Source organism: Dasypus novemcinctus, chromosome 8 (genome assembly GCF_030445035.2).
Source record: "Dasypus novemcinctus isolate mDasNov1 chromosome 8, mDasNov1.1.hap2, whole genome shotgun sequence".
In the NCBI taxonomy this organism is placed as follows: Eukaryota; Metazoa; Chordata; class Mammalia; order Cingulata; family Dasypodidae; genus Dasypus; species Dasypus novemcinctus.
This window is the reverse complement of record NC_080680.1, coordinates 105,233,199-105,305,287: the sequence shown is the minus strand read 5'-3', so window position 1 is coordinate 105,305,287 and position 72,089 is coordinate 105,233,199. Positions and strand designations below refer to the sequence as shown.

Genomic DNA, 72,089 nt, shown 5'->3' with positions numbered 1-72,089 from the left:
AATAACAACACTCTAAGAGTCACTCTGATCCCCCTAATCTGCATGTTTGTTTTGACTCACCTTTCTCCCATTGTGTTAGTGGTTTGTTCCTGTTGTGCCTGCGCTAATTGACGCCTATGACTATAACACCCATGAATAGCTTTCACTGCCTGATGTTCAGCATCATCATGAATGATAATCTTTGCCCTTTCTACTTCAAAGGTGATTGTGAAGATTAAGGGGATAATGAATATGAAAGCGATATTTAGGCTGCAGAGTGCTATAAATATATAGGGAATTAATGTTGATATTAAAAAAATATTTTAAGAAACTTTGGTTCTCCAAGGCTCAATAGCTATTGTGGCTGGAGAAGGGAGAAAATTCTTGAGTCAGAGTCTCTATACCCACTAATGAGCTCATTAAAATGATTCTGAGAACAGATTTAAAATGAAGAGATGTGGAAAGTTGACATTATAAGACCAGGCAGAGGTATACAGTCCAAGGCAACCCAAAAGAATGTACAGGGACCACAGTATTAATACCAGGAAAGTGGATTCAAAGCAAAATTCATTGAACAAGACAAAAAGGAACCCTTTAAATGATGGAGTGTGGGAGCTATAATGAAATATAACTGTCTTAAGTAATTATGCACCAGTTAACAAAGCCCTAAACTATAGAAAGTGAAATCTTCAGAAAATGTAAAAACAAATCGATGGAATCTCAAATCGTAGTGGGAAAATTTATTAAGCCTCTTCGGAATTTTGGCAGGTCAAGTGAAGTGAACATAATTCCTAAGACATTTCTAGTAGACGTAAATGAACCATATAGAGAATTAACTTTTTGAAAAAGCATCCATGGAACAAAACTTCCAAATTTCAGACCTACAAAATGTCTTAATAATGTCTCCAAAGAACAAATAGTACTGATCCATCTGTAGCCATATTCACATCTGGCTATTGAACAATCGAAAGATGGCTAATTTGAATTGAGGTGGACTGTGAGTACAAGTTACACATTGAAGACTTAGTACAAAAAAAGAGAATATAAGTATTTAATTCTTTTTATATTGATGGCATGTTGATACGATAATTTTTAAATATATTTAGGCAAACAAAACATTATTTGTATTAAATTCACTTTTTTACTTTTAAAAATATGACTACTAAAAAATTAAAAATTATATTTGAGGCTTGTATTTGTGCCTTACATTATATTTCTACTGGGTAACACTTGTATAGGCTACATTTCCTGTTCTTAATGTAATTTAAAAAACACACCCAGGGAAGTGGATGTGGCTTAAGAAGTTGGGTGCCCGCCTACCACACACGAGATCTTGGGTTCGGTTGCCAGTGTCTCCTAAAGAAGATAAGCAAGACAGTGAGTTGATGGAACAAGATGACGCAAATGGACTACTCAACTAGATGATGCAACAATATGACACAACAAGATGATGCAACCAAGGAAACACAATGAGAGATGCAACAAGCAGGAGTGGGGGTGGAACAGAGTTGGCTCAAGCCATTGGTACCTCCCTCCCACATGGGAAGTCCCAGGTTCAGCTACCCAGGCCTCCTAAAAAGAAGATGAATGTACAATGAAGAGATGCAGAGAAGACAGTGAGTCCAAAATAATGGGGGGCAGGAGGGGGAGAAATAAATAAAATAAATCTTAAAAAACAAAACAAACAAACAAAAAACCCACATACCCGAAGTATAATAATCAAAAAACCTCAAAACACTTGGAAACTTAAAAAAACTAAAAAGCAAATTATAAACTCCCACTTAAAAATCCTTTTGGGTCAAAAAGAAAATCAAACTGGCAGTATTAGTAACATCTAGGAAATAGATATGGATATTAAAAATAATATATATCAAAGCATAAAAGATTTACCAAAAGAAAATTAAGAGCACTAAATACTTTTATTACTAAGTGAGAAATATTGGAATTAAATGAGCTAAACATTCCACTCAAGAAATTAGAGGGAAACGGACTTGGCCCAGTGGGTAGGGCGTTCCTCTACCATATGGGAGGTCCGTGGTTCAAACCCCGGGCCTCCTTGACCCGTGTGGAGCTGGCCATGCGCAGCGCTGATGCGCGCAAGGAGTGCCGTGCCACACAGGGGTGTCCCCCGCGTAGGGAAGCTCCACGCGCAAGGAGTGCACCCATGAGGAAAGCCGCCCAGCGCGAAAGAAAGTGCAGCCTGCCCAGGAATGGCGCCGCCCACACTTCCCGTGCCATTGACGACAACAGAAGCGGACAAAGAAACAAGACGCAGCTAATAGACACCAAGAACAGACAACCGGGGTGTGGGGGATTGAATAAATAAATAAATCTTAAAAAAAAAAAAAAGACAATAAAAAAAAAGAAATTAGGAGAACAATTCTTCTACAATAGAGGGCGAAAAGACCACTAATATCCTGTGTTGGTTAAGGGCACTTACCACATGTTGGCTCCAGGGGTTCAACTTTGATTTTGTGTAAAAGTTCACAAATTGAAAGTTCGCAAGTAAAGGAGCCCTGTCCTTGGTGTGCCTGTCAGAGACCCTGCTCACCCCTCTTTCCCTCTTTCCTCCTTTTGCCTCTGCTAGGCCCCTGCCTGGAATGGCCTCTCAATTCCACTTGTCCAGCTCAAGCTCCTCTCCTTCTGGAGACTTTCCCAGGCCTCAAATTGTTTCCTTTTCTGTATAGCCTTTTCATCTTTCCTTTAGTTTTCTTTACATTTTATTGCTGTTTTTTAAGTTTTAAGAAATACGTGCATATTCAGTAAAAAATGCAAGCATATTTACTAAAAGTGAATGTCTTCCCTCCTCATCCCTCTTCTCCAATTCCATCCCCAGCTATAACTGCTCTTAGAGTTTGGGATATATCATTTCAGACCTTTTTTTTCTACAAAGAAACCAACAGAATCATACCTACACATACACATGTATAGTTTTTTTTTTTTTTTTTTTTTTTTTGTGGGGAGTGGGTGAGTTGCTATTTTTTAAAAAACATTAGATCATAGTAAGTACTTTGTTCTGCATCTTGTATTCTTTGCTGAGCACTATATCCTAAAAACTTTTACAACTGTGGATATAGATCAACCTTAATTTTTAAAAATCTATACTTGTTAATTTTTTAAAAAGATACTTAGATTACATAAATGTTACATAAAAACACATAGGGGATTCCCATATGCCCTGCTCCCTACCTCTCCCACACTTTCCCACATTAACAACATCCTTCATTAGTGTGGTACATTTGTTAAAATTGATGAACACATTTTGGAACTTTGCCACTTCGTAGTTTACATTTGCCCATGCAATTTTGTAAGTTATGACAAGATATACAATGGCCCGTATCTGTTATTGCAATAGTGTTATCCTGGCCACTAGGCTCTGTGCAGTCTTGAGTCTTCTATCTGCTTTGTCTTGAGCAGCTATCTTCCTTATAAAATGATGATAGCTTTTTGTACCTAGAAGTGCCTTGGGACTATTTTAGGGTCAGATGTGATCATGTAGGAAAAGAGCTTCAGAAATGATTCAGCCTATGCAAAAACCCCAGATATTATCATCATAGGATTTCTGGATTATGTAGCATCAAGAACAGCATGCGCTATGTAAGGACTTCATATAAATTCCAGCTGACAGGCTGGGGGCCATGACATAGTATGTTTTAGCTGCAGTTGGAAAATGAAACCCTGCTTAAAATGGGCTTTCTTTCTGAGAACTTCCACATTTGAGCCAGGATGATTAAGGAGAGGAAGAAGAAACGGAGGAAGTGGGCTGACTTTTTGAAGAGCTGTGCATTCAATTTGTAGAAACTGCTTGGTTTAGTTATATTTCCTGAACCCTTTTGCAGGTTCAGAACACTTATTCATTTTTTGTTTACTCATTCACTAAATATTTTGTTGAGAGACTGTTATGCCCTGGGCACTGGGGATATAGCAATGAGTGTGACACGAGGGAGCTGACATGTGAATCAACAAGATGGGGGCAGTCATGAAGCTATAAGGGAGAACCAAAGGGCTGCCTGATTCAAACCAGGGCCATACTGAGTATTCTCCGGGCATTATTGGTGTGGAGGGGGCCAGTGAGCCTGTTGACAGCCTGTGGAAGGATAAGGTAACATTCAATACCAAGTAATCCATTAGACTATATTGTTGAATTCTTGAGCCCATGTTCTTTATCACTTGAGGACTGAACTGCTGGTTGGTTAGGGGTCAGGTAGCTTATCTCCATGATAGAGTACTTTCTTTTTAGACCCATCCTCAGCATATTGCCTTGGAAGAATACAGAGCCTTTTGTTCATCTGCTGGGTTTGACTCACTTCGGCCCTCTGTGAATCAGGCCACTGCTCAGAGTCAACTGCTGATTGAGTCTCTCCAATTTTTGATGATTTCAGGTTTCCTAGCCTATTGCTTTGGTAGATTGGGAAGGTCAAAACCTCTTAGGCAAGGAAACACATTTCCCTCCCTCCCCCCTCCTTCCCCCTCTCTTTCTTTCTTTTTTAAAATAAAATTTTAATTTTAGAATAGTTTTTGATTTGCTGAAAAATTGCAAAGGTAGTATAGAGAGTCCCCAATATATCCTTCATGCAGTTACCCCTGTTGTGAACATCTTACATTACTCTGGTACATTTGTCACCACTAAGAAACCTATATTGCTCACATTTCTCTTAACTAAACTCCATGTTTTATTAGGGTTTCCTTAGTTTTTACCTAATATCTTTTTTCTGTCCCAGGATTCCACATTTCATTTAGCTGTCGTGTCTCCTAGGCTCTTCCTGGCTGTGACCGTTTCTTAGACTTTCCTTGTTTTTGATGCCTGGACAGTTTTGAGAAGTACTGGCCAAGTACTTTGCAGAATGACTCTCAGTCTGATATTTTTCTAATAGTTATAATGGGGATATGGGTTTCGGGAAGACTGTCCAGCTGAAGAACACTTCCTGTCACATCATAGCAGAGGTCCCTGCTTTCAACATGACATATCACTGATGCATTAATCTTTTTTTTTTTAAAATTATTTATTTATTATTATTTTTTAAAATTACATTAAAAAAAAATGAGGTCCCATTCAACCCCACCGCCCCCACCCCCCACTCCCCCCACAGCAATACTCTCTCCCATCATCATGACACATCCATTGCACCTGGTAAGTTCATCTCTGAGCATCACTGCACCCCATAGTCAATGGTCCATATCATAGCCCAGACTCTCTCACGTTCCATCCAGTGGGCCCTGGGGGGATCTACAGTGTCTCGTAATTGTCCGTGAAGCACTATCCAGGACAACTCCATGTCCCGAAAACACCTCCACATCTCATCTCTTCCTCCCATTCCCCAAACCCAGCAGCCCCCATGGCTACCGTTCCCACACCCATTCCACATTTTCTCTGTGGACATTGGATTGGTTGTGTCCATTGCACACCTATGTCAAGTGAGGGCTTAGATTCCACATGGGTACTGGATGCACTCCTTCCGCTTCTAGTTGTAGACACTCTGGGCTCCATGTTGTGGTGGTTGACCTTCTTCAACTCCATGTTAGCTGAGTGGAGTAAATCCAATAAATCAAAGTGTAGGAGCTGAAGTCTGTTGAGGCTCTGGGCCTGGGTGTCATATTATCAGTCCAGAGATTCAAATCCCCTACATATATCTTAAACCCAGCACCAACTACAATTCCAATAAAGTAGCATGCAAGTCTTGTGAAAAGAGATCCCCTCTGAGTCCAATTCCATCACGCAGAAACACCAGCTCCAAAGAAGGGCCATCTGTCATGGCAGTGAACCCCTTCTGCCATGACCATAGAACCCGTGGGTCTCTTTATCCCTCAAAAGAACCAATACCTGGGGTTGTATCTACCTTATCTGTCTCTTAGACTCTGTTCAGTTGTACATAGGGGTATTCCTTCCGACAACCTCCAGACTCTTTTTTAGAGACTCACAGCCTTATAATCTCATTTCTCCTTTCCATTTCCCCCTTACATTAGGTCAAACAGCTTCCCGAAGTCATGTTATTATATGTAGACAGGTATATTCTGCTGTTCCACATTGAATCTTTAATTCAAGGTCATTTTCTAGTTGCTTCTTCAGCTGGTATGTGGTAGTGATCCCTCGGTGCCAGGGAGACTCATCCCCGGGTGTCGTGTCCCATGCTGGGGGGAATGCATCGCATCTACATGCTGAGTTTGGCTGTGAGAGTGGCCACATTTGAGTAACATGAAGGCTGTCAGGAGGAAACCCCCAGGCACAATGCTACTCTAGGCCTTATTCTTATTGCAGGTGTATAGGCTCAAAAGTGTAGCCATTAGTATCAAGAGCCCACTGTTGGGCCCTCCTTCCTTCCTGGTTCTTGCCGTTGCACCTGGAGGATTGCCGCTGCTCTCCCAGGGCCCACAACAGTGACCCCCCGGCCAGGAGCCCAGTACCCCCTGATGGCGTTAATCTTGACCACTGGGTCAAGGTAGTGTTTTCTAGTTTTCCTCGCTGTAAAATTACTTCACTTTCCTTTCCATACTCTATTCTTTGGAAGCAAATCATTGGCATAGTCCATACCCAAGGAATGGGATGGGAGTTAGACTCTGCCTCCTGGGGAGGGGAGTGTCTACCTAAATTATTCTGAATTCTTCTATAAGGAAGATTTATCTCTTCTCTCCCATTTATATATTTATTCAATCATTTATTGAGAGAAGTATGAACTTTAATTTTTATTTGGGTTATAATTCAATTTACATGATTTATTTTATAGTTCAAATTGTTTCTGCTTTGACCATTGGGAGCTATTTCATTTTGGATCCTGTGTCCCTTAGGTATCTTTTTTTTTAAATTGGGGAAGTTTAGATTTATGGAAGAATAGTGCATGAAATTCAAGATTCTCATATACCACCCTATTATAAGTACCTTGTATTTATTTGGTACATTTGTTAAAATTCATGAAAGAATATTTTTTATAATCGTACTATTAACTATAATCCATATTTACATTAGTTTTCACTGTGTTGTACAGTCTTATGTGTTTTAAAAATTTTTATTCTAGTAACATATGTACAACCTAAAATTTCCCCCTTTAACCACATTCAAATATCCCCATTCTTTTGTTATTTAACACTTCTTTACTTTCTGGCACTACAAGATACTCCAGGATCACCTTGTATATTCCATTACTAGAAACAGTCATTTCTCCAGGGAGCCTTGATTCCTTTTATTGGAAATGGTATTAGAGAACTGGGATCTTGGCACTGGATGTGCTCATTGCTACTGGGATGTCATTGTTTCCGGACTCTTTCAGCAGAGAGAGTGGGATGTATTTATAAAAAATAACAAATGCATACACACATATCTGTCTTTCTGTATCTATCCATATATATATCTATATCAAGCTGTACATGAGCTCATACTGATGATTCTGACTCTAATCCAGGACCACATAGATAATTCTAGCCTTCTCTTCTTGCTTATCTGTCACTTTTCTCTCTCCCCTGCCTTCCACCATCTACCACTCTACCCCAGTATACATGCACAGCAGCTTCAGGCTTGATAGGCCATGTCCCCATGAGAAAAACTTTACCAACTAGAGTACAATACCTGTGTACAATTCCCTTTGTGTTTAGTCTTACAGTTTCCAGTCAAATCATTCTCCAAAGTTATGTATGTTAGCCTAATTTCCCCCTTCCCCCCAACCCCTAAAGTGCACCTCTCTCTTTAATACTCTTTTCTGCCCTTTTGATGTGGGAGAAATACTGGATGGTGGTTTGTCAATGAGCCTTGAACCAAAATGTTTCTCTCAAGTCGGGATCAGGGTGGCTGCAGCATTTCAACAGGCTTTGCAGACAGATGAGTTTTCCAGATGTTTTTGGTAAAACAGTAAAATTACTTTTTTCCTGTATATACTATAATTGTAAAAGTCATACTTGCTTATTCTTGAAAGGATGTACATTTTGATTATATAGAAAAGTGTAAAGAATAAAATAAAAAGAATTTCTAAACTCAAACAAACAAAAACCCCCACAAATATTTTGTCCTTAGAGTCGTATAGTCAATTTCAGGAAAAAAGACTAAGTTTTACAATGGGTGTCTGATTGCAGCAGGAATTTACTTGTATTTGCTCTAGTCCTTTTGTACACACTACAAGACTGGTATAGTTATTCCCATATTGCAGATGAGGAAAGAGAGGTTAAGTGGCTTATTCAAGCCTCCAAATGAAGTTGCAGATATATGATTGGAATTCTGGCTCTGCAACCTGCTTTGTTTCCAGTTCATCACAGTGGATCCATAAAAAGTTCAGTTACATGACTGAGATTCCTTGGTTATAAAAATTCAGAAGTGAGGGAACTGGTAAGTCCAAACCATCAAGTTTGACTTGATTTGGTAGGCATTGATAGGTTTAGTTTTAGGACCTCCAATCTCCTCCTTTATAATAAAAGGGAATAATAACAGGTGATTGTTTAAGGACCTTTTTGGAGGGTAGCATAGAAACATAGTTTGGATAAGTCAGCTTTACCCAGTATGTGATGCCTGCTATTGGTTCCTGCTAGAAAAGACCTCCCATCATGGAAGGGCATGCAGCCATGTGTGTGGCTGACACGTGCCCTATTAAGAGTTCCCTGGAGTTTGGGTTGAGCATCCAAACAGTGTCCTAATACTGACTTCACATTTGGACGCATTGCAGCCAAAGCATCATGAGCTGCAAAATAGACTTTACCAGCATTCGTTCCAATTTTTCTTTTAGGGGAAAAAGGAAAACCATAAAAAATCCAGTATTAATCACTTCCTTGGAGCATTCTATTTAGTTGAATCCATCTCAACCCATAGTTTTCAGGCTTCTACTATGAATGGCTAGAGCTGTGAACAGCACAGAGCACTAGTCCCAGGAGGATCATACAGACTCTGTTAGTCTGTGTGTGTGTGTGTATATAATTCCAGTTGCAAGACTTGAGATCCTCCCAGGGTTACTCAGGAGATAAGGGCCTGCTGTAGGGATACATATAGGAATAAAGAATAGATTCTCAGTTACACAACCAGGGATGAGATAATGGGGGCCTGAATTGGAAGGTTTGGAACCTTCCGGAACATAACCCAACTACTGCCTCTGTCTTAACTGCCACCAACAAATTTCTAATAATAATTACCCTCTTAAATATCAGGCACTATGCCAAACATTTTCAGTTCTATCTGATAGTGTCTACTGCTTCCTGGCTGTTAAATTAGCTTCCTTTATATGTGTGTTTTGGTTTCTGGCTTTGTTATTAATTTCTCCTCTCACTGTGTTTGAATTACAAGCAATCATCAGATGACTTGATTGGTCCACATCATTGATTCATTTAATGTCTATTTACATTTTTTCTTTTATGTGCTAATTTTGAGTTAGGCTCTGGGGATTTCACATTTAATGAGAGAGTTGTGGGTCCTAAAGTGTGTGTATGTGTATGTGTAAGGAGATCCTTCCCGATAGGTGGAGAATAGGTAAGGGGTGGAAAGGAGGGTGCAAGAGTGGAAGCGGTGAGAATAAGCAGGAGCCTAATCTAGTAATCCAGGTGAGAATAATGACTTGGGTTGCAGTGCGGGCAGTAGAGATGAAGAGAAGGGGGAAATGTGAGAGATTATTAGGAGGTAGCACAAGGCAGTTACTAGTTGCTTGTATGTTGTATACTGGGGAAAGGGAGATTTCTGATGTGAACAACCAAGTAGTTGGTGGTAACACTTTTTGAGAAAGCCTAAACAAAGGGAGGCAGGTGGAGAAAGAAGAGGTTAAATAATGAGTTTGGGATATGCTGAAGTTGAAATATAAGAGAGAAAACATTAAATAGCTGGTTGAATTTGGAAGTGAGGAGCTTGGAGGAATTATTTGCCATGGAGATATGACCTTTGCAATTATAGTTCATAGATGGCACTTGAAATGATGGAGAATGAAAGAGTTCCTTAAAGAAAGAAATGTAGGTTCAGGGAAATGAGGAGAAGCTAGCTAAATGACTGAGAAGGAAGTGCCAGTAAGGTGGGAGAGAAAAACAAGTTGTGGCATTATGGAAGCTGAGAGAGAAGCCTTTGTCAAGGAAGGAGCGATCAGTGGTGACAAATGCTAAGAGGTTGAATAAGATGAGGACAGAAGAATCTGTTGAATGTGGCAAAATGTAGATTATTGATGTTCTTAACAAGAATAGTTTTGGCTGAGTGTTGGGAGTGGAAGTCAGAGTGGAGAATATAGAGAGTAAAAGGATGGAGCTAAGTTCCCTTTGTTGCACACTTACAGTCTTGTTCTTCTTTCCTTACCACAGAGGCTACTTCTATAAAGGAATTAGTAGGTATCTTTTCAATTCATTGTGAGAAATACTTTCCTATAAAGAGAGATATCTAATTCTTTCTCTGTATTTTAAAATTTCTACACCAATATAGTATGTATAAAAAGGTAATAATGGGAAGTGAGGACTCGGAAATATTGTGTGTAGACAACTCATGGCAAGTTTAGCTATGAATGGGGGATATGAATGGGTCAAGACTGGTTTTGAAAGAGGGCAGGCATTAGGGCATGCTTACTTGCTGATGAGAATGATTTAGTAGAAAGAAGAGGAGGCTGGTCAAATTCCAGGAAAGGGCATAACTAAGGAAGTACAGTCCTTCAGAAGCCAAGATGGGATGGGATTCAGAGTTCAAGAGGGTTGACCTTTATTATGCCCAAAGACACTGCCTGTGTCATAGCTGATTTAAAAAAAGAAGAAGAAGAAAATGATTATATATACTGTAGAGTTGAGGCTGAGTGGTGAGAAGATGATGAAGTTTGCCTCTGTTGGCATCTATTTTTCTCAACTAAGTATGAGGCAAGGTCATTAGCTGAAACTGTGGATCAAGGAAGAGGTGTGGGAAGCATGGGGAGAGAGAAGTTGTGAAATGCCTCAGCAAGTAGGAAAGTGAGTTCTGTACAGAAAAGTGGTGAACTCTCTGGGCAGCAGTGAAAGCCTGTCCTCTGAAATGGGATTATTACATTAAATTGAAACCCATCGTCTCAGAGTGAATGTTTTCTCTAGCAACATACAGCTGCTTGGGTACAGCTTCTGGGAAGAAAGATGGGGTGGTTTTTGTTGGCAGCCTAGTGTGATGGAGGGGGCTAAGGTTGAGGAAGTTGAGGGTATTTGTCAAAAAGTAATTAAAATTATTGCTTATGAAATCTAGGATGGACAGGAAGGAAAGTGAAGCAAGGAGAGATTAAGGAATAGTGAGAAAATGGTGGAGCTTGAAGAACAAGTTCAAATAATTGTGGTGGGAGTAATGGGGGTTGTCTGGAATGATAGGAGCTGATTGTCATCAAGTAGGATGTTTAAGTGGCTATTTTAGAGATGGTACAGTTTCTAGTGATGACAAGATACAGGATGTGATTACGGGTGTGGGTGGATGAGATGGAGTGGAAGAGAATGCAGTAGCTGATAGACCAGGGGGTTGGATAGTTCATCTGTATGAAGGTTAAGACCATTGAGAAAGATGACAGGATTTGTAGTAAAAAGAACAATTTTAGCCAGGAGCTCAGGTCTTCTGTGATTAGGAGAATGGGCAAGAGGTCAGCAGATAACATCAACAAGGAGAAGGTGTGTGCTTACAGGAGACAGTGTGCTTGAGACCAGCAAGGGGGAGGAATGGCATGTAAGAAGCAACTGGGAGCGAGGAGGAACCTTCCCATCTCAAGACTCTGAGGTTGTGGGGCATGAGAGAACAAAACATCTTCCCAATGAAAGGCTATAGGAGAAATGTAAAGAGAGCTTACCAAGAAAGGGTTGATGATTTCAAGTGTTTGCTGGCACCAGAGTAGGATTTCCAGAGGGTATAATGGAACGGCTTGTGGGGGAAGGATGGGGCTAGATTATGGGATGTATGAAGTAGCATGGAGATGTGAGCCCACTTACCATTGTCCCTGTGGAGCTGAGCTTGCAAACCAGACTAACTCATAGATAACTGAGCAGTCTATAGATGGATCAGGGGCAACCCATGCCTGGTCAGATCCCCTAAAGCCTAGTGTGATGACATAGGTACAGAATGTGGCCCTCTATGCTTAAGGAGCTACCTACAGAAACATTTCTCTCTCTCTCTCTCTCTCTCTCTTTTAAATATATTTTAAATTTATTTTTAAAAGATACATAGATCACACAAAATGTTACATTAAAAAATATAGACGATTCCCATATGCCTCACTGCCCACCCCCCCCCCACTTTTCCCACAGAAATACTGTGACTCTAGAACTACTTCTCTCAATAGAGGCTGTGGACAGAGCACACACTTGTATAGTAATGAATTCCTGTACAAACTCTAACCAGTTCCAACTGCTTTTCATAGCAGAAATCCTCTCTATAGCACCACCAGTAGTGTTTAAACATGTTTAACTAATGTGACATTATTTCTAGAGTGTCTAGTTCATATCAACGTAGACAATTTCCAGCATAGGTGAGTGATTAAGTTATCTTAAAAATGTCAACATGCCTATGAAACACCATATTTCTCCCTTGCGTTAGCAAAGTAGTAAATCTTGGTAGCACCCGTGACTGGTGAGCATGTGAGAAAACAATAATCTTAATGGACAGAGAGTGAATTGATTCAAAATTTGTTGAGGATAATTTGTGATATCTGTTAAAATGTTAAGTGCCCACATATATTCACATCAAATTCCACTTCCAGAAATCCAACCCATATACAATTCTCACTGTATTTTAGGTGCATAAAGATGGATACAACCCCAGGTATTGGTTCTCCTGAGGGCTGCAGAGACCCACAGTTTCTATGGTCATGGCAGATGGAGTTCAGTACCATCTCAGCTGGCCCTACTTTGGAGTTTGTGTTTCTGTGCGATGGAGCTGGACTTAGATGTGATCTTTGTCCACAAGTCTCTCCTTTTACTTTTACTAGATCTGTAGTTGGTGCTGTGGTTTAATGTATACCCAGGGGACCTGAATCTCTGGACTGACCATGTGATAGCCAGGCCCTGAGCCTCAACAGACTTGTAACTCCTACACTCTGGTTTATTGGACATACCCCACTCAGCTAACATGGAGGTGAAGAAGGTCAGCCACCACACCAGGGAACCAAGGCTGCCTGCAACTGAAAGCAGGAGAATTGCATCCAGCATCCATGTGGCATCTAAGCCCCCTCTTGATATAGATGTGGAGTGGACACAACCATTCTAAGGTCCACAGGATGGAGGAATAGAGTATGGATTAGAGTGGACTTACTGATATTCTAATCATGAACTATTGTGATTAGTAATCAAAGAAAATGTGGCATTCGTGTGGAGAAAGTGGCCATGGTGGCTGCTGGGGGTAGGGAATGGGAGGAAGAGATGAGATGTGGGGGTGTTTTCGGGACTTGGAGTTGTCCTGGGTGGTGCTATAGGGACAGTTACTGGACATTGTAGATCCTCCCATGGACCACTGGGTGGAATGTGGGAGAGTGTGGGCTGTGATGTGGACCATTGACCATGAGGTCCAGCGGTGCTCAGAGATGTATTCACCAAATGCAATGAATGTCTCATAATGATGGAGGAGATTGTTATTATGGGGGGAGGAGTGGGGTGAGGGGGGTGGGGGGTATATGGAGACCGCATATTTTTTTAATGTAATATTAAAAAAATAATAAAGAAAAAAAAAGCTCACTGAAAAAAAAGATGGATTTACAGTACTGTTGAAATAGCAGAAAACTGCAAAAAACCTGATTGTCCATCAGTGGACAAATGGTTTGAAAATTCTCATACCTTTTTACAAAAAATACTATACAGTCATATAAAAAAATGAAGAAGAGGGAGCACAACCAGAAAGACACATCTCTAGGTATTGACATGAAAGTGTATCTTTGCTATATATAGTGTGAATACATTTTATGTAAAGGAAAATGTGTATGCATATGTATTGTATAAGTGTATATATATGTGTGTGTCTGTATATATATATAATATAGACATGCTATATGTCATCAGTTCTAAGACATGTATTTTTATCATATTTTCATGTCTCTAAAATCAGGGTGTAGTTTACAATATCTGGTGTGTTATAGTTTGACAGTAATATTTTCTTTATTTCTTGGTGGTACAGAAATTAATGGTATATTTTACAATTAAACAAAACTCAGGTGTGATACAATATGGTAGATAAATAGATGAGTAGAGAGAAAGAAGGAAACATAAAACTGTGTAAACATGAGAAAAAAGATATACATCAAGTTGCCAGATGTTTGTGTGAGTAGAATATATGGAAACTCTGTTCTCTTACTAGAGGAGGTCTTTAGGGGAGGAATTGAAATTAAAGTGATTTTTTTCTTCTTTAAAATATATAAAAATTTTATTTAATAGTTAAATTGATAAAAATGCCCAAATCTTAGGTGAAAAGCCCAGTGAATTTTTATGGGCGTGTGCACCTGTGTAACCCATACCCAGAAGAAGATTTAGAATATTTCCATCACCCAAGACATTCTTTCCCCATCATTATTCACCATCCTCACACCAAGATCAACTCTATTCTGACTTCTTTCACCACAGATTAGTTTTGTCTGTTCTTAAATATTATGTAAATGGGAGCATCCATCATAAATGAATGTACTCCATCAAATGGAATCAAAAGGGATATACCCTTTTATGTCTTACTTCTTTTGCTTTATACATTGTGTTTGAGACTCATTCATATTTGTGAGTAGCACATACATTGTGTGGAGCAAAATATAATTGATTTTTATATATTGTCTTTGTATCCAGCAACCTTGCTAAATTTATTTAATTGTTTGTAGATCTTTTGCAATTTTGAACTGTAATATTTGTATCATGTTAATAAAGATACCTTCACTTCTTGTCCAGTCTTTTTTTCCCCCTATATTGCTACTTAGTAGTTTATTGTATGAATATATCACTATTTATTTATCCATTCTTTTGTTGATAGACATTTGGGTTGTTTTCATTTTGGGGCTATTATAAATAAAGCTGTGATAAACATTTTCTACCTGTCCTTTTGGCGACACATGACCTTCAATTCTCTTAGAACTATGCCCAGGAGTAGAATGGTTGTGTCATAGGGCAAGCATGTGCTTAGCTTTAGTAGATATTGCCAAATAGTTTTCCAAGTGATCGTACCATTTTCACTTCCCCTAATAATGTGTAAGATTTGCAGTTGCTTAACATGCTCACCAATACTTGCTATTGATAGTCATGTTCACTTCAGTAATTCTGGTAGGTGTGTTGTGTTATCTCATTGTGGTTTAATTTGCGTTTCCCAGATGACTAATTATACTAAACACATTTTCATATAATATTTATTGGACATATGAATATTCTCTTTATTGCAGTCCTGCTCAAGTCTTTTACCCTTTTTAAAATTGGATTAGTTTACCTTTTCATTTGACTTATGGGAGTTCTTCATGTATTATGAAAATATGTATATATATATTTATATACATTTCTCCTTCATCATATATATATGTAGAAAATATCTTCCCAATCTGTGGCTTGCCTATTTACTTCCATAATGGTGTCATTTGATGAATGGATGTTCCTATTTTTATGAAGTCCAGAATCATTTTTCTCTTTTATGACTTATCTTTCATATCTTGTATAAGAAATTCTTGCCTATGTAAAGATCGTGAAGATATTTTTCAATGGTTTATTTCAAATGCGTTATTGTTTTACTGTTTACATGGAAGTCTCTGATCCATCATAAATTTTTATGTAGGGTGTAAAATAGGGGGTCAGAGTTCATTTTTAAAAAATAAGGCTATCCAATTGCCCAGGCATCATTTATTAGAAATGAATTGTTCTTTCACTGAGACTTTTGTCACAATTCAAATTCAAATTCATATAATTTGTGGATCTATTTTTAGATCTGCTATCTATTCCATTGATCTATTTATCCATCCCTGCACTAATATCACTACTGTTTTGCTTACTTGTGTTATAGTAATTTGGAGTCTGATAGTGTCTGTCTTGAAACTTGCTCATTTTCTTTAAAGCTATCTGGCTAATCTAGATTCTTTGCATTCCCAAGTAGATTTCACAATCAGCTTGCCAATTTCCACACTCAAAATACCTTCAGGGATTTTAATTGGTACTACAGATACGGGTACATTGATACTACAGATCAATTTGGGGAGAATTTATATCACAATATAGTGATTTTCAATTCAGATAGTCAGAATCTCTCTCCAATTAGGTCTTCTTTCATTTTTCTTGGCAAAGTAGTGACAATAGATATCTTTGTCTTGTTCCCAACCAGAGGGAAAAAGGTCAGTATCTTACCATTGACTATGATTTTAGTCAAAGGTTTTTGTAAATATGTTTCTTTTTTTTAAGAGATGTAATTTGTCACTTTATAATGGCATCTCTTTCCCCCCCTCCTCCTCTCCCTCCTCCTTGACTTGTATCTCTGCCTCCTGCCCTATGGCAATCTCTCCCTCTTTGTGTCTGCTTTTCCTGGTTCTGCTGATTTCCTGGTCTTACTCCACTATGGTGAACTTTTTAATATATATTTAATACTTTCATATGTAATTTTGTACTTTATCAGGATGTTTTGGGTACATGTAACTTATTCTCCAAATTCAATTTAAGCTCTGTAAGGGCATATCTGGGTCTTTTACTTTCTGCGCATTTACTTTGTGCTACTCAGGGTTACTATTTGTAACAACCACAGGAAAAAGATAATATTGGGATATCCATATATTTTTTCCTATATTTTTGTAACACTATATATAATTGAGGGTTTCATCTCTGATTCTCAATTTCTACGTCAATAAAATGAGAACAGTTAGCTTCCCTTTTAATGTAACATTTAATTTTCTCCTATATTCCAATATTCAGATTTAAGGAAAAAAAACCACTTAAATAATTGTATTTTTTCAACAAAAATACTACTTAAAATAGCTGGACCAGCAGAATTCTGAAATCTGTAGTAATAGCACTAGCTTTTTATTAATATGTGTGTGTGTATACTGATGTATGTATATATTTGCATATATATAGCATTGTAGAGCTAATAATTACAGAAAAGTGTACAGGCCAGTGTTTACCAGAGTAAGTTTTCTGTAGGTGCTAACAGGTGCCCCTGGGTCAGGGAGGGAGCTACAGATGAATGAAAAACTTACAAAACTGGCCAACGTTCACTGAGTGATAATCAATTGCATTGCATGGGATACAATTTGCATTTTTATGGATGGGAATTATTTACTTACTATCAGTTTTCTATGACTGTCAGGGTTGTAGAAAGCTCAGAGACAAGGAAAGCTTGAAATAACTTGGATTCATGAGCTAGTTAGAACTCCCACTAAATTTCAAAGGGATTCACAGTTTTTCCCTACATATTTTCTCAAAGTAAATGCTATTTTTGATAATCCTTTATTTAAAAGGAGTCTTGAGCTAATTATTAAAAAATATATATGCTTACATAACTCATTTAATGAGTATTTAGATAGAACATTTTCAGTTGGAAAAGAGATTGAACCAAGAGAAACAAAATTAAATGCAGGAAGCTATTTTAAAATGGTAATTGCAGCTATTATTCAAATCAATGAATCTTTTATGATAGATACCTACCATATGATTCAAAGGGAAGTAATAATGATAGCCACGCTTTTATTAGGCACCTTTCTTGCTCCCCCACCCACAGTGTTGAGATTTAGCCCCATGGTTGAGCAGGGTCATGTCTAATAGTATATTTCCTGAAGTCTGAATAATTCAACCTAGAAAATGGCCATGTATGGGCTTCATTATTCACATAAAATTCACTAACCCCACTTCAGTAGTATAAATGGCAGATACATTTTATAGCCCTCTAGGCACAGTCTGGTTTGTCCCTGCTTCCAAACTCTCTCCAGTAGCTGATTAAAGAAAAACATACATATCGAAGAACAAACAATAGTTTTCTTGCAGCAATACATTCTGAATTCACATTTTAGAAAGAGACATTTCCACTAACTCCTTTTCATTATTATGAAGAAGTTCAAGTCCTCATATCTCAAGCCTCTTTATTTTAGAACATAGGTATAGCATAGATATTTGCTTTGTTCCTGCAAAGCTAAGAGGTCCATTAATATGTTTTCCCAAAAACAAAGGAACTCTTTATCATCAAAGATTAATTCAAGCTTCTGTTATTAGAAAGCTCCTGGTAGCTTTTTTTCCTAACTCAAGCCCTCAAAATTAAAAAACAAACAAAAACCCTCACCAAATATTACAAAGAAATATGATTCCATGTCAGCCAAAGGACCACATTACTATTGAATGATATCATAACAAAGATACGTAGGGAGTTAAACCCCGAGCTAAAGGGTCCAAGTTGTGATTTTATAATTACCCTGTCTGTTTATCATGGTTTTTAAATTTTCTTGTTTATTACAAATTTTCCCTTCTCACTGCTTTTGATGGGCTTACCTCTGATGTCTTATTTTCTTCTAGCTTGCTACTTCTCAACATTGTTAGGACAGGTATTATCAAGTTCATGGTCAAAGCCCATGCATTTGCCCATTGAACCTCTTACTTAGCCCCCACAGATTTATTCTCTGTTTCAAATCCTATTCTAACAAACTTGACTGTCCTCTCATAGCTGATAATATTGAGAAGTTCCAATAGAGGCAGTGCTGAAAGAATCAACGTTTATTACTTATATGATTTTCTTATGGTTCTCTTTTGTGTGTAAATTTATTGCATGTGTTTGTGTGTGTGTGTATCTGAACATATATAGAGTCACTAGTAATACATAGCAGGAGTTTCTGCACACTTTTTTTTTGAAGGGCCAAACAGTAAGTATTTCAAGCTTTGCCAGCCATAGGGTTGCAGTCCAGAGCAACTACTCAACTCTGCCCTTGTAGCACAAAAGCAGCCATAGACAGTATATAAGTGAATGGGCACGGTGGTATTAAGCCGTATTTACAAAACCAGGCAGCTGTCCAGCACATAGACTAGATCTGGACAAAGGATCAGAATACCAGGGTCTCCCAGTGTTTCCCCTTACCAGCTGAGTACACAGCTTATATCCCTCATCTGCAAACAGATACTGTATTTGAAAGAAGAGTTTTGTAAACCCTACAGTACTATGCACATATATTAGATAGTATTCAATCTTTCTTTGAGTCAACTAATAGGTATTTCATGCCTGCTGTGGGTCAAGGAATGTCCTAGAACATAAAAGTAATGGTTGAAAAGATTGAGTTGCAGAAACTTTGTGAAGGGTACCAATATTGGAGTGTTGGTTGAGTGTCAGGTTGGGGTCATAGGGTAGGACGACAGCCTGGTTAGTGGGAGTGGGGTTTTCCCCTGAAGGGAATTGATGTTCACAGTCAATAATTTTGGGAAGTGGTTAATTCTGGGCAGGAAATGAGTTGGCATTTTGGGTTGGGGGCGGTAAAACTTCTTTCTCTCTCTTGGCCCAGGATGAGGTGGGCCAAGAACCCAAGTCATGGAAAGTCCTGGACTATCGTGGTTGTGGAGAGTAAGCTGTTTCTTGGCTATACAGAGTTAGACCTACAGTGCTTGGTATCCCCAAGCTCAAGATTTTCCACTTAGCAGTGACCAAGAGGAAAAGAGGCCCATGTCTGGAGAAGCCAGCATCAATGCTCAGGGCTGAACAGGCTCTGGTCTTGAGGCCAGAGTAGTGTGTGAGTGGCGGGGGACCACAACTAAATACTTCGGAAGCAAGAATCACATTACTTTTTTTAGGCATTGGCTGGGAGGTATACTAGATGTGTGCATTGTTCTTATCAGGGAGTCTACAGTGTAGCAAGGGAGACAAAAACATCAGCACGCAATTACAGAACAGTGCAGTATAATAAGTGTTTAGACAGCAGTGAGGATGTCAAGGCCCAACTTAGCGTGGTAATGGTTCTTGAATAATGGTGCCTGAGTTGAGAGTTTATGCCTGAGGTCAAGGTAACCAAACTGGGAAGGGAGGACAAGGACCTTGTAGGAGAAGGGACCAGCATGTACAAGGCCAGGCCACCTCACAGCAGCCCAGTGTGCTGTTGAGGGATGCAACTCTGGAGTCATCTGTGGAATCCTGGGCTCTTCAGCTCAGGAGCTGCTTAAGCTGGGACCTACCTATTCCTTTCTTCGAACCTCTGCTATTTCACTTGTAACACAGGAATCTGTCCCATAAGGGGTTTTGCGAAGATGAAATAGACTACGGTATTTGAAGTTGGTGAGCATGCATTCAGTAAGTGTTACCAATTAAACATATGTTTATATAATATGAAGATGTTTTCATAAACACTACATAGTTAATGAAGGAAGAGCTTGAAAAGATCAGATTCAATTGGCCACTGTTTTCGGGTACACATTCGATGTAACTTTAGCCATAGAATGAAGACTCCTTAAGGATTTTCCTGCTTTCCCTCATCTTGTTGGGTCAAACCCGTGATGGGTAGGGGCCTTTCTTCCCTTGACCAGTTTTGCGCCTGATGCTGACTGCATTGAGCCAGCTGGTAAAATGAAACTCTTTGTGAGAATGGAAAGCAAAGTCAGAAGGTCATGGTAGTTATGTCATCTGTGTCCTCGGCAATGGGAATGGAATGATGAAATACTTCAGCTGCTTTTTGCCGGAGCCTTCTGGTGGTAAAGGTGGATCAGACTTCAATTCAGCTGGGTCTTAACCAGTTTGGAGGACACCCTCAGTGGGTGATTCCCTTGTTCTGTTGTGAGTGAAAGCTAAATATTTCCTGGATGCTGACTTTGTGCCAGACATGGATCTAGGCACTGGGGTACAGAGATGGATTTGCTGCCTTCTAAGTATTCACTTCTAAGTGACAGAAAAGACATGCAAGCACCACCATCCAGTGTGGTCAAGGCTGCCGCAGAGGGAGGCAAGGGGAGATGTACCCCAATAGTCTATCTCCCGAATGTTCAACTCGTGTATCCAGTCCAGTTTTCTCAGAAATAGTAAATCCTTCCTGGAGGGTTTGTCTCACAGAGACCTCTGATGCCCCAGTGAGTTTACTGGAAACAGATGGGAGCAGACTGTAGCGTACTTGAGGAGGCTTGATTTCTCTCAAATTTGCTATGGATTTTTTTCTTGCTCCCTCCCCACAGGCAAACTCCTTCACTGATATTGGCAATAATAATAATAAAAAATATGCTACACATGGATACTTTCAAGGTTGTATGTGTTTTTTCTCTCAATGGCTTTGGAAGGATTATTTTTCCCATTTTATAGCTAAGGAAATTTAAGTTCAGAGGGACTGTGACTCACCAAATAATGGCCTGAGCTGAGATTCAAATTCAGGTTTCTAAGTGCCAAAGATCCTGTCCTTTCCCATGAGCTACACTTAGATTTATCCCCCCCACCCCCTTTCTTGCCATAGGGAAAGTACAGGTTCCATTCAAGTTTCTGGACTGTATCCAAAGCTTTCAACATATTGGCCAGACCCTGACCGAGCTTTTCCCTAAGATTCCCAAGGGAGAGAACTGGACCAAAAGCAATTTTTAAAAACTCAGTGATGATAACTACAAACAAATACCATTGTGTTGATTCATTAATGATGCCTTTGTAGCATCTAGACCCTCCCGTTTGCAGAAGTAGCAGAAGAGGAAGGGAGAATGCATTTCCCAAAGTCAATTTGGCAGAAGCAGGGAAGCATCATGGATTCTAAGCGATATCCGCCACTTGCCAGGATGTTTTAGTTTCCAAGGGCTGTTGTGACAGTTTACCATAAACTTGGTAGCCTAATGCAACTGAAATATATCTTTGCGCAGTTCTGGAGGTGAGAAGTCTGAAATCAAGATGTCAGAAGGGCCATGCTCCCCCTTAAGTTTTTAAGGGAGGGCCCTTCCTTGCTTCTGTCAGCTTCTGGGGTTCCTGGAACTCTTTGGCATTTCTTTGTTTGGGGCAGCATAACTCCAACTTTTGCTTCCATCTTCACATGACCTTCTTCTCCCCCTTTCTTTGAGGACAGTCATTGGATTTAGGGCCCACCTAAATCCAAGGTGATCTCAGCTCAGGATCCTCAACTGAATTACATTTGCAAAGACCTTATTTCCAAATAGGGTCATATTCACAGGCATTAGGGATTAGAGCTTCAACATATCTTTTTTTTTGGGGGGGGGGGCGCACAATTGCACAATTCAAGCCACTACCCTTGGAAAGTCATCAAAACCAGTACATCTCAAACTGTAGGGTGCCTATGGATCTTCTGTGGAGCTCATTAAATGCAGGTTTCCATATGTATGACTGGGTGGGTGTGAGAGTCTGCATGTCTAATGAACTTGCCAGGGATGCTGTTTCCAGGACACAGTTTGAGAACTTAAACCAGTGACTCTCAAACTTTAATGTTTGGGGAACTTAAAGTTACCTGGATGCCTGGGTTCTAGTCCCAGAGGTTCTACTTTAATTGTTCTTAGATGTGGTCTGGGCATTAGGACTTTTAAAAGTCTTTCAGTTGATTCTAATACGCACCAAAGTTTGATTTAAACTCTCTAGGCTTAGTATGTTCATCCATGAAATGCTTAGAATATACAGCTATTTCACAGGAGAAGGAAGAAAATTATATGGTGAATATACTACACCTGGCCCCTAGAAAGGATTCAGTCAAGTAAGTGATTTTTTCCCTAGAAGTTCTCAGACAGACCAGATGAATTCTGTTCTCTGATAATTCCACCTTTCTTTAATAGGCAATCTCTCTCTCCTGAGTGCTGAAAAACATTTTTTTAGGAAAAAATGGCAGCTTTCAATTTATGTTTCCATATGTTAAAAAGAGTTCCCTAGTTCTGCCACCAACTGGCTGTGTGAGGCTGGTGCGTCTGAATATATCCAAGTTTCAGTGTCCTTGTCTGCAGTATGGGGATAGCACTGTCTACCCATTAGGCTCTTTTAAGTTTTAAACAAGTGAGAACAGGAAAAGTTCAAAGCATGTAAACTATAATTCTTATTACTTATCTCAAGAACAATGGGGAGCTATTATTGATGTATGGAGATGGGATCCGTAAGGAGCAAGGAGGAAGTTAGGAGGCAAAGATGTGAGTTAGGAGGTAATTAAAGTAAGACAAGTGAGGTGATGTGGCAGGGACTAGAGAACTGGATGAATCGCAAGATGTTGACTGGCTGGGAAATGGAAAAAGGAGGGTCATGAGAGTCTGGAATAGTTCTAGAGGTTTGGCACATAGGAATGGTGATAAATTTGGAGGAAGTAACATGAAGTCAGTTTTGTACAGGTTGAGTCTGGGGTGTTCTCAGCGATCAGTTGCTGAGAACAGACCTCACTCTCATTTGTTTAGTAATAAGGGCCTTATCACAGGGTATTAAATGGCTTATAGAATTGTCAAGAGGGCCGAGGAATCAGAATCCAGGTTGAGTTTCCAGGAGCTTTCAGGAGCGAACTCAGAAATTGCTGCAAGGAACTGGGCTGCCGCGGTAACTGCTGTCTCTTCGATGATCTTACGATCAGGAAGCTGCTCCCTCTAGAACCACAACACCACTTTCGCGAACAGGAAACCACGACAATCCGGATGTTGCTACTGCAGCCGCAGGGTCTCAAGAGAGAACTACAGGTACAGCCCAGCGGCGACTGAATAGATGGGGCTGGGATTTAGGCGCAAAATCAAAGCTGGACATAGAGATTTTGAAATCATCTGCAGAAAGATGATATTTGAAGCCATGGGAGTGTGTTAAATCACTCAGGAGGCTGAGGCAGAGGAGGTCACAAAAGACCTCAAGGAACTCAGACGTTTGAGCTTGGGGGAGACATTTTCTTTGTTGTGATTGTCCTTCTTTCAGTCTGATCAGAGGGCTTTGGACAGGTATGTTTCAAACACATGCTAACTAGGACTGATTCAGCGCAGCGTGAGCCCTGGTATGCACCTCACTGGGTGGGTAGGTGGGGACTGGCACTGCTACTCGGCGTGGCTTTTGAATGTATGTGCACAGCAGAGAAGAACCTAGGAAAGTTTTCTAGAACCCTTTATTTATTTATTTTTTGTCTTTATTTATTTTTTAAATATTACATTAAAAAAATATGAGGTCCCCATATACCCCCCACCCGCCTCCCTCCACTCTTCCACCCATAACAACAATCTCCTCCATCATCATGAGACAGTCATTGCATTTGGTGAATACATCTCAGAGCACTGCTACACCTCATGGTCAATGGTCCACTTCATAGTCCACACTCTACCATGTTCCACCCAGTGGGCCATGGGAGGACATACAATGTCCAGTAACTGTCTAGAACCCTTTAGATGCTGACAACTAACCTTCAGCTCATGTGCTGTGTCCCCAAAGGGACCTAAACCTTCACAAGCCATGGTGAACTCAGTGGCTTTGAGACACTATTTATAACTCTCAAAATGTATTTTTGCTGTATAGAAAAATGGCAACAAGTGGTGGCAGCTGTATAAGATGTGCTTATTGCCACTTGGTGTCTAAAAGTGAAAATCTGTAAGTAAACTATGTGTTCATAAACAGGAGAATGGACAAACTGTGGTATACTCAAACAGTGAAATATATAGTTAAGCGAATGAGTTAGATCTACCTGTATTAATGTGGATAAATCTCAAAACTTAATGTTAAGGGGAAAAAAGCAAGTCAAACATAAAGTAGGACATCATTTATTGAAATTTTAAAAATTATACAAAATTTTACTTTTACTCTTATGGGAAAACAGGTATAAAATTATGCAAGTAAGAGACACAAGCTTCAAGGCAGTGATTATGTCTGGGAAGGGAGTAGGGAAATGGGTGGAAGAATGGGATTTTAGCTCTGTGCTGTTTCACCTTTTAAGAGAAGCAAAAGCAAATGTAACAAAATATTAACAGTTGTTAAATAATCTGGTGAGGAATGGGAGAAATAATATTTTCTGTTCTTTTTATAATTAAAAATAAATACAAACATATATAAATTTTTTCAAGGCCCAGACAAGAGTCAGATACATATACACACATACACATAATGTCAAATTAAAACAATAAATTTCTAATTATTTATTGGAAAAATCATGTATTTCTTTAATTTCTAAAAGACAGAAATTTTCTATACTGGGACTCTAACCCTTGTGATTTGACCATGTATACTGATTCTACAGAAGATAGAGACCTCTGCATCTCATGTTAGACTGACAGGCCTGGAATGACTGGGGAGGGAAAAAGGGAAGAGCAGAGGACATCCCTGAATACTGGAAACTCCTACAATGTTGGGCTGGAAGATGTGACCTGTGGAATTACAGAAAGGCTGTAGGAGGAGACCAATAAGGTACAGTGGTAAATAATGAGGATAGAATCAAGAGGCTGGGCTCAGCTCCAAGCTCAGTCATTAACCTCAGGTGAGGACTTGGGCAAGCGCCTACCCGTCACTAGGCTTTCATTTAAACTTTGACTTAGGTAAGAGCTCAACCCCTATCCAGAGATGACGCTGGCTGACTTCTCTATACTTTTAATTGAAGGGTTTTGTCTTCCAGTGACTGAATAATCAGGGGTAATCATGGGGCCCTGGGCCATTTTCTGAACTATCCTTTGTGTGGCTGGGAGATTCAGAGGAGGAACTGGATATGCTAGTTGCAGGAAATATCAGTGGGTGATGGAGAGACTGGGTGAAGAAAAAGTTGCCAAATATGGAAAAAGAAAATCATATTAATTTTTCCAAGGGCAGAAACATTTCGTCTGCATTGACTTGTTATTTTTTATTAGGTATCCCAACTACTTCCTCTATAAGTTCTGCAATTATAGGGTGGTCATGGCAGTGGAGGACAAAGAGCCTGTGAACTCAAGCTGAGGTTTTACCAGAATCATATGTTTCAGGTAGTCTATTTAGAAAAATTGTTTGTTTTGCTTGCAAAGATGGCCTCACTTGCTCATAGCATTCCCAGGTCTGCTTAACCATCAGGGAATAACAAAATTTAGTTTTAAACTTCCTGGACAGACTACTCCTTATCCATCAACTGATTTATTAATGATTATTCTCTTTAACTTTTTTTGTTTCTCTACAGGATTCCTTTAAATACTGTGCTCCCTGCTTCTTCAGCTGTTGGCTTTCAGAGGATTGCATGACAGAGGCTGATATTACTCAATACTAACTTGCAAAAGTTGGGTACCTCTGCTCAAGGACGATTGGTGAAAAATTCAAGAGGAAGCTTTCTGTAATTAAAATGTGATATGATCAAAAGTTTTCTTTAGTTTATACAAGATTAGGTTGCATAAATCTTTTCAAGAATGCATGGGTTGATTTAAACAAGATTCCTTTGTCCTGCACAGTTACAGCATAACTCAAATGCCAGATGTCTCCTTAATTTTCTAGCTTTTGGGCCCTCAAAACCTCTCTCTCTTTTTAACCATCTACCACCTACCACTTGGATTGCTGAGGCCAACATCTCTTCATGTCCTGATCCTTGCACAGATTATACCCATACAATATGTTAAAGAGAAATGTAGACTTTACTGAATATTTCATAGAGGGGACCAAGGAGGCTTACATGGCACACTTCAGCTCCAATGTCTTAAAGGTTTCCCTTAGCCATTTTTGTTCTCCCAAGTTCTTCTCATCTGTTCCACCACCCTTGGTTCTTACGTCTTTTGTAGTCTTTCTTTGACAAACTTTCCTAGATTTCTACTCCTTTTCTTTTCTCCCTTCGCCCTCTTTAGGAAAAAATGTGAATCCATTCTTTTGTGTAAGAGCTAGAGGTCCCTCTTTTGTTATTGAAGCATGACTTCAGGAACTTAGACTCCAGCTCAATGATTTGTCAAAATCCTCTTTCAAACCAACTAGGTGCTCATCCAGAGATGATGGAAGGATGTAAAGGTTGATGGAGCCAAAGAAATCACTTGGTTATCTAGATCAGGAGAGGATGTTGCCACTGCTCAGAAGTTCTCCTCATCTCTTTCAGGCTCATCCCTGTCCATGAACAGCTTTGTGGGACTTGAAAACTCTCCACCGAAATGGTTTTCTGAGAGGCATTTGAAGCAGGGAGCAGAAATACATCACACAGGAGATAGCAGCAGCACTTCGCTGGTAAATGTCTGTATTGCCTTGGCCATTGCATGCTGAGTCTTTGTTGAATGTATAGCATACATGCTGTGGCTGCCAACATATTCTGTTTTAACTGGAATGGGGTTGGGCCTGGTCAGACAGTCTTTTAGGTTCTGAGTGGATAGTTTGGCAGTCCTTTTTATTACGCGTTTTTAGATCCTGCAGTTCACACAATTCTGCAAGGCACCCTGAATCTTGTTCCTGTATTCTAACTTTGCTGAGGTAAAGTGCAGCCAGATCCCACTAGGGCCGTTGGTTTTGTACTGGTGTGGAGGGTCTTCCTTTGGTTGAGGACTTCCATAACACCACCTGAAATCTCAGCTCACAGATCCGTGGTGAGAAAGCCTAATTGTTTGAGATGGAAGAGAACTTGGAGAGAATCAAACCTAGCCCCCTTGTTTTTAAAATGTGGTCCTGAGTTCCAGGGGTGTGAAGAATGACCCAAGGTCATACAGTGAGTTAGTGGTTGGGCTGGGTAGATGTCTAACCCTTCTGATTCACATGTGGGCTCTGTCCACCATACCACACTGCTTCCCTGTGCTCTGCCTGAAAGATACTTCATTCTTTTTAACCCCAGAGTTGTATCTTCCCAAAAGACAGAAGTAGAGGAATAATATTTAATACCCTTTCTGGTTTTAATATTTGTTTATGGTTGTTTTTTTGTCCAAGTGTTTGGATAGATGGAGTACTGTATGGTAGAGAGTTGGTCTCTTCCTGAAGGCCAGGAGAAACTGTTCTGTCTTAACTACTGTATAAGAAGATGGACAACACATTCTCCAGAGGGAAGGTATTTGTGTCCACATACTGGAATTTGTCCACCTTGACTGATATAGTGCTGCTGACATGGAGGTATTCCAGCAAGAATTGGGAGAGATTCTGGTATATGTTTTTGGTTTGCACTCCAGATTCACATACTGTCACCAGTGCCTGCCTTTTGACCACTTCATTGATGAGAAGCTCTACCTTCAGGTCCACAGAGTTTTCTGGGCATTCTGGCACATGAAATTGTAGTTGGCAAATGATGAAGTACCAACCTGCAGACTGGATTACCAGATTCCCATCCTGATATGTGACTCCATAGACAATGCCATCTTTGTTCCAAGACAACTTGGTTTTGTTTATATGCTTTGACACTGGAAAGAGAAGTACAAAAAATAATTATTGAGCAAGTTTTCAGGTACAGATTGGAAATTTTTAAGTCTTTATTCAAGGTTCCTCATTCAAGACCCATGTTTTCTATAGTGTTGCCTGCTGTTTCAACAATCTAGAAGGTCTTCTATGTTATTCTCCCTAGGTTCTATTTATTATTCATGGCACAAGTACAAAATCATGCATTCCATTTCTCTAATGCTCAAAGTATTGTAGCTCTTCTTCGAAAAAATATAATTTTTCCACTTTACAGTTGTTTTATTAATCTTCTTTTCCATTTTAGACTATAAGCTCCTGGAATGTTTCCCCAATAAGGTCTTGACTAGAGTGTTTATTTATTCAACTGATCAGTGAGCATTCGGTAGGGGATTACTGTTAAGTAGGCACTGCAAAATGTATTAGAGATAGGATATTTAAGATGGTTCAATTAATAGCCTATTTAGATATCAAGAGGTCCAGGAGAATGTCAATCTGTTGACTTTCACATTACTATGCATGCCTTAATAGTAATTGTCTTCCTTCTTTAAAGAAGCAGCCAAACATTGTTGTCTTGCCATCTGGGAGTGATAGGAGAGCAGAAAATCAGCACACCCTTTAAACCATGCCAGATCAGAAGTTAAGGGTCTTTGAGTCATAACCAATGAAAATCAGCCCTTGTTGGCAAGGATGCCTTTTGGAACTATAAAGTTGGTGTGTAAGTTTGAATTGCCTCCATATTTTCCCTCTAAATACTGATGCCATTTAATTGAAAAGGTTGAGAACTAATCTAACTGCAAAATTGAGTTTTTAAACAGAGCAGAATGACTACTCAGAGAATCTTGGCCATCTCCATATCTTGTTCTTTTGCAGTGCAAGCACCTCTTATTATTTCATTTATAAGGTGCTTCTTACCTGAAGCATGCTGCAGTATACAAATGGGACCTGTGCCAACCTATTAATTAAGCTGTCAAGGAGACAAGGCAATTTTGTGGTTCCCTTGTGAATACCTCCACAGAGGCAGAGAATGAGAGGCTGTTCCCATTGCATTAGGAAAAGTACTATGCACTTGCCTGCAACTGATAGGTGGCTGAACAGAGAGGCATGGTGGTGGTGGTGGTGGTAGTGATGGTGGTATTGTTTGTGGCAGTAGTGGTGGTGGTGGTGGTGATGGTGGTGGTGATTGTGGTGGTTGTGACGTTCATAGTAGTAGTGGTGGTGGGTGATAATGGTGGTGATGGTAATAGTGTTTGTGGTGATGGTGATCGTGACATGGTGGTACTAATGGTGATGGCAACATGGTGTTGGTGGTGGTGGTGGTAGCAAATGCCTGCAGGGGACAGGCAGGCAACATAAATGAGCGAGTGGGGCTGAGAAGGGAGAATCTTACAGCTTCAGTGATCATTACTCTTCCCTTGCCCTGTTAAGGAATTTGCATTCAAATCATACTAAATACTGTGCAGGCTAGACAAAATACACCTGTAGGTCACATTTTGCCATAGGCCTCTACTTTTGACCCCTGGCTTAGAAGTTGCAGAAAGGCCACAGGAAGTCATCTCCCTATGGTTAGAGTTCCTAGATTCGGTTACTGACCTTGGAGGTAAACCCGTGACTCCTTGAACGGAGACCTTTTCAGGATACATAACATGTCCTCTGAGCAATTTCCTAAAAGTAAGGAGATCAATATTATATGTCTTTCACTGATCTGGGGACTGGAGACACCAGATATTTTTCTATGACCTTTAGGTGGAAACAGTTATCATTCTGTTTCCATTTTGGTGACAATGAGAAAAACTCTTTACTTCTAATTTTCCATCAAGTTCTTTAAGCTTTCCTTTAATTGACTGTTTCTATTTGGGCTTTGAGAGAAGACAGTGGAAGGAAACAAGTGTGACCTGAGTCCCTATACCATGCTGAGTGCTGGTCTTGTCACTTTATATACTTCACCTCATTCGTCTCTACAACTCCATGAAAGGAGTAGTGGGGAGCCCATTTTACAGATGAGAAGAAACCAAGGGACAGAGAGATTAAGTAAATTGTGCTGCATCACCCAGTCAGGCAGTGGCAGTCAGTATAATGCTGCTAGTAAGTATTGCCATCCTTCCTTGAGTACCTTTCGTCTACTAGATACTAGTCCACTTTAAATTTATCGTCTAATCTAATTCTCAGAATACCCTGCAAGGAAGTCACTGCCATTTCTGATGCTTAGAGATCACAAATGATACATTCTAGGTCAAAATTCATTTGTTGGAAATGCAGGAATTCACTGCTATGTCTGAATTCAGAGGCCAGATTTCCCCCACTAGGCCATTTTGCTACATAGTGGAGATGAACACACCCTTGTACTCAATTTCAAGAGGATCTAGGAGTAAAGAGCTCTAGCAGGAGAAGCTTCCTCGGCAGAAGAAAAAACAATGTTTACGCCATGGTATTTAAGAAATAAAAGTATTTCTGATATGTTCACTGGTGATAGCAGCTTAGATTTTCTTATTATAGAAACTAATTTGTATGCAAAGAACCAAGTTATACATTTATTGTAATGTCTCATGAATCCAACAAATTCTGGGAAAAAATCTTCTTGTCTTTGGGCCTTGGTTTCCCTATTTGTAAAACTAGGAGATCTATATGAAATGGCATTGACATCTTTTTAATGATGTCCCCAGATATGACCATTAACTCCATCCATCGGTCTATTCAATTGAAGGAGCAACATTCTGGTGTGCTTATCCATTGGACCTCCCAGGGCTATCCGTTGGGCTCAGAATCTTCCCCATCGCCCTCTCTGCCCAGGTCTGAGAAAGTCCCTCTTGGTCTTCTTCACAGCTCCAGGGACCTTAGAGTGGTTGAAAATTAAGTGAAGAGGTCCCTCTGCTGTCTGAACAAGGACACTGCTAGAGACACCCCCAGCAGAAGTGGGGACAGAAATTTTCATCCTTATCTGCCCTCTACCCATAAAGAGGCTCTGCCCAAAGCTCCTCTTGGTAATGAGGGCCAGCTGGCAGGCTGCCATTCTCTTGATCCCGCTCCCCACTTATCCTGCAAACACTGTTTCTTTGTCCTGCCTGCTTCAGCCCATAGCCTGAACTCTTTGGGTGTGTAGAATCAGAACCACAACACTGAGGGTTGCTAATTGTTCTAATGGTCAGAGGCTATTGCTAGAAATTTCCCCTGACCCAGCCTTCTCTTTTTGGGCTCTCTCTGTGGACTACTATGTAGAACATCAATTAGAAGGAGCCACAGAGAGGCAGGTCAGTTTATATCTCTTTGCTGTTTGAATCCCTTCCTGACTCACTTTACCTGCAGCATCCTTAGCATAACATTCATGTTCCCTTGTGTTCTGACCCCTACTGAACTCTCTAGTCTCATTGCTCACCTTCCCTTGCACTCTGTATTCCATTAATAGTGATGATGATGATGGTGGTGGTAGTAGCAGCAGCAGCAATAAAGATAATAATAACAATAATACCTAATAATTATTGAGTGCTTGCTTCTTTCTAGATACTGTCTAAGCATGTCACATGCATTATTTCATTACTTCTCACAACTACCCCATGAGAGCAACATTATAATTATTTCTGCCTTATACATAAGGAAGTTGGAAGTGGCTTGTTCGTGTTCGTGCAGCTAGTCAGTGGAGAAATGGAGAGTCAGACCCAGGCTACCTGACTCTAATGCCCAAGAGGAGTTAGACCACTATCCGAATTTGGGGGAGGAGGTGCTTTCAGTGCCCCCAAACACAGCTGCTGATTTGTCATTCTACCTCTGCATCTATTGCTCCCACTCCCTGGAATTGCTCCTTTCACGTGGCAAGTTATTCATTGTTTAAAACAGCTTGGCACTCATCTCCTCCAGGAAACCTGACTCTCCCCTGGGTTCCCTATCTGTCTCTTCCATTATCCTGTGGCCCTCAAGGTAAAGACAGGGTAGAGACAGTTCATACACTCCCACTGCCCAGCCCAGGGTGTGGTGCCCAGAAGCGGCTCTATAAATGTTTGTTGAATTCAACACCTAGTCCATATTTCCTATTTCCCTCTCTGGATGCCAGGTTAGTACCTGCAGTCTCAGTAGAGAGAACTGGGATGTTTGACTTGTCTTTCCCCTTGGGGCTGGAATATCATCAGCTGCATTCTCTGATTGGCTCTACAGGTTAGGTGAGGTGAAGGTTAGGGGTACACACAGGTTAGGTTAGGTAAAGGTTAGAGGTGCACCCTGGCATGAGGCCAGCACATCAGGTCAAGACCCAGGCTCTGCTCATTGACCAAAGATCCCCTCCCACCTTGCCTCTTGCGGTGGCACCTAAGTCAGGTGAACTTCTGTAAGCAGGTGGCTGCAGAAGTATAAGCCTGGGCTTGCCTTTCTCACATGTAGTTTCTTTTGTTGTTTTTTCCCCTTTGGTCTTCACATGTTTAGCAGGGTGACCTCAGTTATAATTCTGAGAAACCCAAGGATGGAAAAAAACATTTTGAAACATTTGCATTTCCTGAAGTCAAATGGCATGGCGTATTTTAGTTTTTCTTAAACATTTTTTGAGATGGTTTTGAGCTGTGGGAAAACACTGGCAATTCCTCAAGAATGAATGACATTGTTGGAACTAACTCAGAGAAGGGCGTTGAACAAGGACTCCAGAGGTGTAAATGAAGGAACCGGGCTGTTTGGCTTGGAGATCCCCAGGGAAGGACATAATTGCTGTCTTTCAGCATTCAAGGCTGTCAGCAAGAAGAATGCTTCATGGGCCCCAAACACTAAGACTTCAAGAAGCAATTTAAGGAGATGAAGGACTCAGCTAATGGCTAGTTCTCATCCCCTCTCCTCAGATGAGGCAGTGGAAAGACCTTAACTAAGCCTCCCAAGTCACACTGTGCATCAGAGCTGGCAGTTCAAATAAGACTTGGCCATTCAGTGCTGTTCAAAGATGGATATCCTGCTTTGAGGGCTCTGAGGATGCTGTCAAGAACCAGAAGAACATTTTGTGGGTCATCAGTCACATGGTTTGAGTCTCCTTATTACCTGAAGAGCCCATGGCACGACTTTCCTTTTTTTTGTTATGGGGACATAAATAGGTGCTTCATGAAGCTGGAATTGTGAGTGCTGGAAGCATAGGGTGTGAAACAACCCTGCTCCATCCATCCTCCAGCTGAATGTGATTAGGGGACTAAAGAGGTTTTGTTAGAAGAACTGAATACTTAGCTAGGAGGAAATGAGAAGTGTTTGGAAGTAGTGGCTAAATGGATGGCCTGGGAGTTAGAAACTTGGGAGTTCCTCTCTCTGGGTATCAGTATCCCTGTTTAGATGAAGAACCAATGTGTGGATTTGACTGTTTATAAGGCCCTTCCAGCTTATTCTAGCAGGCAGGCTGTGAAAATGTAGCTGTCTACTGGCAGGCCTGCTGCAGGGAGAAAATCAGTCCCAGTTTCAATTTCTGCTTGTGGGCATGTTGCTCTACCCCAGGTAATGGTCTGTATTTACACACATTCTGAGTTCCAGAACACCTGCAGAACAGAGCATTTTAGCTCTGAGGCAATCTGACTTATTACAGTCTGCTTCTCAAAGGATTTGCATGGTTGTAGAAATGGAAGTTCTTTGAGAGATCACATGGTACAGGTTTGGTAAACACATAATATATGTGCTCCCCAAAGTCACCCCATGGCAGACTTGTCCTAGATCACGGGGCTAGTTAGTGACAGAGGTGGGGCCAGAGCCCAGGACCCTGTTCTCTTCTTTGGGACATTCTTTCTTTCATACAACTCTAATACTCTGTGAATTCCACTGAGGACCAAAGTGTCAGATGGTTGAGATTTGTAAGTTGTATTCCAAGCTTTGGCCTCTTCTTGAAGGATCATGGACCTTTCTTGGCTATGTTTGGAAGCCTGGGGAGAAAGATAAACCAATGAACCCCTCCTGGCAAGTTTCACAGAAGAGAAATATTAGGAGAGAGAGGTTGCTCAAGATGGTTGAAAATACTATATTTTAGAAGGCCAGCATTATGACCTTGAGATGTCAATATTTTAAACCTGAAAGGGTAATTAGGTGCCAGGTTAACCCAGATCCTGATTTGTAAGAGGGAGACTGAACCCATACAGACTGAGGTCTGGTTCAAGACCGCAGTAGGTCATTGGCAGAGCAGGGTCTAGAACACAGGACTGCTGACTCTTAGCCTTGTGCTCTATCCCCTGTCTTTTAGTTTTCCCAGGGAGCAGGGAAGGTTAAATGCTGAAAGAAATGGGTTTACAGTCACAATAGACCCTGCAACTGAAAACTGACAAGACAGATGGAAGTGTTGGGAAAATAACTACTAATGAGCCTTCTGGGAGAAAGCAGACAATTCAGACTCATGTGCTGCACCCCACCAAGTCACTCATAAAGATGCATCAGTGCACAAGGTGGTTCTAGAGAGACAATGAAAATCACCTTGATCATTTAGGCCATAGGGTATGGGTCTGAATGCCAGGTACCTTCAGTTCTATAGCAACCTTGATGCCAGGACAAGTCAGACACAGTGTACTTCAAAAAGAGCACCTAGGATGTAGTTGAGGCTTTGGGGCCTGTTGTTTTCCCTCACTGGGCCTCAGTTACTACATCTGTAAAATGGGAATAGTAACAATTATCCTGAATGTAGGGGAATTGTTAAGATGCAAAGAGATTATGGATGTCAAATGGGTATGTAGTACCTGGCTTAGTGACTCAGCAAATGGTGGTTCCTTTCTCCCTTCCTCCTTTTTTCCTTGTTATTACAGTGGCACAGTTTAGCAATGCCCCTTAGCAGAATGATCTGACTAATGAAATGCTCATTAAAACAAGGCTCATGGAATTACAGATGGACTGGAGTTTCTCAATTATGTACCTGTTTGAGGCCTTCAGATGCTTCCAGGAGAGTGTGCAGACTCCTTCCTCCATCTGTTGGAAACATTTTAAGCCTTCTAAGAAGGAGAGGATTATCCTAACAACTGCATCTACCGTCTTCTGCTTGCTTAGTCTTTCCCTCCACTCTAGCACAACAGTGATGTCTGAGAGAGAGACTCTCTTGTTCTCTGTAGGATTTGTGACCAAAGCAAATCCCTTAACCTTAAGGCTTCTTTCGAATGGCTTCAACTTGACTATTTCCTTGATCCCACCATGCCAATGGACAATGGAGAAATGAACTCCAGGTCACACTTTTTGTTAAACAAAGGACAACTGGGTAACCCTGAATTTACCCAAAGCCTTTAGGGAATACCTGTCCCAGCATGCTCTGGGACAAACCCATAGAGGAAGATCAGGGAGTACAAACTGAGATCAAGTTGGAATTCATTTGGATCCTCTGAAGATTTCTTTGGACTTTTGGGGTTTTATGGAGCGGCGGGGTTTTTTTTTTTTTTTTTGTTTTTAATAATACTGACCTATTGTCGTGTGGAAGATAAACCTATCTGACTCTGGATGCTTAACTTGGAATTCATTTACACCAAAGGCAGGTTGGACTGGCATTAATAGGGTATTTAAGATACAGTTTTAAAGTCTAGAATTTAAGCAGAAAGGTGAATTTGTAGTCAACTGGTGACTGGTGACCTCTACTTACACTTTTAATAACTTTTAGAAACAATTCTAGCCATTCTAGATACAGAAGTATAGTGTCACTTTTTGGAAGTTAGGCTTGGGAATCAAATTCTCCCTCTGATACTTACAAGCTATTTGGCCTTGCACAAGCCACTCAGCTTTTTTGAGTCATCCTTTTCCCTCCTCAAAAGTGAGAATAATAATACCTTTCTTGAAGAGTTGCTGTGAGGGTGAAATGAAATAATGTATAGCTATGAACCTGGTTTCTATCATTCCAAATATACTCAGTAATAATTGATTAGCTTCCCTGGTCCAGGGCTTGGCTTGCAGGAATTTAAGGTAACATTTGTTGAGTCCAGAGAGCTTGAATGAAATACATAATGAAACAGGTTGGAAGAATAGGCTTGCTTGCTTGCTTGCTTCTGTCCTTTCCCTCTTCCCTCCCTCCCTTCCTTTCATCCTTTCTTCCTTCCCCAAAGTATCTGAAAGGTGGGGAACTCAGATCTCTGGATTTAGATCCTTATGAATTATATGTGTTAAATTCAAGTGTAAAATATCACAAGTATCTCAGTGATCTGAATATGTTCTTTTTCCTTTTCTTTCTTTTCCTCTTCTCTCCTCTCCTACCCTCCCCTCTTCTCTCAGTGGCAGAGATGGGGGATTAGGTGTAGATAGCCTCCCTGGGACCATATTTCACTTTATTCTGAGTGGCCCACTTTCTAGTTATTTCATGTAGAGACATCCCTGATTCCTCTTTGTTTTGCCTTAATAGAAAGGCAGTGAGATTAAAGGTGAATTTTGAAATATGTGAGTGTTTAAAGTAAATGGAGTAGTCAGTAGGCTCTTTGAGACCTGTAACTTTCTAAAAAGCAATTTACCCTCTGAGCAGGAATACACCTCCTTGCTGGGAAAAAAGTTGGTGGAGTGCAGCAATCTAGACCTCTAGCAATCTCCCAGTGGGAGCAAGGTCTCTGCTAGTTTTCAGGGGTTCTAGCGGGAGGCTTGGAAGGAAGAGGGAGCCTATACCCTGTATCTTGCCTCTCCCACTACCAGTGTGATACTCTCACAAGGCCTTGGCCATCTGGGCCTCCACCATATGGCCCCAGGGATAGCTGGGTGTTGGGAGTAGCCAGTTCACTTAATTTAGTTTCTTTGCCTCCAAAGGGTAGCTTCTATTATTTTATAGGGCTGGGTTTACTAGGTAAGATGACCAAGCCAACCTCACTTGGTCTACTTTGAAGCTGCCAAGCTATGAAAGAATTGTAAAATATTAGAATAGAAAAATGGTTGAAGAATCCTAAAGTATCTGTTTAATTCATGGACTGTGATACTCAGAGCAAAATCCAAGCCAGAGTAGATATTCTGGCTTGTCCCTTCCCCCTTCCGTATTTTAGGAGTGGGATGCTCAAGCCACTGAGAGGGAAAGTGAGTGGCCTCAGGGCTCCCGGGGCCAGGCCTGGACGGTAGCTTCTGTCTTTGTTATGAGTCTTTGGCTGAAGACTCTCTGTCTTTGTTCTGAGTCTTTGGCTGAAGATTGAATTGCAGTGAGGGCGGGAATTGTGCTGAAGGGGTTGTCAGGACCCGTGTGTGGACTATCTAATGTTTCCACTTCCTCGGGACCTCTAGGAGCCCTGGGGATTAGAGCCCATGTGGCATTTTCAAGAAAGATGGAAGCCTTTTTGAGCTGGCAGGCAGTGAGAAGGAATCACCTGAGGTGACAGGACTGGATGCAAGGGGAGGGCTTAGCTCAGCCTCTAGCTAGTGTGCCCCCCAGACCTTTCCTGTTTTCCAACATTCCGCCTCCCTGGTGGCCCTCTCCTCCTCAGGGCTTGAGAAAGGAGAGTACACTGCAGAGCCGTGAAAGCCGACAGCTGGGAAAGCAGGTGCTGAGGAAGTGCTAGAGGCTTGGAAAGATTCCTAGACTTGGAGAGCTGGTCGGCCTGGCAGGAGGCCCAGTGGGGAGTTACACTGCCTGTGACCATGTGATCGTGGCTGAAAGTAGGGCTGGTGGAAGGGCCTGGATTTGGGGTCTTGCCCCATCCTTACTTACTTTTAAATCTTAGGCAAGTTAATAAACCTCTCTGTGCTTCAGTTTCCTTACCTATAAAATGGGGTTAATGATGGTCTTTAGGGATTGTGAAGATTGAAGATTGAATACTGGACACCAAGTGAGTGCCCCATCAAAGTAAAGTTCTTTTCACTCTGCCAAATGCTTGTATAGGTACTCTGGGAAAGGAAAGAACACAGCTTTACAAGTTGACTGGAGAACTCCTCTAGCAGATGGGAGCACTGTTATTTGATTTGCAGGGTGTTTTGTTTTGGAAAGGTCCAGGGTGTTTTGTAGGATGCCTGGGGGCGAAACCAAAGGACCAAAATCATTCTGCAAAATAAAGTCAGTAGAATGTGAACTTCTGTACCATTTGTGAGAGTAAGTGGGAAGAACATAGTGTGCGGTACCACATCGTGATGTAACCAATACGTTCCCCTATCAGCTTCTTTACGGACCCTAAACCCTTGTGCAAACTTTGCTGTACACGGATGTGGGTGCTGTGAAAACTCTGGGGAAATCAAGGCAAAGGTTTGTATTCTGTGGTTTGGTCACACGAGCCACATAGCATGAGCACATGTGAGATTCAAAATTTAGAGGAACAAGAAGGGACAAGAAGTCTCGCTCTTCCCCCTGCCTCCCCTCCTCTGCCTCTCCCACCCTTCCTGCCTTGGTTCCCCACGGTGGGTGGGCTGGGCTAGAGCGATTTTATTTGGATATTAAAGCCTGAGGGACATAGGCTCAGCCAGGTGGCAGACGTAGATAATATTTGCTGCCCATTTCATCCTCATAGCAGCTTCATGCGGGAGTCCTAATTAACTCCATTTTCTAGCTAGGGAAACCAAGACCTGGAGGGGAGAAGGATACAGTGAAAGGGTTTCCGCCCAGCCCCTGGAATGGTCTAATGGGCTTAAGCATGATGGAGCGGGTGTGAGGTGGTCGTCTGCTGTGAATTATCCTAATTGGAAATGGGAGGCTTGGGTTAAGACTCAGAAAACCTTCCATTACAAATAAAAGGACTTGGTTTTCTGTGGTTTCTAAGTGTGACCCCATGTTAAGTTGCTTCAGTGTATACTCATAGCCCCAGTTCCCTAGTGCCTGGCCTTGCAGATGATAGGCAGAAGGTTCTACCAGCCAGGGGCCCCCTTCTCTGGCTCCTGCCCTTGTCCTTCCCAGAGAGAAACCACCTGCTGCCCTTGGTGGTTCCTCCCTGGGAAGATGATTCACCTCTTCCCTGAATGTCTGGCAATGGCTTTTTTGGAAAGGGACAATTTGCTGCTTGTGCCTATTTGAGATGGGCATGTTGGGGAAGGAGGCTGTGCCTCCTTATTTCCACAAGATTATTTTTGACTTTTTTCCCTCTGTATTATTAAGCAAGATAAACATAGTATCATAAAGTATTAAAGCAGTTAATTTAAAACATTGGAGTGTGTTCTAGATGAGGCCTGGAGAGGAGAAAGAACTTGCCTGAAGAGACACGGGCTGCTGGTTTTGAGTTCAGTTCTGGACACAGGTCTAGCTTAGGTTAGGATTCTTACCCCCTCACCCTGCTACAGCAGCCCCGCTTCTTTGCAGTCTGCTGAGTTTAGGAAAGTGTAGACTTGCATTAAGGCAGAGGCAACACATAGCAGGGCCTTGGCATCTCATGGCAGAAACGCATCATGCAGTGGGATGAGGCAGGAGCCCTGGATTTGGATACTTGGTCCTTTTATGACTTAGGGAGGCTACTTCCTTTCCCTGTAGAAGAAGAGCACCCATTGGCTTGCTCACAGAATTGAAGATAAAATCAACCAGAGAGATACAGGGAGGTCTTCACTAAAGTTCCAGAGCCCTGGTGAGGATAATATTAGCATTTTGAAATCTAGGTGTGGAAACGATGATTTTGTAAATTGAGACTGGTTTTGGGTTAGTCTGTGTTCCAATATTCACAGCCATGGCTCAGGAAGGAAGGGACCTGAAAGCAGGCTAGACTGTGGTTCCCCCAATTTTGGATTTCATGTTCCAAAGACCTTATTAGTCAGAATGAAAATTTTGGGACCAGCATAGAGTGGGCAGCTTTTTATCTTGCCTCTGGTGGCCAGAGGCAACTATGACAAAAAGCAAACCAACTTAACTTTCATCTATGTCATCTTTGTGTTTTTATCATAAAAAATGTAGGAAGGACATATTCTCAAGTGGAAAGTATTCCCTACATTAAATAAAATTGGTTTTGTAAAAAATGGTCTACCTTGTCCTCCTTTTTCTCAATCCACTCTGGTCTAGTAAAAACTTTCTCATGGGGCCAGCACCCAGATAAAGGGCCTGTGCTTGGCTCCTCATGGCTGAAGTGCTTTGTAAGTCAGGAAACTGGGATAAGAGTAGTCAGGTCACATTGCTCCAACAGAACTGTCCTTATAATAGGAATCATGTTTGCGTTAAAGATCACTTTCCCCTCTCAAGGTCTGATCTTAAGGGGAAAATCTGGGTGGAGATGGTGGTGGAGTGGTGGAAATGGGGTAGGGAAATTTACATTTATACAGAGTGCTTTGCTTTGTGTGAGGCTCCCTGTGAATGTGTGCTGCATGTTTAACTTAGGCGTCCACTCCGAAATCTGTTCTGCATCTAGAGCGACAGAGGTGAGTAGCTGTGACAGAGACATCATGGCCCGCAAAGCCTAAACTATTTATATCAGCCCCTTTCCAGAAAAAGTTTGCCGTCCTCTGCATTAATTACACCATGCTCCTTTTCTATATTGGTGTGATCATCTCTCTATGCAGACATTATGATCACATGCTAAGTCATTCCAGCCAAGATTAAGATAATGTTGACAAACCTGTGATTATTAGCCTGCCTTGAAAGATTCAGAATGCTTGTCCATGTGGGGCTGTTCACCGCTAATTTATAAATCTGGCCAACAGATAGCAGGAAAGGCAAGATGAAGGAAAACTCCACATGACAAGCTTTGTCCAGACCTGGGTGCCCTCTGGCCCCAAGGATACTCTCCCTGCTATGCTGACCCACCCCCTCTCCTTTACTTTTTCCTCTGAGCTGTTTGGTTTTGGTTTTCCAGATGTGCTTGCTTTATAGGTTCTAAAGATTACAGAACTGAGATGGGGATAATATTTTTGGGTGGAAAGAACACTGGTTTAGAAGTGAGGACATCTGGGCTCTAGGTTTGACTCTGTATGACCTTGGAAAAGACATCTTCCCTTTCTGAGCCTTACTTTGCTCCTCTGTATAATGAAAACATTAATCAGGTCATCTCAAAGATTTCATCTTCAGTGTTAACTGAACTCTGCATCTCACCCCTCTGGGGCTACTGGAAAGGATGTATTAATTAACGACTTTAATGACTGGAAATATCTAGGATGACAAGGAAGTCTGTTTCATAATTCCTCAACTTCATTCTGCATGTTAGCTATAACCCCAGTTATTCAGTGATTGCTATGTGCTGGTTGCCATGACAAGGAATTTATAGATGAAGTCAGATTGGCTTCTCCAATACTCCATGAGGTGAGTATTATTATCCTCATTTAATTGAGGAGGAACTGAGGATCCCAGGTGAGAAATAGAGCCAAGATTCATACCCATATCTGCCCACTCCAGATTTCAAGCTCTTAACGCAAAGCTGCATTGTGTTCCAGTTGGCACCCACACAATAATAGCCTATGCCTGAGGTAAGATTTTTCATTAGTGGGAATGCCAAGGGCTGGTGAGAAACTGGTAGGGACAAGAGTAGTGATTAGAGCTACTCGAATGAACTCAGTTGCTTCTGCTTAGCCCTGAGCTCCCCCATCCCCGCCCTCACCCACCCTGCGGTGGTGCTCTGCTGTAGTGTGTCTGGTTGTTGATCCGTCATCACATCTCAGGATGTCATCTGGCTGATTCCCTACTTGTTTACTTCTAATTCCAAGGTCTTACCTCCTTTAAGGGGGAAGTTTGCAGGTGGATTGGGAATGGAGTCCTAAAAGAAAAGGAAGAGAAAAGAAGACACATGAGGATGACATTTAATTGAAAAACTTGACTTTTTCTTTTCCATTTTGGTTGTCCTCAAAGTACTGTGCAATTTAGAATTCACCCTCAATTAGACTCTTAAGTTTTAAAAATTAATTCATTGACTTAGTTCACAATTGGCTTCCTCAACTATTTTCTTAACAACCTGCCTACCAGAAACACACAACAAGGATTATTGTTCAGATTTCACAGGTGCGGAACCTGGGGATGAGCAAGGGAAAGTGACACCCCCTTAGGTATCCTGCCAATAAGAAATGAGGTATCTTATTCATCCTTTCACCTGTCCAGATTAGGATCTCCTCTAATGCATTGAATTGCAGTATTAATAAAGACCCAGAAAGGTGCAAGCATTTACATGGCAAAAACAACAACAACAACAAACACCAGCTTTCCAGCCTCTACTGAAGCAGGAAGATAGCAGTTATTCACATTTTATTTTCTTGGTGTTTTATCCAAACAACTAGGACAGTCTTGAATTTTCCTTTACTTTGACTGCTTCCCTAGGACTTCTGTTCTTAGCCATTTTTGATATACGGAGCTCTTCTCCAGCCTCCTGGAGTCAAAGTCCTGGCATAGCACAGATGCTGAGACTGGGGGAAGTCAACTTATATTTGAGGCCTCAGCTTTTCATGGGAAGGAAGGGGGACTTGACCGGCAAAGCCTTTCTTTCTCTGCTCTAATAGTCTGTGACTTTGTTTCTTTAGTTAAAAGCTGTCCAACATGTCTTACAATGCTGTCCATTCGTGGTCTCTCAATTACACATGCAGTTCACAGGAAAACCTGACATCACAAAATTCCCCTTCATGTTGCCACTTAAGACAACAAACAGCATTTCAAGATTTAATAAACATCTAGTTTACTGCCAACATCACCATTGATTAGTGTGTTATGTGGATACACAGAGAAAAGCATCTACATTTAAATGTGGCACCAAGATCTTTGGATCCATCAGCTGCCCATGGCATATCCAAGGACAGTGAGAGAAGGCTAGAACAGAAAAATCTGAGTGGCATCTCAGAGGCCAAAAGCAATTGAAGGAATCCCAGAGAATCATTCAGTCAGCATATGTTGAAAGACATTGTTATGGATTATATGGTTTAGTGGGAGAGGCAATTATTAAAAAGTACAAATAAATATATTATTACAATAGCAAATTGTGGTGAGAGCCATGAGGGAAAATAATCAAGAATGCTGAAAAGATAGTACTTCTCAAACTTTTATGAGCATAAAGAATGACCTGGGGATCTGTTAAAATGCAAATTCTGATTCAGTAGGTTTGGGCGGAATCTGAGAGTCTATTTCTGACAAGCTCACAGTGATGTGATGCTGCTAGTCCTCAGACCATACTTTGATCATCGAGGCTGTAAGAAATAATATCAGGGAGAGGACCTAAAATATATCTGGGTACATGGAAGACCAGTCTTTCATGTTCCCTAACTTCAAGCAGTGGATACCAAAGACAAAGCACTTTGGTAGCAGAAGGAATCCTACTGTTTAATCCTTCACACAGAGCCCAGAGTATCCAAAAGAGAATGTGTGACTATTTCTGTTTAGAAGGGCTCTTTGGGTGAGGTCATGACAGCTTCCCTTGGCTGCCAACAGTGGACAAAAAGTTATAGGATCAAAGCTAGAGAGGGCCTTAGACATCTTTAGTCCAACATGCTAATTTTACAGAGGAAGAAACCAAAACACACATGAATCAGTGTCATATTCTAAACTAAAATTCTCCTGGGCTTTTCTCACTGCCCTTGGAAAGATGCTGTCTTCAAAAGTCAAGGATAGGAAAGTTCATTCTCTTTTTAATAAGAAGTCCTTGCATTTGGGGGTGGAGAAGTGGGGTATAAAGAGTTGATGATTGTTAAAATTTACCAGAGACTTTGTATGCTCTAGGCACTATTCTAGGTACCCATCAACTCTTTGGCAGTGGTGTCTCGAGTTGTAGAATTTTCTCCCAAATCTTTCCTGGGGGAAATGAGAACCATCTTACTCAGTGACTTTGCTTTGTGTCACACTATACACACACAAGCAAATGGACCCTCCCAGGTTGCCATTCTCAAGTCCATTGAGTGGCTCAGGAAACCTCATCTCCATGGTTACCGAGCAACTACAGTTCCATCTGTTTTCAATTTAAGGATACTTCCTTTTTTCTCAGACTCTGTGGGTATCTGATGGGTATTCCTAATGATAAAAAAGTTCTTTTTGTGTATGAGGTGGAATGGTCACATTTGAGCTCTTCTTCCCCAGGTGAAACAGCTTGATCCCAATCATCTCCCCTGCCTAGGACTTGTTCTTCCTTTCTTTTAACCACCATGCTTAGAGAGCTAATATTCCTTCCCTCTATTGTGGGTTTGGATATAATAGGATGCTGTATATAAAGTGTTAGTAAGCTTTTAAAAATGGTAGCTATTTTGGTTACTACTTTGACCCTAATGATCTTCTAAATTTGCTCCAATCCTTTGAAAGGCTTATTTCTTTTCACAGAACAGTGATGGAGCAATCAGCTTTGCTCTTGACAAAAGATGTCATCTTAGACTGAAAATGACAAAGGAAAATAATGTTTGGAATATCCCAGGAGAAATTCCTTATCCTCTTCCTTGACAGCCTCAAAGTCTGTCTTGTAAGGAGGGTTCTGGTTGATGGTTCATGGACACCTTTGCCAGGAATGCCTCCTTTATTTTCAAGCTAATGTTATAAAGCACTTCATGGGAGTTACTCTTGGGGCTAAATGATTTATGTGCACTTTCTCATTTGGTCCTGAAGTTAACTCCAGGAGTTAGGAAATGACTACGACTTAGAAGAGTGACATGAGTGAAGAAGGTTCCACAGGTGTTGAATAGCGGGGAAAGGATTCAAACTTAGGTGTGTTGACTTGGAAGGCAATGCTCTTATTGCCATACTACACTGCTTCTCTAGGTTGGGCAGGATGAAGATGGCAGGGTAAACGGAAGTCTTCAAAATGATCTTTGAAAAGATCCAAGGCAAACACTTTTAATTGAACACATCTGGTTTGGTGTGGTTAGAGAAAGTGGGAATTGGACCAAGGTAGCTCAAAGCTTCTCACACTTTAAAGGACATGCCAATCAGCTTGTTTAAATGCAGATTCTGATTCAGTAACTCTGGCGTAGAGCTGTAGGTTTGCATTTCTAATGAGCTCCCAGGTGGTGCCAATGCCGATGAATGACAGGAGAGAAACTGAGGACTTAACTATATCACTCAATCAGCGATCTCCAAGAAGGAGGCAGAACATGGAGCTTGACTCAGAAAGAGGTATAGAAGAAACATGCTTTCTAGTCTGAAGATGGGGTGTCATCCTCTCCTCTTCTCTTAGCTTGCTCTATTACTGCTTCTTGCTACCTAGCCCTACATCCTGCAGCTCCATGTACAGTCTGGACTGAATTCTGTTCTGGACCCACCATTATTCTCCTCACACAGGGACTCACCTTCTCTCTGGAGCTGTACCTCTGCTATTCTTTGGCTTTACCTGGAATGCCCACCCCACCACTTCCACCTATCACAATCTTTTTAGCTAATAAATGTAGAAGGAAAGACAGAATTAGGCCATCATCATTCTTCAACTCCCAGTAAATTAATTGATTCAGACAAAGATAATCAAGGAATATCAAAACCACTGAGTGAAAGATATGCATATATTTTCTAAGAATTACCCATTGATTACTTATTAATAAGAAAAAAAAAACTTTTACAAAAGAGATGTCCAATGGTCACCAACCTAATCAACTGACTAAACATATCATCACCGACCTGATTAAAGGGCAACCTGACATATAACTCTAGATGGGCTGCTACAATAAGTATATAATATTACCTGTGCACTATTCTTGCCAAAAATGTTTCATCTGAATATAAACACAAGATGAAATGTTTCATCTGAATACAATATAAAGACAAATCCAGACTGTGAAACATTCTATGGCAGAAATGGCCTGGGTCCTTCAAAAAAAGTTGGTCATGAAAAACATACAAAAAAGGACAGGGGAGATTATTAGACCAGTGCTTCTCAAATTGTAATGTGCACACCAATCACCTGGGGTCTTATTATAAAGTAGAGTTTGATTCGGAGTTTGATTCAGTAGGACTAGGATTGAGCATGAGATTTTGAATTTCTAGCAAGGTCTCAGGACCACCCTTTAAATAGCGACGTTCTAGATTAAAACAGAATAACCTAATGTAGTACACCCACCTAGATTGGATTCTGGGTTAGTAAACCAAACCAAACAAAAAGTTATAAGACATTTTTGGGCAAGTGGGGAAATTAAATATGGACTGTAAGTTATTATTAGATGCTTTTACTGAGTTAACGTTTACTCAGCTATAATAATGGTTTTGTGGCAAGGAGATGGCTGCGGAAGTGTATATGCTGAAGGGTCATGTGATCTGCAACTGACTTTCATATACACATATAAAGAGAGAGCAGAGATTTGACAAAATATCAATTTGTTATGAATGTGGTAGACAGTTTTATGGGTTTTCATCATTCTGCTTTTCTGTAGGCTTGAAAAATTCTCAAAATCACACTTTGGATTTAAAAAACCACTCTTCTAATTTCTGGAGGTCATTGCTTCCTTTCCAGCTCTTTACAAATTCCTCTCTCATCAGGAGCAGAAATTGCCTCCACCTCTTCTGGTCTCTGGCATTTGGTGCCCAGAACCCAGGCTCTTGGTGCTTTGGCTTCATCTCAATTTGGAAGAGAGTTCCTAGAAAACAGCAGTCCTGTTCCGTCACCTAAGGGCTTCCCCTCCCAGCCCAATGCAGAGATTGCTCCTGTGAAGATTCTCAGGGAATATTTTTTGGATTGATACATTAAATTAATGTCATTTAATGTGTATTAAAGTAATAGGGCGTTTCAACTCACCTTTTCTTGTGTCTCAGCTTTAAAACACAGAAAACCCACACCACCACCAATCACTACCCCTAAACAGTCATCTGCTCTGCTGTTGGTGGGGAGATAGAGTGGAATCTCAAGGCTAAATTATTAAAAGAAAAGAAAAAAAAGGAATTTCCTTTCCTTAAAAAGGGAATGAAGGTAGCTGCTTTCCTTCATCTCTTGAAAGGGTCTCTTTGCAGGCATCTTGATCCTGAGCCCTTGCTCCAACCTTTTGGAAAGTAAATGGATTTCTCAAGGGGCACTAGTTTTATAGTGACAAATCTCCAGCTTATAACGACAAAGGTGTCTCTAAGGTAGAGGACCTTATGGTTCCTCGAAATGTAAACACATACCTCTGGGGTTAATCTAAGAACCTATCTTGTTATGTAACACTTTGCCTCTGAAGGAGATAAGGGAAGTTTTATTTTATTTTTTGCTTTTCTGTATAAATTGTGTGACACTTCATTCCGACTTTGTGTTCTTTTGCAGACTACCTATATGCGTGTACTTTCTTGGGCTTACTTAATAACAAACCGATTTTCTTTCTTTCCATAATGATGTGAAGTCATGTCTCTTTGTTGGTAGGACCTTTACTTCCCCAACAATATATTGGTACAATCTCTTTGGGGACCAATTAACAGAATTTATAGAAGTGAAAACACATATTCCATTCCCACCACTAGAAATTTATCCCATAGACATACTGGCAGATGTGCACATATCGCAAAAATTTTAGAGAAAAATATGACCCTCACTAGGCACAGATAAAATAAAGTATAAAGCATCCATACAGTAGATAACTATGTGGCTCTTAAAAAGAACGAGGTGGTCTTTTGTGTATCTATGTGGAATAATCTCCAATATATACTCTTAAGTGAATAGAGCAAGTGTAAAATATTTATGATAATGACACGTGTGCACTACATAGTTGTAGATATACAAGATTTTTGGAAGGACATACATGAATCTGTTAATGGGGGTTATCTTGGGAAGAGGGATTGGTGGAAGAGTGGGAAGGTTGTGAGGGACTTCTTTTTCTTTTCTCTTGCTTACAATTTACTTTTCTTTAATCATGTGAATATAATATTATATAATAAACATACGGGTTTAAATTTAAGTGCCACAGGGACTTTGAAGGCATCCCTAGAAAGTAAGTTCCATAAACAACATGAAAGCAGAGTTTTTTTGTTTGTTTGTTTTACACAGTGTTTAGAACAATGTCCTGTACAAGTAGGCTCTCAATAAATTTTGAGATTGAAATCTAAGTTACTTCTTGATCTCTCTCAAAGTGTTTGACCTTAGAGAAGGAGTTCTTAACCTTTTGTGTTCCAGGGGCCCCTTTGCCAATCAGGTGAAAACTACGGATCCCTTACTAAGTCCACACTATACTGTGTATAATTTAATACATTTATCACACCTCCACCTACACATCCCCACAAGAAATATGTTTTTTTGAATTTCAATTCAAGCTCATGGACCCTTGGTTAAGAACACGTGTCTTAGAGTTATCTGAGCTTCAACCCAAATCTCAGGGCAAGAGCTGTGACTTCTTAGAACAGTAAGAACATTGTTGTCATGGTTTGCCACCCCTGCCCCCATCCACAGCTAGCACAGCTTCACACATTGAGTGTTACGTGGCTAGCAACTCATTCCATTTTTTAATAATGGAATTGTGAGTTTAAATTCCATGGGTTTCTCCCACGGATTTCTTTCCCATAGTCTTATTAGAGTCTCCTTACTCTACTAAATTCGGCTTGTCTTCAAGTAAGCTTACATTTCCTCTTCCTGCAGGGAACCTTCTCTGATAACTCAAGCTCAGAGGGATAACTCTTCTGTCTTAGTTCTTTACATAGTTAATGTCTGAATAATCTATTGGAAATAATATGTAGAAATCACTCAAGACAACATCACTATTACTATTAATAGTACAGGACTTAGCTTTTTATCAAGAGGATTATATTTCCCAGGCTAAGAAATCACAGTATGCCAAACCAAACAGATTGTGAAATGAATCCATTCTTATCCAAACATGAAGGGTAAATCAAGGAAATGGATGCACAAGAAGATAAACTCCCAAGAGAGGAGTGGAAAGTTAGTTTCTTAAGCTATCTGTGTTGATAATGGGAGGACTGTTTTCATCAAATGCTCTAGTAACCTTGACTCTACTACTTTCTCAGGATAAGACCTAATTCAAGCTCTGTCCCTTCTCTGGTTCTCATTCTCCACACTGATAAAAAGGAGGCAGAAAAACCCATTCCAGTGTCATGGCAGGAGTCAATTTAACTAAAATTTGGATCTGAATGAGGACAATTGTGTAGCTTTCTCTAGCCTTATATTTCATCCTTCTCTCCCCAACAAAGGAAACTTCTTCCTTCCTTCCTTCCTTCCTTCCTTCCTTCCTTCCTTCCTTCCTTCCTTCCTTCCTTCCTTCCTTCCTTCCTTCCTTCCTTCCTTCCTTCCTTCCTTCCTTCTTTTCCTCACTCTCTTCCCACCTCTCTCTCCCTCCCTCCCTCTTTCTCTTCTCTTCCCTCCCTTCCTCCCTTCCTCTTTCTCTTCCTCCTCCTTCTCCCCTTCCTCCTCCTTCTTAGCACTTCTATATGCATTCCTTAACTGAAGAACTTCTTAAAACCCACTTCAATTTATTTTCTTTCATCATTGTTGTAAAATGACTGCCTCTAGTTTTTCCAAATTAGAACTGAAGAAATAATATAGTATCTGCAGTGGCTTTGAATGTTTTCAAGAGTATTATTCTTAGCAGAGTAGATGAGCCCATAACATTACAAGAAGTTTTACAAATTATGTTATTTAAGTCAAATGTTAACAACTCTAATTCCCTTTACTTTTATAGAGATAGAGGCTTCAAAACTTAAATTTCAAAGCATGTTGACACTGGGGAAATGGATACCAAAGCCCTTTTAAAACCTAGATTTATTTTATTTTTTTACAATTGAGAAACTATAGAGCATTTGGCAATAGACAATGGAAGGAAATCTAAAACAAATTCTGAAGGGTCACAATACCATGAGAAATGGATGCTATGAAGGAAGAAACACAGAGGTTCTCCCTTTGGCAGAGCTGGGGAGTAGGGAGTACCAGCCTTAAATTATCTATCCTTTAAAAACAACAACAAAAATTACTTCATCAAAAATCCATGAGCAATATATGCAATCAGCTCAGTCCTTGCAATGAAATACATACTGGTTGGTTCTCTGTAAACACAGATTTCCTAAAATTTTGCAGAAGTATCCTTCTTCATCTCTTCTGTTTTCAGAAACAAATCTTACCATTTATTTAAAAGAAAGTAAAATTTCCAAAAGAGTTCTACCCTCCGCAATGTGTACCCCATGATTGCTTAAAATTTTAGTATTCTGAAGAGACTTGGGGGGAACAGATGTTAAAGTTTTGTCTATTTTATGCCTCTATACTCTGTGTTTCTTGTGACACTCTAAGCTTTTCAAAGCAGTGGCAAATTTTCAATTTGCCTTGTAAATTTTAATATTGAAATGCTCAAAGCTCTAAGGAGCTTTGGTGGTCTGTCTTTCCTCCTCTAAAAATTTTGACCTCTGAAACACAGCTCCTAGTTCAAAATTCGTAGCAATGCATGAAACCTCGGGAACATTTGGACTGAAAATATGGAACACTGGATCTGGTCTCAAGGCCATGAAGATAACAAGTTGCACAAACATGTTAGCAAGTTTCCTTATTGCTTCCTTCCTTGATACGGGTTTCTGGCACAGCAAGATTTAAATCTTAATTTCTAAAGGCCCTCTACTCTTTTGGCTCACATAAGCCTGGAAAGCTTTGAGAGGCTGGCTTAATAAATCTCTCTCTTGAAAAGTCACATAATTTCGGAGAGCTGGGTTCCTGTTTCTTTCCTCCCTTTCTTTACATGATATATGTTTTTCTTCCCTCTCTCTCAACTAATAATTTTTCTTTGCCGTGGCTTTCTCTGGAAGAACTGAACATTAATCAGAAAGGAAAGGCGAGGGAGAAGGAGTCCACTTACCGTTCTCTGAAGTACCAACACCATGGTTGTTGCCACAGCAAAGACGAGACACAGAGCCAGGGTGGCTGTGGTGAAATAGAAATAACTCCGGATAGTGGGTCCCAAGTGGCTGGCGACGGAGCCTGACGGCATGTGCATGGCTGTGCCTGGAGAGGGGGCCGCCTCGTGGAGTGCTTGCGGCAGCCCGGGGTCCATTCTTTATATAGTCTTCCCCACATCACACCTTATCTCTCCTCATCTGAGTCGGTTCTGGCCCATCTCTATTCCAAGAAGGATTCTCCCCCTGCATCCTGGATCATGTGACTTGGAAAAAAACCTTCACCGGCTGCCTTGTGAAGAAACCCTTTTCTGGGGGCGTGAGGCAAAAGGCGACAGCAAGGGTGGGGGAGAGGTTCATTTTTCATCGCCGGGGATTAGTATGAGTGCAGAGAAACTGTAGCTACAGAGAAGGTGGCTGATGTCAGAGGGCGCGTAGGAAAACGACGGTTCCCCCACTGTGTGTGTGCGTGCCTGTGCACGGAGACTTCTGTTTCGCTCAGACGCTGCCACTGCACTCCTTCCTGCTTGAGGAGCTGCTCCTTCTCTTCGGCGAGTTCTGCTGTTCGGAGGACCTCATCAAATGCCTCTTTGCTGGGTCTTGGGAAGGCTAGACCCTTTTGGCTTCAGTAGAATGACTCAAAAGGGTTTAGTTTGATACTATCAGCCCTGGTGGAAACCAGAAATGTTACCAAGTATGTGGAAAGAAATAGCCCACCTCTGTGGAGATTTATCTAAATGGGGCGCAAGCTCGTGGCGGCATGAGATTTGGGGACAGGTTCAGCAACACCGCTGCAGAACAGGAATGTGGCAACACGGACCTTCTGAACAAACGCTCCTGCAGAGTGCTTTGGGATCTGTTAAATTTGCAGATCAACCAGGGCCCGTCATAAAACTTATAAAAGGGGAAGGAATTGTGGTGCAGGGGAGGGGAGGTGGTGTGATGTGTGTGTGGTGTATGAGTATGTGGTGTGTTTTGTATGTATGCATTGTGTATGTGTTTGTGGTGTATGTTACGTTTGCTGTATGTTTGTGTGCGTGGATGACGTGTGTTTGTGGTGTGGGTTACATGTGCATGTTTTGTATATGAATGTGTGTGTGACTATTATAACTGAACCTCTTTGTTCCAGGCACAGCGATAGGAACTTTGCCTACATTGCCCTCCCTACAGTCACCTCCACCCTCTGAGGCAGGTCACACATTTCTGTCATATAGACAGGAAAACTGAGGATCAGAGAGGTGAAAAACTGTCACAAATGTTGGGCAATGAAAGAACATGGATGGAATCCATACTTGCTTGACTCCAGAGCCTGTGTAATCTCATTTAACCTTTACTGCATTTGAAGGCTGGAAAGCTGAGGTTGGGTCTCAGCACAGTCTCTGATTAGCCTTGGGTCTTCGAACTAGTCCTTATGTCCCTCCCTCTTTCCCATCTGTAAAATGAGTCAAGGATGCCTGCATTGACAGTCATTATGACGGTCAGATAGCACGATGAGATAAGATGCTTTATAAATGGGAATAGACTTGGTGGGATGGTGTAAGACCATTCCTGTTAAACATCCAAGTGGCCCCATGGGCCAAGCCTGGAATTCAGATAGATGTAAGACATGGGGTCTCTGGGGGACAGAGCTGGGTCACACATCTCTGGTTACTAATGTCTGAGGCAGGTGGTCTACCTGGCTGACTCTCAATTTCAAAACAACACTTAAAATGTGAATCACTATATAGCTACTGTCTCCAGATGTGGCTATTTAAAACTTGGGTGTAGCCAATTATTTGTAGAACTCCTCCCTATTCTGCTCAGTTTTTGGCTGTCATATATTTTTGAGAACCAGTGATTATCTCAGAGCTCCCTAAGGAAATGTCCTGGCCAAGCTTGGAGTTTGTCTTTGCTTTGAAACCTCGTACGTGGAAAGTTGATATTCAGCCACTGGACCACATCAGCTCCCCTGAGTTGGCTTTTTCGTTTGTTTGCTTGTTTTTTTTTTTCCTAGGAGGCACTGGAGACCGAACCTGGGACCTCCCATGTGGGAAGCAGGCGCTCAACTCCTTGAGTCACATCCACTTTCCCAAGCTTGGATTTTTATCACTGCCATCCTTGCACAGACCCCAAATTTTTGAGCATCACCAGAGTTAAGTCAGTCTCTGGGAGTTGGTCTGGATGTCATGTCTCTCCCCAGTGTCAAATAAGATCATAGACCCTGGGCTAAGTCGAGTAGTTGACAGTGTACGTATTTTATGGATGAGGAGATTGATGTCCTCTTGAACTCAAGTTGGGCTGGGTTTTGGAAGAAGTGGGTGTACACATTCATTTGTCTTGTAATCGAGGTGGGAATGAAAGAAGCCAGTGCTTGTGGGGGTGTGTGCAATGGCTAATTTGGGGAGAAGGCTGAGGCCTGTGGTGGGCACAGGCAGTGAGTGGGTGGCAGGGGGCTCTCTAATCTGCCCGGAGCTGCTGAGAACCGGCTCCTCCCTCGGCCCTCTGTGTTCAGCCTCTTTGATGAAAGTGGAAAACTTCTGATTATTGAATGGAAGCTGTGGGTGTTACAAAATAAAAAGACTTTGCTTGAACTACTGGTCTTCCTGAAGGCCCATGGGGCTGAGAAGGGCAGTGGAAAAAAAGGTTTGTCTTACAGTTACACGTTTTGCATACAGTCAGTGTCCTGGGAGGGAAGGCTGACAAGGGGGAAAAATCTCCCCTTGTTTTTTACTTAGAATCTTCTGAGCATTTGAGATTTTCAGATCAGTTTGTTTCTCCAGCAGCTTGTGGGCCACATTTCACACCTTTGATGGTGGTACTCTTTTACTCAAGAACCTTCAGTGGGTCATTAAATTTTGTTCCCATAGGTCTAAGGCTACCATCCCCTGCACCAACTGGCATCCTTCTATTTAGCCACTCCATTTTCACATGGAAAGAGCCTTTACGTAGAATTTCTTGTTGAGTGGTTTTCAATGCCTTCTGGAAATGAAACTGTATGAGGAGTGTAAAGATGTAAGAGATGCTGCTGTGCCTGCAGCAGGGGTGGGGCTAGGAGAAGGGATGAGTCCCACCCACTCATTCACCTAATTCATACAAAGGAATTGCATGATGGCATATTTGCCTCTCTTTTCTCACTCTCTCCATTTGCTCATTCTCTCCAGATGGTTCACCTGGCTGCCCATTGGCCTTTATGCTCCAGCGTGGCCCTATGAGCTTGACCACCAGGCTCCTTTCAGCCAGTAATTAGTTGCTGAGGTGTGGCTGTAGTACCTGAGATCAGCGGGGAGACAGGACTAATTTCTACTCCCTTCAAGAGGGGACCCCATTCTGAAAAATTGAAGAGGAAGCAGCTATAGAACTCCCCATTGCTTCCCCACATAAGAGACTGTGAGATCGCTATTACGTAGGCTAGCAGTTCTCAAAGTGCGGTCTGTGAACCATCCGCATCAGCATCACTTGGGAAGTTGCTGGAAATGCAAATTCTCAGGTCCTACCCCAGACTTACTGAATCAGAAATGCAGGCCGGGGCCCCAAAATCTGTATTTTAACAAGCACTGCAGGAAATTCTGATGCATGCAAAAATTTGAGAATCAGAGGTTTAGGGAGAAAACTTGTCTAACTTCTGGAAAGAAACTGCAAGATATAATTTGGTCGAGATTCTGGCCATTGAGCAAATTAACGACTATTCCCGTTGTGCAGATGAGAAAACTGAGGCATAGAGAACTTATTGTCTAAGGTCACATAGCTGGGTAAGGGTGGTCTGAAGACTAGTTCTCCTGCCCAGTGGTTGAGTTATTTTTCTAACCTCAAATATGGCTGTAGGCTCTGAAAATACTACCAGTTATATAGATGGAGATATATTTGTAATAAACGGAGGCAATTTTATTTATCTAAATTTTTCTTGTGCCAGTCACTGTATGTGGTAGAAAGAAATCTATTTTTTAAACTATTGGTATATGTGAGCAAAGAGGAGATTCCTTCAGGATATGCTCCAGCAATAAAACATGCAAATGACCCTTCCTCCACGGACTGAGAGTCCTGGACCATTAGCTAGAGAGCCTTTGTCTTGCTGGGGCTAAAGTGAAGAGACTGGGTTTTGGAGTTGGGCCAGAGGGAACCTTCACTGAGAGTAGCCAGTGAGGGGGGTGTACAGTGGGAGTTTAGAGCTGGTTTAGAGCAGGGAGCAGCAAAATATGGCCCAAAGGCCCAAATCTGACCAGCCACTTATTTTTGTCAATAAAGTCTTATTGGGACATGACCACGTACATCATTCATGTATTGTTTATGGCTACATTTGCCCTGCAATGGCCAATATGAATAGTTGCAACAGAGCCCTTGGGACACACAAAGCTTAAAATAGTTACTATCTAGCTCTTCACAGAAAAAGTTTTCTGAGCTGCGGTTTATAGTATCAAAATAAACTCGAGGCAGTATAACCAAGAGGGGATTTGGGGAAAATAGCAGAAATGCATTTCCTAAGATTCCTCTACAAATTCTTCAGTATCACATGCATTTTTGAATCATGCTTTCACAGGAGAGGATTCTTTTGGGATTCAGTAATTGGAGAGGCACTATATGTACTGGTTGATACATGATAAAAATACTTCCTGAGAGGACAGAGGAGCTGAAGTATGGGGGTTGCGGGGAGAAAACATCTGGCAGACAGATAGCTAGACTTTTAGGATAGGATATATAAATAGGTATAAATAACATATATATGTAATACATTTTTATGTATTTATCCCTACCAATTTAAAACAGTTTTTAGGCAATTTACCATAAATGCACAGCTATATAAGAACTAAAGCCTGTAATCCAAGGGAAAAGACAAAAGCCAAGACATGAAGTAGAGAATAGAGGGAAAAACTTGGAAACTCTGGTTGATGACAGTTTGAAGATTTTTGCACAAGCTGTTCTGTCTCTGATTTTCTGGCAACCAGGGCAATGACAGAACACACTGGATTTCATAACACTTTTTGGTTGGTTGTAAAAAGGGGATGAGACAAAAGGAGAAACAGACACCAGTTGCATAAGGGCTTTGCAATATATAATACATACTGAAATGCCAGATGATTTTACTGTGTGAATTTAAAGCATGCCATTGCAATGAATTAAGATGAGAACCAATCTTTTTTTAAAAAATTAAAAAAAAAAAAGATTTATTTATTTATTTCTCTCCTCTTCCCCCCGCCCCCCGCCCCACTAGTCTGTTCTCTGTGTCCATTTGGGGCATCGTCTTTGTCCGCTTCTGTTGTTGTCAGTAGCACGGGAATCTGTGTTTCTTTTTGTTGCGTCATCTTGTTGTGTCAGCACTCCATGTGTGCGGCACCATTCCTGGGCAGGCTGTACTTTCTTTCCCGCTGGGCGGCTCTCCTTATGGGGCTCACTCCTTGTGCGTGGGGCTCCCCTATGCGGGGACACCCCTGCGTGGCAGGGCATTCCTTGTGCGCATCAGCACTGCATGTGGGCCAGCTCCACGCGGCTCAAGGAGGCCCGGGGTTTGAACCGCGGACCTCCCATGTGGTAGACGGATGCCCTAACCACTGGGCCAAAGTCCGCCGCCCAATCTTTTTTTTTTTTAAGCTTTAAAAATATTTTTAATTTGCATAAAGTGCAAAGAAAAAGAATATTTAGATACATATGAAACAATATCAAGTTGGTAAGAGCAAAAGAAGTAGGCAACATGCATATGTTTGTGTCTATACATCTAAGTATGGACATAGATGTAAACATTAGGAAGAGAAACTTGCTTTTTTTGCCTCACAATTTATTTTGTGTTTCTCCAAAAACTGAAGAGTAAATAGTAGCAAGAGGTCACACAGAGAGAGGGTGTCTAGCTGCCATTTCCTATTGTTTCCCTGGCCAGACAACGCAGGAGGTTAAATTACTTCAGGAGACTCTCCACAGGACCCCCATTGTTCAATCTCAAAATTCAGAGATAAAACAGGCCCCATTCATACAGACAGCATACAGGGTAGGGAATGGCCCTAGTGTGAGTCAACTTTTTGTTGGGACATAGACTTTTCATAAACACTGACTTGAACAAATACATGTTAATTTTTTTGTAAACAGTCCAGAATAAAGAAATAAAAGTCAATGGGCACTGTGGAAGATTGAATTATGTCCCCCACAAAGACATGTGTAAGTCCTGAAGGTATGAACTCATTCAAGTCCTAACCCCTGTCCTAAGGTATAGACTCATTTGTGAACTGGATCTTTGAAGATCCTATTAGCTGATGTCAAATTGAATCAGGGTGGGCCTTAATCCATATGACTGGAGTCCTTATAAGGAGAAGAAATGTAGACAGAGACACAGACAACTGAGCAGAATGAGTAGAAGCCATAGGAGGAGACTGAGGTAGACAGACTGCCATGTGATAGAGGCAGGACTGGTTGCCCAAAAGCATGCACACTTCGGAGAAGGTCAATAACTTGACTTTGGAGTTCTGGTCTCCAAAACTGTGAGACAATAAATTCCTGTTGTTTAAGCCAACCAGTTCTCTGGTATTTGTCATAGCAGCCCCAACAAACTAAGACAGTCACTAAAATGGGAGTCAAGACACCTTGTCTTCTACTCTGTCTCTAACGTGACTCTAAGCAAGTCACTTGTTCTTTCTGAGCCTTAGATTCCTTGCCTGTAAAATGAAAATGCTTTCTAAGGTCATTTAGAACTCTAAAATTCTACAAACACATATGAGGTATAGATGTTGCTATACTACTCATTATGAGTAGAGACAAATAATGAGCAGAAAGTATCATTAGTTCACATCTTTTCATTCTCTATCAGTACTTATAAACACAAAACCTTAAAAAAAAAACAACAGGCAGCAATTACATTTTATTTTCTCTCAAACAGATGAAACAGACAAATCATAATGAATAAGGTCCTGTGAATCCCTCCTATCCAACAAGGCCAGGATCACTCAAGCAGGTAGCCCTTCACAAAGCACAATGATGAAGGGATAAACCGAAGCCGCTATTATGCTTTTATGTCACCTTCTGTTAGGTTATTAATGCATTATGAGAATCTCTTGATTTCTTTGCAATGACTCAAAATTCCAGAAGAAAAATGTGATTTAAAACAAAATGTGATCAATGTCCAAAGATTCCATACCATGCCATTTTTTTTCAACCTCAAAACTTGCCAAAGCAAGGACTTTGTCTCCAGAGCCGAGGTCTGTAGAGACTTTCTCAAATTGGCTGAGGATAGCACCTGCATTTGCTGACAAGAAGCCCTCATCATCTGCAGTCAGCTTCTCTCCAAGTTTCCTGAGAGCTGTTAGTATTTCCACTTTCTGTCGTGTGTATAGGTCTCTTTCCAGCTTTCCTACCATGAGATCTCTATCCATCTCTGCTAAACTTGTCCGAAGTTGACGAGGTTGCTTCTTTGCAAATAATTTGATGACCTCTGGAGTTTTAAAGGCTTGGCTGATAGCTGCCTGAATAGCCAGTTGCATTCCACTTAGTTCATCCACCAAAGTCATATTTCCAGACATAATTTTTTTTTCAATGAATCATTAAATTCACTTAGCTGCTCCAGAGTTTCTTTTCTGGTTTTATTCATATTCCTCTGTATCAAGTTCCTCTCTGCATTCCTCCAGATCTTGTAATTGCTGCATTAGTCTATCCAATTGTTTTTCTAAATTTTGCTTTAATTTGCTTGTCTCTATCTTTCCTCTGGAAGCCATTTCAATCTCTGCTGCTTAGTACTCTGAACTCTGCACAAAGCTGACTGTACTCAAATTGCATTAATCTTCAATTCCTGAAGTTCCCATTGTCATGAACTGAGGAGTCGGGCTTGGTGGACCCAGAAGCAATCTTAACAAGTGAAAATACTGGAACACTTAAAAAGAAACATGGTTTTATGATTTTCGATGATCCAGAACTAATGATGATACTAAGAAAGTGGGATATTCAAGAAAAAAGGAGCATCCCTTTCATGGCATCTAGGGGCTTCCAGTCCAGTTAAAGGACTAGAAAACTGGATATATGCTCCTTAAGAACCCCATTGCTGTTCAAAAAAGAGTGATGAGTCCACACCTTTTGCAAAACAAAGAGAAGATACCTCCACATCAATCAATGATGGATACTAGACAATACAAGATGGCACACTGAGCATATGAACGCTTACTGTGGGTTAGGCACTGTTGCTATAACAACAACAACATAAACATTGCTCCTGCCTTCATGAAACATAATCTGGGGGGTGACAGGGACAATTGAGTAAGTAATTCAGGGTGTTCTGAGTACAGAGGTGGGGAACTGAAGCTCTATGGGACTTCCTTTGGGTGAACTCTTTGACCTCTACACTACTTTAATGAATAAGAATCTACTAGAAATGCCCTTGTAAGTCATTTCACTCCTTTCTTTTTCCAGCTCAGAAACGGTTCAGCATCTCCCTTCGCCTGCAGAATCCTGTCCATGTTTCTTTGTAAGGCTTCCCTGTACTGATAGTGAGCTTTGTTTTCAGCCTTTGATCCCACTAAAGTCACACCTCCACTCTAAGTGCACTGACTGTGCTCAGATACTTGTGCCTGGTAATGCGTTCCCTGCCTCTGCCTTTGGGTAGATAGCATCTACAATGCAACACAGATGTCCTTTCTTCCATCTTTTGCTCTTAAAAATACAACATATATATATATTTTAAGTTGCTTTTCAAATATTGTCTCTTTTCTGAGCTCTCACCCTCCAACTTCCAGTAAGAAATATATCCCTCTTTTTCCTATAAGGTCTCATAGTAGGCATCTATCTCCAGTCAATAATGATGAAAATTTATAATTTCATTTAGAGTTTACAATAATCCCATGAGGTAAACAAATCCCATTTGGTAGACAGGGAAGATGAGGCTTGGAGTTGCAAAGTGATTTTCCCAAGGTTTTACTCTTATTAAGTGATGGAGCTGGAATTTTGACACAGGTCTGCCTGACTCCAGAGCGAGTTGCCGTAACCACCGTGATGATATTATCTATATTCCAGGTAGCTGTGCAGGACTCTGTCTCCTCACCTAGGTGGGAAGTGGCATGAGAACACAGCATGTTTACTTTTGGAGTTCGTGACTTGCACATATTCACACCTAGAAGGATTCCAATACATGTTTAAAAGTAACCTATTTACCTAAGCAATTTAAAACAGTTTATGTTGGAGAAGACACTATTTGTTTCAAGATTGTCCTATATTTTCAGAAATCTCCCAGTCATGACATCCAAACAGGAGCCTGTTCCAGAAAAGAGACCCCAGGCCTGCTTGCCCATCCTGCTCCTCCCGCTGTCTTCCATCCTCTGTTCCTGCCTCTTCCCTCTCTAAGCCTCATCTCTATGCATGTGCACACACACATCTTTGGAATAGAAGTGGGCAGAAACTGTGGCACATGGACATCTAAGAAAATTGATTCTTTCTTGAAATAGTGCCTGAGACATTATAGGGTGGCAGAAAAAAAGTGGATGAAAAGTGTTATTCGTAAAAAGAAAAGAGAGTGAAGAAACAGAAAATTTGAGTATATTTCACAAGTTCAGGGTCTGAGATTTTGTTTGAAAAGAAGAATGGTTCATTTCTCTTTAAGGAGAGGGCAGTGAGTTTCTGAGCTACTCAAAATTTTCACATAGAATCAAGCCTGTGTACTCTGATCTGTGGGCTTTACGGGGGGTGGGGGTTGACAAAAATATAAACTGTTTCCTGGTGTTAACAAAATCAGGAAGTGAACTTTTCTTTTCTCTTTAAAGTGGGCTAACATTTTTTCTTCTTCAATTTCTATGAAACTTGAAACTGGATAGGTCTTGGTTTTGAAGTAAAAATTAATTTACCCTTAAGTGCTTAGAACAACCAAGGAAATGATTTCAGATTGGACAGATGCTTTAGCTATGCAGTGGCATATATTCTGGTTGTGAAGGGACACAAAGGAGAAAACATGCGAGCCTCAACAGAATGCAGCAATTCATTTTTGGTAGTTATTACTTTCGGAAGGAGAACAAAAGAGCCCTAACTGATCTGCCTTCATATCAACTTTCAGCTGTGCAAAGAAAGTGGGTAGAGGTGTTGATGGAGTGTGAGTTCACCAAAATGTAAGCTCATGGGCTGTGATGCTCATAGGCGGTGGGGCCAGAGAGGGGACTAACCATGAGGGGAGTGAAAAAAAACAAGTTCGAAAATGGGGAACTTCTAGTGGAGCTATAGAAAACTGGGGATGTTTAGAGAATGGTTCAGAGAGATGTGAAAATACAGGCCTGACTTTGAGTCCCCTCTCCCTTCCTTCTATTCCACAACAAATGTTTTCTGATTACTTGCAGTAAACTAGTTGCTTGCAGCCTTTGGGAGACCACTTAGATACCCCAAATCTCAGGTGTTTTCATTGGTAATATGACAATCATTTTTCACTTTAGGGTAAGTCATTGAAAGATTGATATTGTGTGTTTAAAACACATTAGAACAACTCCTACTTCACTCTGGGCATTTGCTTACATTTATTGGAGGGAATTGAGCCTTTCTTTTGTTGACTTGAAGCACTAGGCACTAGTCTGGCTAAAGAAATCAGTGGATTACAAATCCAGACAACAAAACTTCCCGTCCCTCATGCTGGATCACATCACCTAGGCATCCATTCTCCCTTTCCTTTCTCCCTCCTCCTACCTCGCTGGCTCTTTCCTTCTTTTTTGATTTATCCTTGTCCCATCCATTTGATCTTATGTTCCTTCCTCCTGACTCCCTAGCCACATTTTTTCCAAGCATGTTTATTTTTCATTTTTGTATTACATTTTTTGTATATCCCAAATTATTTATAATGAAAATGTATTACTTTTAAAATAAAGATAATAGATACAATCCAAATCCCTAACCTTAGGGAAGACCACATGTAATATCTTGGATCATATTCAATATATAATTTATACTTTTTCTTCTTTTATTTCATATAATAAACTTGATTTTAAAAGAAGTTTTAGATTACAGAAAAGTTACATGAAAGTATAGGGAATTCCTATATACTCTACCCCCTCCCCTTTTCACATTTCCCTCTATTAATATCATCTTACATTAATGTGATACATTTGTTACAGTTGAAGAACCAATATTGAAACATTGCTTCTAACCAAGGTCTATAGTTTACGTTATGGTTTACATTTTGCACTGTACAATTGTATAGGTTTTGATAAAACATAAAATACCTGTATCCGTCATTGCAATATCATGCATAACAATTCCAACGCCTTACTAAATGTCCCATGTTCCACCTATTCTTCCCTCCACCTCCCCTCAAAACCTCTGATAACAGTTATCTTTATATCAATGTTACATATCCTTCTGTTACTATAATAATAAGTCTACTTTGGTCCATAGTTGCATTTCCCCTTATGTTTGTACATTCCTCCGTCTTGAGGATTTTGGAATGGTCATGCCTGCTCTGCTTCAGACTGAAAGGGCCTTAGAGCTTATGAAGCAGATGGAAGGAACAGTTTTGCTTGCAGTTGTAGATACTATTTTTCTTTTTTAAAAATATATATAGTTTCTTCTATGTCATAAGAAAATTTATTGTTTCTTTGTCTGAATACCATGCACTATCTTTTACTACCTTTTTCTAGGGAAAGTGGAATATATAAAAAATAAAATAAAGTTTCTCCCTCTGAAACCAGCCAACAAAATGGTGGACCCAGTCCTAGTGCCCTATGCTTCTTAGGAAAGTTACTTGAGGGGGCAATCACATGCTGCTTTTTATTCCAGAAAATGTTAGGGTAGCTGATGGATATCTGGACAGGCTAAAAACCCTCCACAGAAATTGAGAGTGAATAAGGTACAAGTCCAAAAAGGCTCATTTTGCCAGTTAGGTAAAATCATGGAAGACAATTTCTTTGCCCTTAGAAGACTAGGACCCAGGCAAGGTTTGGAAAGACTCACTTAGCCAAGAGCTGCTCACATGAATGGCTGCCTTTGGTTTCCTGGTTCATGCTGTTGCAGGTTGAGCAAGAAGGTCAGGATCTCCTGGGCTCCAGAATACCAGGGAACTCCTATCGCCTGAGGTCACAAAGCTTTGCCTTTCTTTCTTTCTCTTGCTTTGATGTGATGGAGCTTGATGAACACTTGTTTGATCAGGAGGAAATAAAGCCTAAAAGAGATTGTCATTCATGTTGCATTGGACTGACATCTAATCAATTAATTATAGGTTAAACTAGAAGGACCTACTCTTTTGCTGAGTGTTCTGGAAAACATCAATGACATTGTGATTAAAGAATTACATGTAAAAACTAGAAATTAACAGAAGAAAATATACATGAATATTGATTGGACCTGAGAATGGGTAAGGGATTCTTAGGAGTGGCAGAAACTGACTAGTGTTCACTTCTATGTTTCCATTCTACCCATCTTGGGATCATTTATACCACTGCTTCTCAAATTATAATATGCGTAGGGATTGCCTAGGGATCTTGTTAAATTGAAGATTGTAACTCAGTAGGTTTGGGGTGAGTCTATTGCAATTCTTTTTTTTTTTTGAAGATTTATTTATTTTTTGTTTATTTCTCTCCCCTTCCTGCCCCCACCCCCCAGTTGTCTGCTCTCTGTGTCCATTTGCTGTGTGCGTTCTTCTGTGTCCACTTGTATTCTGGTCAGTGGCACTATAGGAAACTGCATCTTTTTTTTTTTTGAAGGTATAATTTTATTTTTTAAATTTTTAAATTTTTGTCTTTATTTATTTTTTTAATGTTACATTAAAAAAATATGAGGTCCCCATATACCCCCTACCTCCCTCATCCCACTCCTCCCCCCATAACAACAACCTCCTCCATCATCATGAGACATTCATTGCATTTGGTGAATACATCTCTGAGCACCGCTGCACCTCATGGTCTGTCAGCTCTCTTGTGTCCATTCGCTGTGTGTTCTTCTGTGTCCGCTTGCATTCTTGGCAGCACTGGGAATCTGTGTCTCTTTTTTGTTGCATCATCTTACTGCATCAGCTCTCTGTGTGTGTGGTGCCACTCATGGGCAGGCTGCACTTTTTTTGCATGGGGCAGCTCTCCTTACGGGGCGTACTCCTTGTGTGTGGGGCTCCCCTTTGTGGGCGACACCCCTGAGTGGCACGGCACTCCTTGAATGCATCAGCACTGTGTATGGACCAGCTCACCACATGGGTCAGGAGGCCCTGGGTTGGAACCCTGGACCTCCCATGTGGTAGGTGGACACTCTATCAGTTGAGTCACATCTGCTTCCCTCTGTTGCATTTCTAACAAGTCCCAGTGTAATTCTGATGCTGCTGGACCAGGGGCCATATTCTGATTAGCATAATCATACCTACACCTCCAGTGTGGTCCATTTCACTTAGTGGAGGTAACACAGAAGGACAATAGAGCAGCATTGAGCATTTCCCTTCAATGGGAGTCCACAGGGCTATTCACTTTCCCACCCCTAACAACACAAGTGTGAGGTAATGAGGCTACATGATTGGGTTAGAAGCCAACCTGGCTTAAAAGGCCCAAGTTCCATAGAAACCAATATCTGTTCTAACAGCATCCAGATCCAGGGCTCTAGAAAGCCTAGATTCTCATAGTACAATCATAGTACGCCCAGTCTAGAGGCAGTTTCCCAAGCAAGGGTCGTTTCCCCCATTACCAGTGCCATTCTGCCTTTATCAGGGAATGGTTTCCAGGGAATAGTGCTAGGATATTCATCCATGGTCATTTTCCCATAGAGAAGGCAAAAGCATTTTGTTAAACATTGACTTACACTTAACAATTCAGATTTTCTTCCTGGGTATGTGAAAAGACCAACCAGAAGACTACAATAACCTGTCTGTCAGGTAAGGTGGGCCATGTGGCTAGTTTGAGGCCATGGAATATGAAGGGGAGTTGTGAGTTGTTGTATTTCTCTGAGCTCCTTCTTGGCTGCTTAACCGGCTGGGTGCAGAGGCTTCAGCAAAGGATTCCAAGGAGGATCTGTGGGGGATGATAGAGACTCACAAAGGAGGGGTGCAGAAACACGAGCAGAGGGATGTGTATGGGAGAAGTGTAAGTAAGAGTTGTTAGAAGTGGACTTGGCCCAGTGGTTAGGGCATCCGTCTACCACATGGGAGGTCCGCGGTTCAAATCCCGGGCCTCCTTGACCTGTGTGGAGCTGGCCCACGTGCAGTGCTGATGCATGCAATGAGTGCTGTGCCACGCAGGGGTGTCCCCCGCGTAGAGGAGCCCCATGCGCAAGGAGTGTGCCCTGTAAGGAGAGCTGCCCAGCGCGAAAGAAAGTGCAGCCTGCCCAGGAATGGCGCCGCACACACGGAGAGCTGACACAACAAGATGATGCAACAAAAAAAGAGATACAGATTCCCATGCCACTGACAACAACAGAAGCGGACAAAGAAGAAGACGCAGCAAATAAACACAGAGAACACACAACCGGTGTCAGGGGGAAAGGGGGAGAAATAAATAAATAAATCTTAAAAAAAAAAAAAGAGTTGCTATATGTTGTGTGTGACATAACTACTGCAAGCCTATAGCTTATTGCCCAAACCAGAACACCTAAGAGGTAAAGGGGGCTGACACACTGAATTACTCTGGGACAACCGGTGTAACACCAGGACTGCCCTAGCCAAGCCTGGGCACTTATGGTCACCCTAGATTTAATCTGTTCTGTTATCACACAACAAATTCCTCCATGAAAACAATGTTACTTTCCATTGCTTTTGGAGCTGGGTGTGTGGGGGAGGGAGAGCCAGGTAGATTTGGGGGTAAAATCAAGGACTACCCATGGTGGCCTATTCATGTTTGAGTCACATGGAGAAGAACACTCCAGACCAGAGAGAAGATGGTTTTCCAACATCAACTAACAAGCTGATGACAGAGCCATGGCTCAAACTCCCGGTCTCTAATTTTTTTCCGTGTTCCACTCTTGTTTCTCTGCATTGGTTGGGGGAATAGTATAATATGCAGCAGTAACAAATGAACCCTGAAAGCTAAAGGACTTAATAAACTAATGTTTATTTCCCACTTCTGTGACGTCTACAGGATGATAGGCAGCCTTGCAGCCTATAAGGTAGCTCTTAAAAGGGAAGAAAGAATGGAGGATTGTTCATGGGATATTCTGTGGGCTGGGCCTGAGAGTGGCTATATCACTCCTGCCTGCATTCTACTAGCCAGAACTCAGTCATGTGACCCCCACCTAAGTGCAAGGGGCACTGGGAAATGTCATCTTGTCTTCCCAGAAAGAAGAAATAATATGATGGACACACACATCCTCCTGGAACTATGTGTGCTTCTTTTTTCTTCAATTTTTATTTTTAAAATTCAATTAAATAAACAATTTTAATTATCTTTTTTTAAAGTTAATAGATCACACAAAATTTACATTAAAAAACATAAGAGGTTCCCATATACCCTACTCCCCACCCCCCACCCCATCATTTTTTTAATTGTATTTTTTGGAAGATGCATAGAGCACAAAAAATGTTACATTAAAAAATATGAGAGCTATGTGTGTTTATCAGTTGCTGGTATGTATAAAAGAAACTATAGAGCACAACAGATGTGGTGCAGTGAGTGAGTCTCTGCCTCACAAGTACGAGGTTCCAGGTTCAATCACCGGTACTGCCCCTCACCAAAAAAAAAGAGGAAATAAAGAAAAACTATATAAATAAGACTGAGGACTTCATGAGCACAGGCTTCCAGTCCTCGATAGAACACCTTATGTCATTTTTTTTAAAACTAACACCCAGGACACTATACAATGGGGAATATGGACATGTGATCCTGTTATGGCTCTGGGGACTAGGATCTCTGCCTACTTTTAGAGCTCTTGAAAAGTGAGCATGAAGAGACTTTATGTAAAGGGATGGTGATTTTTGTGCCTCAGTCAGAGGGGAAGGGTTTTCTGTTTATCTTTTCATTTTATCACACATTTTTGAGCACCTGGTAAGTATCAAACATTTTTCTAGAAACTAGAGATATAATGGAGACCAATGACAAATGTGCTTGCTGCCCTCAGATTGTTTTTTGCCTAGTCAGGAATTATACATCATTTTTGTGATTATTTGAATAACACCTAATTATAGATTGCAATTAATTTATGAAGGAAATGTACCAGTTATAAGAATGGATATCATATGGGACCTACAATTTAATTTCTCTTTTTTTCCCCAAAATAATTTGAGGGTCATGAGCTCTTCCTGGAACAAGTAATATCTGATTAGAAATTTTAAGGATAAATTGCAAATAGACTAATAATGATGAAGGATGATGATAACACTGTTGAGGCCTGACTATGTTTAGGTGTATTCTAAGTGTTTTACATGTATTATTTCAATAAGTCACTCTATGATCTAGGCATTATTACTAGGCCTTTATTACAGAACTGGATGAAGAAATAAGAGGTGCATCTTTCAGTGAAAGGAATCAGCACTTACAAAAGTCCTGTGGCTAGAGACAACATGGCACATTACACATTTGAGGAGGTAAAAGAAAGCTAAAGTATTTGGAATCATGTTATGTAAAAATTGTGTGGTGCAATTGTGCTCATCAATTGTAACAAATGTACCACACTAATGAAAGATGTTGTTAAGGGGGAAATATAGGAAGGGAAGGGTATGGGGATTTTGGGAATCCCCGATATTTTTGATGTAGCATTTATGTAATCTAAAGTTTCTTTGAAAATAAAAAATAAAAAAGTAAAAAAAAGAAAAGCTATAAGGAAAAAAGCTTCCACCTTCCTATCAAAATTGTGAATGTGTTGGGAGAGTTTGGAAAGAAGTAAATGTGCAAATTTGTGTTTGGGAGACAAATTCAACTGTCTATAAAATACATACAATATCAACTTCTAGAGAATCTGGTTTAAATTTTAGAGTCTGGATTTCTCATAATGTTGTAACAAGTTGAATTAAATCCAGGCTCTTTGACGATGTTTAAAACCCCAAGATCAGAAGAGGGAATTCAGGGTTTATTAGCACTTTCTTTGGAAGACGTAAAGTTGAAGGTCTAAGGTTGGGTAGGGGAACTACCAGGGTTTATTAAAGGGCATACAGTTTAAGGGGGAATATTTCCAGTTGACCTTATTTAAATCTGCAACATGGATTTGGGGAAGATAATTTTGTTTAATACAGTGATAGCTTATCTATTCTGGCTCAGGGTGTTTTCAAGGAGGTTAATAAGAAAGGCTTTTTTTTCTTTTCTTCTTAGAAAATGATCAGCTCTTTTGAAGTGAGAGTTTGATTCTCGATGCTAGGCAGGATTTTGTTTTCACTGAATCTACTTTGACATGAAGTTTCTTGGTATTTTTCTAATTCGGCAGAGGAGGTTTCTCCCTTTGATGCTGAGATGAATATATATTCCACATGTAATACCAATATCAGTCCATGCATCTGACTGGCCCATGTATTCATTCATTCAGTAACAAGTATTTATTCATGAACACAGTATGTGTTCCTGAGCAGATCAAAGAAGGCTCATGTCTTCATAGCCATGGGATTTACAGTCAGAAGGTGCTTACAGGCATTAAATAAACTGATGAATACAGAAGAGAATATTTTGTTGATTACTAAGAAAGAAAAGAATAGAGTGCTGTAAGACAGAAAAACAGGAAGATCTCCCTAAGACTGGGAGGTGTGCTGGATAGTTTCTGTTTGTCCCTCCAAACAGTTAGTCCCTCTTCACCCTTTTCCACCATTCCCAGGAGGCTGACATGCATGCATTGCTCTAAAGGGCTTCTCTGCTTTCTGGCTTCCATTTAGAAAGAAAATTAAGGATATTCAATTCCTTGAGACCCTCCCTACTGGGCTGCCCTGCTTGGCTGTGTCCCTCTCCGGAAAGCTCCTGCTTCTTTAAAATTTTAAGGTGGTTCTCTTCTTACACCTACCCTCTTCAAGTTCCAGTTCATGTTCCCTCTCCTTGCCTGGGTGTGGTAATGGCTCCCTGCAGTTGCTAACTCTGGAGTACTGCATTAGCCCTTGTTGATGTCCCTAAACCTTGTACATGTCTTTGAATGTAGACCTTTTTATTAATATCTCCTCAATTTATCCCATTTGATCTAAGACCCCTGTTTTCTGCCAGGGCCTGGCTGATAATCCAAGAGGCCCTTTTTGAGGATGTGACTTATAACTTGACACCTGAAAGGTCAGAGGTTGTGTACCAGGCAATTAGAGGGAGGAGGTGGATTTTAGAAAGGGGGAAGAGCATGTGTGAAGAGCCTGTGGCCAGAAAGAAATTTATATGCTCAAGGGTAGAGAAAAAGTGTGGTGGTGCCGATGAGGCTGGAGACATGGACGGGGTCAGTTCATGGCTGGCGTTGTAAATGCTGTCAAGGAGTTTGTTTTTAACCTAAGTGCAATGGGAAGCCGTTAGCTATCATTAAACAAATAGTTCAGTGCAGACAGTCTATCCTCGAGAAGACCAGCAAGGCATGTCAAAGAAAACCATTCCACTTGTTTAGGGCTTCTCTGGAAAACCTGGAGAGTTTAGCTCTAGGGCTTATGTCATGGGCTGCCTCCCTATCTTCTGGAGTTCTTTCCTCAGAGCTTCCACCTTAGACAGTTTACCATTTTCTTCATCAGAACTTCTCAGTAGTTATGAAGCTTAAAAGGAATAAGTTATTTCTAGAATGGATCATCAACAAAGCTCTTTGAAACACATGGGCTCATGCATAAACACACTTAGAAATAGAGACAAATACCTAAGTATATCAAAGAAGCTTCTAGAAGGTTCTGCTTGGGTTTGGCTTATTTAAGGGCTGGAATTAAGCCTGACATTCCATGCTCTTTACCTCCCAGCTTTAGGTGTGATTTGTCTAGAATCCACAGTTCGTGCTCCACTTGTACCTGCCATTTGTTTTGCTTATTCATAACCTGAACTTTACCACTGATTTGTACATTTTGGGCCCTCCACTTACTATGCCCTCCTGTCTCAAACCCAAATGCAGAAGTGCTTATTTTTCTACAAGACCTGCTGGACCTCACACAGTCATTCCACTCACGTATTTCTTGAAGTCATTTCTGGTTCTCTCAGCTCACAATCTTTCTGGTAACTTTATCAACATTTCCTATATATTTATCACTTTTAAAGTATGTGTGAATTCATTTAGTAAACACTTTTTGAAACCCTAATTTATAACTTAGTGAATACTTGTCTACTGTGTGCCAAAGACTTTAAATACATTTTTCATGAACTATTCAAGACCATCACAAAAGGTAGGGTTATTAACGCCACTTCACTGATTAAGAACACAAAACTTGGGAAGATTGTTTGGTTCACTGGAGGTCAATTGTTCTGTTTCGTCTGGGACTGAGGGATCTCTGGGAATTTGAGACTTTCAGAGACCTAGGCAAACTGGGATGATTAGAAACCCTGTTGTTGACCTAACATTTGAAACTAGGTCTTGTGATAGCAAAGTCCTTGCTCTAAGCCAGAGCCATTGAATAGAAAAAAATGTAAACCACAATTGCGGTCACATATGTAATTTAAAAATTTCTAGTAGCTACATTTAAAAAGGTAAAAAGAAATAAGCAAAACACTAATAATAAAAATATTGTAGTTATAGCAATATTTTCAAATATCATTTCTACATGTAATCAAAAATAAATATGATTAATGAGATGTTTTACATTATCTTTTTTTATCCCAAGTCTTTGAAATAGTGTGAAACTATACTCTGGCACATTTCAATTTGTACTAGCCCGATTTCAAGTGCTCAATCAAGCCACTAGTTATGCTACTTTGGGGTGTCATGAAGGACCTCATCCATGACCTGGCTGCATTGTGACCATGGTCAGGTGGTCTTCTACGACCTGGGCAGGTTTAAGAAGTGGATGGAGATGTTCATTGCCACCAATGAATTCACGTGGGCCAGTGCCTGTACTGTGTACTGGAGGCCCAGCTCGACATCATCAAAGTCTTCTTAGAGGGCACCATGCCCAAGGTCACTGCTGCGTGCTGCTTGGAGAAGCCTGGTAAACTGGACAAGCTGGCCTCGGTCTCTAGGAATTAAGCCATCATCGTCTCCCACAACCCTGAGACTGGGAAGACCCACATGAAGCTGCCCTTGGGTTTCAAGGAGGTCGTCTCCTCAGCAAAATAGCAGAAGGTGGCATGGTAGCTGGTGTTGACTTCATTGATAAACCCATACTGAAGTTGGATGTACCTACCATAAGTACGAGGGCAAAGAAGAAGTGCTGGCTGTGCATGTGGGTTGTGGTCATGAAACTTGTGAAACATCCCTTCGGAGGCGGCAACCACTATTTCATTGGCAAACTTTCCGTCATCTGCTGAGATGCCCTTGCCAGTAGCCATGTGCATCTCATTTCTGACAAGTGGAACATGTGATCAGTGGCTGCCATAGTCTATTATGCTGGGCTGTGTGTGACAGACTCTATACTAAGCCCTGGGAATACAAACTTGACCTGGCAGGGGTCAGGCCTCATTGTGTCACAGAGTCAAGATAGGGGCAAATGAACAGACATTTCATTATCAACCACAGGACAGATGCAGAAAAACTGGGGTGGTGGGGGCCCAGGGTAAAGAGGGTCTAAATCTGCCTGAGGCATGCAGGGAAGACTTCCCAGAATAGGTGACAACTAGATATGGTTGAAGGAGGAGTAGGCATTGGGGAAGCATTTGAGCAGAGAGAAGAGCAAGCACAAGGGTGCATATGTGGGACAACTGGTATATTTAGGGACTAGAATCCAGTTCAAGAGGGCTGGTATATTAAGTGTGAAGGAGTGAGTGGCAGAAGGTGAAGCTAAAGAGACAGAGGCAGGGGCCAAATTGTGGGGGACTGTTAATACCAGGTCCAGTTGAAGAAGTTACACATGATTCTGAGGGCAATGATTAACCTTTGGAAAGAGATGTTCTTTCAATCAAAACAGAATATTGTGGAGACCGAGGAAGAGGTGGCAGGTAGGGAGGCCTCTGAGGTTTTCTCTCTACTTAGTTGAAAGTTCCAGAGGGAAGGGAGCTCCTAAAAGATGTCATATAAATGGTTGCTGAAAATGGGAAGGTACAAAGACTGTTGAGTTAAAAAAGGATGTGCTGTAGCTCTGGTAGTGGTGCCTGTGGCTAAAGCTTTGCAAGATGGGTTGGGAGTGAGAGAAAGCAGAGGAAATCTCATGGGCTGAGGCTGCAATAACCAGAGGAAGATGATGAAGAGTAAACCAAGACTTTAAGCTGAGGGCAGCCAGAGGCACAGGCACATACCTACCCTTCAGTCTCATGGATGATAAATGACAGCAGGAATTGAGAGTGAAGAAAGGAGGAATTAGAAATGAGATACTAAGTGTAAGAGGCAGGAGGGTAAACTTTGTGCTTGGCAGTGACAAGTTGTCAGAGGGAGATCTACTTGATTAAGACATTCCAATTTGACATTTATTATTTGTTAAGAGTGTGCACTCTAAGATCTGTTAGCTGCCTTGGGAACAGTTTTTGTCCTCTTAAAGCTCAGTTTCCCTATCTGTAAAATGGGTGTATTAATAATAATTACTTCACAGGTTTTGTTAGGATTAAATAGGAATCTATATGTGATACCTAGCATAATGTGCCAGGCATAAAAAATGAAATGATACTTTGGAAGGTGGGGAATGGGAAGTGTATACCTAGGGGTTCTTGGAAAAATGAAAAGAATATGGATTTTGGAGTCCAGCCTACC

At 41.0% G+C, this 72,089-nt stretch overlaps 1 protein-coding gene and 1 pseudogene across 2 annotated transcripts; both read right to left on the bottom strand.

Moving 5' to 3' along the window:
• Positions 1-24,467: 24,467 nt before the first annotated feature.
• Positions 24,468-50,983, bottom strand: TNFSF8 (TNF superfamily member 8). Of its 2 annotated transcripts, XM_004463161.4 has the most exons (4): positions 50,480-50,983; positions 41,496-41,538; positions 29,612-29,683; positions 24,468-28,026 (listed from the first exon to the last, which is right to left on the bottom strand). In XM_004463161.4, the coding sequence occupies exons 1-4, from the start codon at positions 50,672-50,674 to the stop codon at positions 27,635-27,637; spliced, it is 702 nt and encodes a 233-aa protein (XP_004463218.1). In that variant the 5' UTR covers positions 50,675-50,983; the 3' UTR covers positions 24,468-27,634. The 2 variants fall into 2 exon arrangements, with proteins under 2 accessions (XP_004463218.1, XP_004463219.1); XM_004463162.3 differs by lacking the exon at positions 29,612-29,683 and having other exon boundaries at positions 50,480-50,970.
• Positions 50,984-57,571: 6,588 nt separating this feature from the next.
• On the bottom strand, positions 57,572-58,186 carry LOC131279371 (protein LZIC pseudogene; annotated as a pseudogene).
• Between the last annotated feature and the right edge of the window lie 13,903 nt (positions 58,187-72,089).

Coding starts and splice junctions, on each gene's coding strand:
- TNFSF8 (XM_004463161.4), bottom strand. CDS start 50,674: ATGGACCCCGGGCTGCCGCAAGCACTCCACGAGGCGGCCCCCTCTCCA. Junction 29,684..41,495: donor AAACTTCCCCCTTAAAGGAG/GTAAGACCTTGG, acceptor CCTTACTTTTAG/GAAATTGCTCAGAGGACATG. Junction 28,027..29,611: donor GTCACGGGTTTACCTCCAAG/GTCAGTAACCGA, acceptor TTCTCTTTCCAG/TGTCAAAGCATATAAACAAA.